At 44.3% G+C, this 72,089-nt stretch overlaps 1 protein-coding gene and 1 long non-coding RNA gene across 2 annotated transcripts; one reads left to right on the top strand and one right to left on the bottom strand.

Annotated features, from left to right (window-relative positions):
• Nucleotides 1-20,780: 20,780 nt before the first annotated feature.
• LOC124689125 lies at nucleotides 20,781-21,188 on the bottom strand. Its single transcript, XR_006998719.1, has 2 exons — nucleotides 21,138-21,188; nucleotides 20,781-21,056 (listed from the first exon to the last, which is right to left on the bottom strand). It is a non-coding gene; the product is annotated as an uncharacterized LOC124689125 (long non-coding RNA).
• A 2,744-nt stretch (nucleotides 21,189-23,932) lies between these two features.
• On the top strand, nucleotides 23,933-28,848 carry LOC124692493. Its single transcript, XM_047225881.1, has 7 exons — nucleotides 23,933-24,695; nucleotides 25,372-25,427; nucleotides 26,311-26,420; nucleotides 26,598-26,757; nucleotides 26,843-26,935; nucleotides 27,544-27,675; nucleotides 28,388-28,848. Exons 1-7 carry the CDS (start codon nucleotides 23,954-23,956, stop codon nucleotides 28,403-28,405), a joined length of 1,311 nt encoding a protein of 436 aa, XP_047081837.1. The 5' UTR covers nucleotides 23,933-23,953; the 3' UTR covers nucleotides 28,406-28,848.
• Nucleotides 28,849-72,089: the final 43,241 nt, after the last annotated feature.

Below are 72,089 nucleotides of genomic sequence, written 5' to 3' on the forward strand. Positions count from 1 at the left end.
AACTCTAGAAACAAGAATATCAATTTTATTGAGCTTTTCCTCAACAGATTTGTTAAAGGCAGTTTGTGTACTAATAAATTCTTTAAGCATGGCTTCAAGTCCAGGGGGTGTATTCCTATTATTGTTGTAAGAATTCCCATAAGAATTAGCATAACCGTTACCATTATTATAAGGATATGGCCTATAGTTATTACTAGAATTGTTCCGATAAGCATTGTTGTTGAAATTATTATTTTTAATGAAGTTTACATCAACATGTTCTTCTTGGGCAACCAATGAAGCTAATGGAACATTATTAGGATCAACATTAGTCCTATCATTCGCAAGCATAGACATAATAGCATCAACTTTATCATTCAAGGAAGAGGATTCTTCAACAGAATTTACCTTCTTACCTTGTGGAGCTCTTTCCGTGTGCCATTCGGAGTAATTAACCATCATATTATCAAGAAGCTTTGTTGCTTCACCAAGAGTGATGGACATAAAGGTACCTCCAGCAGCTGAATCCAATAAATTCCGCGAAGAAAAATTTAGTCCCGCATAGAAGGTTTGGATGATCATCCAAGTAGTCGATCCATGGGTTGGGCAATTTTTAACCGGAGATTTCATTCTTTCCCAAGCTTGAGCAACATGTTCATTATCCAATTGTTTAAAATTCATTATGCTACTCCTCAAAGATATAATTTTAGCAGGGGGATAATATCTACCAATAAAAGCATCCTTGCATTTAGTCCATGAATCAATACTATTCTTAGGCGAGAGATAGCAACCAATCTTTAGCTCTTCCTCTTAATGAGAAAGGAAACAATTTTAATTTTATAATGTCACCATCTACATCTTTATATTTTTGCATTTCACATAGTTCAACAAAATTATTGAGATGGGCAGCAGCATCATCGGAACTAACACCGAGAAAATTGCTCTCTCATGACAAGATTAAGTAAAGCAGGTTTAATTTCAAAGAATTCTGCTGTAGTAGCAGGTGGAGCAATAGGTGTGCATAAGAAATCATTATTATTTGTGCTAGTGAAGTCACACAACTTAGTATTTTCAGGGTTGGCCATTTTAGCAATAGTAAATAAAGCAAACTAGATAAAGTAAATGCAAGTAAACTAATTTTTTTTGTGTTTTTGATATAGCAAACAAGATAGCAAATAAAGTAAAGCTAGCAACTAATTTTTTTGTGTTTTGATATAATGCAGCAAACAAAGTAGTAAATAAAATAAAGCAAGACAAAAACAAAGTAAAGAGATTGAGAAGTGGAGACTCCCCTTGCAGCGTGTCTTGATCTCCCCGGCAACGGCGCCGGAAATTTGCTTGATGCGTGTAGTTGACACGTCCGTTGGGAACCCCAAGAGGAAGGTGTGATGCGCACAGCGGCAAGTTTCCCTCGGTTAGAAACCAAGGTTTAATCGAACCAGTGAGGAGTCAAGAAGCACGTTGAAGGTTGATGGCGGTGGGATGTAGTGCGGCGCAACACCAGAGATTCCGGCGCCAACGTGGAACCTGCACAACACAACCAAAGTACTTTGCCCCAACGAAACAGTGAGGTTGTCAATCTCACCGGCTTGCTGTAACAAAGGATTAACCGTATTGTGTGGAAGATGATTGTTTGCAGAGAAAACAGTAAAAAAAGTATTGCAGCAGATTTGTATTTCAGTATTAAAGAATGGACCGGGGTCCACAGTTCACTAGAGGTGTCTCTCCCATAAGATAAAAGCATGTTGGGTGAACAAATTACAGTCGGGCAATTGACAAATAGAGAGGGCATAACAATGCACATACATGACATGATAAGTATAGTGAGATTTAATTGGGCATTACGACAAAGTACATAGACCGCCATCCAACCGCATCTATGCCTAAAAAGTCCACCTTCAGGTTATCGTCCGAACCCCTCCGGTATTAAGTTGCAAAGCAACAGACAATTGCATTAAGTATGGTGCGTAATGTAATCAACAACTACATCCTCGGACATAGCGCCAATGTTTTATCCCTAGTGGCAACAACACAACACAACCTTAGAACTTTCTCGTCACTCGTCCCGGTGTCAATGCGGGCATGAACCCACTATCGAGCATAAGTACTCCCTCTTGGAGTTAAAAGTAAAAACTTGGCCGAGCCTCTACTAGAAACGGAGAGCATGCAAGATCATAAACAACACATGTATAATAACTTGATAATTAACATGACATGGTATTCTCTATCCATCGGATCCCGACAAACACAACATATAGAATTACAGATAAATGATCTTGATCATGTTAGGCAGCTCACAAGATCCAACAATGAAGCACAATGAGGAGAAGACAACCATCTAGCTACTGCTATGGACCCATAGTCCAGGGGTGAACTACTCACTCATCACTCCGGAGGCGACCATGGCGGTGTAGAGTCCTCCGGGAGATGAATCCCCTCTCCGGCAGGGGGCCGGAGGAGATCTCCCGAATCCCCGAGATGGGATCGGCGGCGGCGTCTCAGTAAGGTTTTCCGTAACGTGGTTTTTCGCATCAGGGGTTTCGCGACGGAGGCTTTAAGTAGGCGGAAGGGCAGAGTCGGGGGCCAGACGAGGGGCCCATACCACAGGGCGGCGCGGGCCCCCCCTTGGCCGTGCCGCCATGTGGTTTGGCCACCTCGTGGCCCCACTTCGTATGTTCTTCGGTCTTCTGGAAGCTCCGTGGAACAATAGGCCCCTGGGTCTTCGTTTCGTCCAATTCCGAGAATATTTCGTTACTAGGATTTCGAAACCAAAAACAGCGAGAAAACGAGAACCGGCACTTCAAGCATCTTGTTAATAGGTTAGTTCCAGAAAATGCACGAATATGACATAAAGTGTGCATAAAACATGTAGGTATCATCAATAATATGGCATAGAACATAAGAAATTATCGATACGTCGGAGACGTATCAGCGGTATGGAAGTATCTCTCTTTTAGTGGTTATCTATGTATCCCTTGGTTTGAGTTATCGTTATGGAATATCAATGAGAAGTTTTATCATTTGCATATTGCACATCTTATTTTAGTTTGCAATCTCTATTATATGATTGATCTTGTTGTTAGTATTGGTATCACTTTGGGAGCATTGAGTAAATCTATTTGGTTTTGGCAAACTTAGCATTGCTCAATAGCAACAACACCTTGAGTTTAAGTAAAAAAAAAAAGAGGAAACACATGTAGATATGTTATTATCTTTCTTGTTAGTTCCTAGCTTAGTATTCTGAAGTTGAAATTGTCTGTGCTTACAAGGAAGATGCATGATTGTTTCTATAACATGTATATTTGTTTGTTTCCCTCAACTCTTATGCTTGCTAATTAACCTTGCTAGCCAAAGACCTGTACCGAGAGGGAATACTTCTCGTGCATCCAAACCCTTAAACCAAACCTATGCCACCAGTGTCCACCATAACTACCTATTATGTGGTATTTCCTCGCCATTCCAAGTAAATACTTCATGTGCTACCTTTAAACAATTCAAAAATTATTACCTCTTATTTGTGTTAATGTTTTATAGCTCATGAGGAAGTATGTGGTGTTTTATCTTTCAGTCTTGTTGGGCAGCTTCCACTAATGGACTAGTGGCTTCATCCACTTATCCTATAATTTTGCAAAAAGAGCTGGTAACGGGGTTCCCAGCCCCAATTAATCAACCTTCATTAATAACTCTCTTCACATGTTTTGCCATGATTCATCAGTAAGCAACTTAATTTTGCAATAGACACTCCTCCATGGTATGAGATTGTTGGAAGGCACCCGAGGATTCGGTTAGCCATGGCTTGTGTAAGCAAAGGTTGGGAGGAGTGTCATCCTTAAATAAACTAAATTACATGTGTAAACAAAAGAGAAGGGATGATCTACCTTGCTGGTAGAGATAACGTCCTTCATGGGAGCCGCTCTTTGGAGGTCTGTTTGGCAAGGGGGTTAGAGTACCCACTACCATTCGCTGACAACAACAAACACCTCTCAAAACTTTACTTTTATGCTCTCTATATGATTTCAAAACTTAAAAAGCTCTAGCACATGATTTAATCCCTGCTTCCCTCTGCGAAGGGCCTGTCTTTTACTTTATGTTGAGTCAGTAAACCTGTTTCCCTCCATCTCAAGCAAGCATTTGAGTTGTTGTGATCAAACCATTTATATTGTGATCTATTTCATCATGCCTTTTACTCTTCCTTGTTTAGTACAAGTTTTATCTGAATGAATATGGCTTTGAAAGTTATCAATGATTATGAGGACATTACTATGATTGAGTATGCAAGTTTATTATAAGCTTTAATATGAGAGCGCTGCTCAATAGATAAGTATAATTTGTTAACTGTTCTCTGACCAAGAACGAAGTTTGCCATCACCAATTATTATTTCTTATGCACCTTTATTTGTGATTTCCTTCTACTTGTTTCAAGTTGAATTATATGAGGAAATTGTTTACTAGAATGTCTTGTGTGAATGAATATGATGCTTCTTGTCCGTATTTTATTTATCGACTCTTCACTCCATAAACATGTGGTCTTGTTTACTGAGTTCAGTTTCGCTTGGGGACAAGCGAAGTCTAAGCTTGGGGGAGTTGATACGTCCATTTTGCATCACTATTTTATATCATAATTTGCTGTTATTCATTGATATATTTCATATTTGGAGATGATACTTATGTTATTTCATATATTTTGCTTGTTTCATGATTATTGGAGGATCGCGCACCGGAGTCAGGATTCTGCTGGAAAAAGTGCCGTCAGAATGCAATATTTCGGAAGATCAACAGTTGACGGAAATTATATGAAAAATCCTATTTTTCCAGAAGACGAAGGGAGCCAAAAGGGGGAGCCGAGGAGGGCCGCCGTGGGCCCACCTCATAGGCCGGCGCGGGCCAAGGCCCGGCCGCGCCGCCTTGTGAGGAGGGGGCCCACAGCCCCCTCCGGCCTCCTCTCCTTCGCGTACATCTTCGTCCCAAAAGCCTAAGCTCCGAGAGGATAGTCGCGAAGAGTCACGGCCGCCTCTCGCGGGGCGGAGAACACCAGAGAGAAAAGAGCTCTCCGGCAGGCTAAAATCCGCCGGGGAAATTCCCTCCCGGAGGGGGAAATCGACGCCATTGTCATCGTCATCGAGCTGGACATCATCTCCATCATCATCACCATCATCTCCATCATTATCACCGCCATCTCCACCGCTGCACCTCGTCACCACTGTAACAATTAGGGTTTGATCTTGATTGTTTGATAGGGGAAACTCTCCCGGTGTTGATTTCTACTTGTTATTGATGCTATTGAGTGAAACTATTGAACCAAGGTTTATGTTCAGATTGTTATTCATCATCATATCACCTCTGATCATGTTCCATATGATGTCTCGTGAGTAGTTCGTTTAGTTCTTGAGGACATGCGTGAAGTCTAAATGTTAGTAGTGAATTATGTTGGTTAGTATTCAATGTTATGATATTTAAGTTGTGGTGTTATTCTTCTAGTGGTGTCATGTGAACGTCGACTACATGATACTTCACCATTTATGGGCCTAGGGGAGTGCATCTTGTATTCGTTTGCTAATTGCGGGGTTGCCGAAGTGACAGAAACCTAAACCCCCGTTGGTATATCGATGCAGGAGGGATAGCAGGATCTCAGAGTTTAAGGCTGTGGTTAGATTTATCTTAATTACTTTCTTGTATTTGCGGATGCTTGCAAGGGATATAATCACAAGTATGTATTAGTCCTAGGAAGGGCGGTGCATTAGCATAGGTTCACCCACACAACACTTATCAAAACAAAGAAGATTAATCAGCTATATGAAGCAAAAGCACTAGACTAAATTCCCGTGTGTCCTCAAGAACGTTTGGTCATTATAAGTAAACAAACCGGCTTGTCCTTTGTGCTAAAAAGGATTGGGCCACTCGCTGCAATTATTTCTCTCGCACTTTACTTACTTGTACTTTATTCAACTCGCTATACTAAAACCCCCCGAATACTTGTCTGTGAGCATTTACAGTGAATCCTTCATCGAAACTGCTTGTCAACACCTTCTGCTCCTCGTTGGGTTCGACACTCTTATTTATCGAAAGTACTATGATACACCCCCTATACTTGTGGGTCATCAGTCGTTCGCGGACGGGAGGAACTCCCGCTTCGGGGCAACAGGGCCGGGCGGGCAGGAGTACCGGCCGCACAGGCCCAATTTTTTAGGGGCCCCCAATTTTCGATTTGGCACTGGTCAGCACTCAGCAGGCATCCTATAGAGCAGCAGCGAACCTGCAGGAGCAAGCAGCGGATGCTGCCCTGTGTCTCCTGCGGTCGAGGAGGGTACTCCGCCCTTACCTAGCCTCCAGCGCGGCTGAGCAGGGAGTAGCGCCATGGAAGTGTGGAGCTTTCTGCTTCAGGTCGAGAAGGGGTATGGCCAAATTGGGGAAGAAGATGGCCTCGCCCTTGGGCTTAATCGTTTAAGTGAAAAGGCCCACAAATAAGGCCTGAACGGGGTGTAGCGTAGGCACTGCTCCACTCCATCTTACTGAAAAAACAATTGGCTCAATCTGCACGTCCGCTTAAAAAGAGATCCATATACACGTTTTGCTTCTCCTAAAAAAATCACGTTTTGCTCATCTAAGGTTTTTCAAGCTAGGGGTCCAACTTAAAAAATATTTTCTGTTTTTTCACCCCTTGGCAGTTTTATTATTTGTATTCTGCAATTTGGATATTTAGTGCACCATCTTTTAAGAGTAAACTTACCCTTGCGCCTTACAAATTTCTGATCTAATTTTTATGCCACCTATAAATCTTTATTCTTAGGTCTACCATTGACCGTCGATGTTTTTAAGAAATCAAGATATACATGTATGCAACGTTTCAAAAATTAAGATCTGGCATGTGAAAAATCAATTATACATTGTATCATTCATTAGTTTAACTTTTTTTGTAGAATCAGGAGGGCCCATTTCAAAGTTTCGCACAGGGCCCCGGATTTTACCGGCCCGGCCCTGACGAGGCGGTTCCTCGGCAATGCCCACCATGAGGGGCTTGGGTTTTAGAGAAAGACGACGATGGAAGTTCCGGGAGCGAGGCGGTACACGACGTACCCAGGTTCACGTCCCCACGGTGGAGGATCGCTACGTCCTGCTAGCAATCCACTATATGAATATATGTGTACAGGGGGCCGCCATAGGCGGAGTTGTTGGATCTAGTCTAGTTCTAGTTCGCGGGTTGCGATGTCTAGGCGAGTCGCCTCTATGATCTATGTTTCTGATTGTGTCCCTAAGGGGTGCCCCTGCCTGGCTTTATATATCAGTCAAGCTAGGTTTACAAGAGTCCTAGTAGGATTCGTGTTGGAGTCTTCTTTCCTTGTAGTCCAAGTTGAGGCGCGTGCAGGTCCAGCTCGTCGAGTCCTTGTGCTGGTCCAGCTTCATAGTTTGCACCGGGTATGGCAATGTCGAGTACCCGAAGGGTTATGCCCACGTCAGTAGCCCCCGAGTGTCTGGCCGAAGTGAAGCTTCGGGCAGGGACTAAAGTTGTCTTCGCCGAATGTCTTGATCATCCGTTGAATCTTGTGCTTGATGTAGAGTCGAAGTTGCTTTCTGTCGGGTGCGCGAAGCGCTCCCGATGGGAGTAGCCCCCGAGTCTATGGGCGGGTGCTTGCAGCCACGCATAGACCCAAGTTGTACTACTCGAAGATCTTGATTGTTGATGCCGACGTCTTCAACTTTATTCTTCTTTGTTGGCGAGGTTGCCATATTTTTTATCGGGTGCGCGACTAGCGCTCCCGATGGGAGTAGCTCCCGAGCCTGTAGATAAATATGAAATAGTTATGTATAGGGTGTAAAAATGCTAAGTCAAACACCGTAGACTTTTTCAAGTCCCGAGAACTTGATGCCGATGACCCTGATGATGCCATAGATAGAGGAGTTGATGATTCAGATGATATCCCATAGGAGCCGATAATTGAGATGATGGTCCTGAGGAGCCGATGATTGAGATGATGGCCCAGAGGAGCCGATGATTGAGATGATGCCCCTGAGGAGCCGATGATTGAGATGATGGCCCAGAGGAGCCGATGATTGAGATGATGGCCCTGAGGAGCCGATGATTGAGATGATGGCCCTGAGGAGCCGATGATTGAGATGATGGCCCAGAGCAGCCGATAATTTTATCGGGTGCGCGTCCAGCGCTCCCGATGGAAGTAGCCCCCGAGTCTGGGCACTGATGCTTGCAACCGTGAATAGACTCAAGTTGAGCAACCCGATGTTTATAGTTTTCTTCAGGTGCCGTTGACACATTTTTGTTTATTTCAAGGGGAAAAACGCACCTTGAGCATCGTTGATGCCATTGTTCGTAAGTTTTTCGGTAGGTACATATATATGCACTTTTACCGTGTCAATGCCGTTGGCAAATTTTGAAGGAGCAAATCTTAATTGCCCGTTTATGTGTATTCGTTGGTCAGCAAATTGTTTGAGTGATCAGCTCGTGTTGCGAGTCTTGCTAAACCCGTTGTATGTGCAACTTTGCTTTCAACCGATGCATGTCTTGACCGTGGGTCGTTTTCGTACGTGTTTCATGATCCTTGCTATCTGCGGCACTCTTTGAGGCATCTATAGCAAAGGAAAAGAGCAAGGTCCCCGTTGCTTCATGATCCTTCCTATTTGCGGCACTCTTTGAGGCATCTATAGCAAAGGAAAAGAGCAAGGTCTTCGTTGTTTCATGATCCTTGCTATCTGCGGCACTCTTTGAGGCATCTATAGCAAAGGAAAAGAGCAAGGTCCCCGTTGCTTCATGATCCTTGCTATTTGTGGCACTCTTTGAGGCATCTATAGCAAAGGAAAAGAACAAGGTCTCCGTTGATTTTGCATCATAGCACTCGTAATTTCAGAGGCTTTTTCATTATCCTTGCTATCTGCGGCACTCTTTGAGGCATCTATAGCAAAGGAAAAGAGCAATGTCCCTGTTGATTATGCATCATAGCACTCGTAGTTTCAGAGGCTTTTTTAGAGTGCAATCTCTGGCGTATTTTCCATCGCACCGACGTTCATTGAAATATACGAACAAGGTTCCTGACGATGTAGTTCGGGTGTCCCGAATTACTGCAATTCTTCAAAACTTGAGTCTTCATATCTTCTTGGGTTCCAGTGAACCGGCGCTCCCGATGGGAGTAATAGTCTTCAAATCTTCTTGAGTTCCAGTGAACCGGCGCTCCCGATGGGAGTAATAGTCTTCAAATCTTCTTGGGTTCCAGCAAACCGGCGCTCCCGATGGGAGTAATAGTCTTCAAATCTTCTTGGGTTCCAGCGAACCGGCGCTCCCGATGGGAGTAATAGTCTTCAAATCTTCTTGGGTTCCAGCGAACCGGCGCTCCCGATGGGAGTAATAGTCTTCAAATCTTCTTGGGTTCCAGCGAACCGGCGCTCCCGATGGGAGTAATAGTCTTCAAATCTTCTTGGGTTCCAGCGAACCAGCGCTCCCGATGGGAGTAATAGTCTTCAAATCTTCTTGAATTTCAACGAACCAGCGCTCCCGATGGGAGTAACCGCAATAGCTCGAAGATATTCCAGGAGCCCCCGAGTAATTCCAACGCTCCCGATGGGATCGCATCGGGTCGATATTAAATAAGATGATATCCATTGAATTATTCCAGATGATGAATCCACCAACCTGAGAGTGCATCGGGAGAAGATATATCCAGAGCCGAAGAAGATAAGTCCATCGAGTAGTCATAGATGATGAAGAAAATAAATCCACCGATTCGGGGAAAATAAATCCACCGAGAGTACCGGAGGTAACGATGTAATGGCGCCTCCCCAATCATCGGGTGTGGCGAAAGGAAGGGGAACATTTAGTTCTGCAGGCGCAGTCGAAATAGTTGCACCATCCAAGATAATCCACGCAGCGCCTAGCTGACGTGGCCGATGAAGAGGACGCGGTTGACATAGCCGATCCGCTGTGGGTGAGCATCCGAATATATCGGGTCCGTAATGTCGGGTCCGCAGCAGGCGAGCCCCCGAGTAAGAAGAGTGCGCGATGGCGGGCGCGGTCAGCCGAGCAGGGCAGTCGACGGGTGATACGTCTCCGACGTATCGATAATTTCTTATGTTCTATGCCATATTATTGATGATACCTACATGTTTTATGCACACTTTATGTCATATTCGTGCATTTTCTGGAACTAACCTATTAACAAGATGCCGGAGTGCCAGTTCCTGTTTTCTGCTGTTTTTGGTTTCAGAAATCCTAGTAACGAAATATTCTCGGAATTGGACGAAACGAAGACCCAGGGGCCCTATTTTTCCACGGAGCTTCCAGAAGACCGAAGAACACACGAAGTGGGGCCACGAGGTGGCGACACCACAAGGCGGCGCGGCCCAGGGGGGGCCCGCGCCGCCCTATGGTGTGGCCCCCTCGTCTGGCCCCCGACTCTGCCCTTCCGCCTACTTAAAACCTCCGTCGCGAAACCCCTTATGCGAAAAAACCACGATACGGAAAACCTTACTGAGACGCCGCCGCCGCCGATTCCATCTCGGGGGATTCTGGAGATCTCCTCCGGCACCCTGCCGGAGAGGGGATTCATCTCCCGGAGGACTCTACACCGCCATGGTCGCTCGCGGAGTGATGAGTGAGTAGTTCACCCCTGGACTATGGGTCCATAGCAGTAGCTAGATGGTTGTCTTCTCCTCATTGTGCTTCATTGTTGGATCTTGTGAGCTGCCTAACATGATCAAGATCATCTATCTGTAATACTATATGTTGTGTTTGTCGGGATCCGATGGATAGAGAATACCATGTCATGTTAATTATCAAGTTATTATACATGTGTTGTTTATGATCTTGCATGCTCTCCGTTTCTAGTAGAGGCTCGGCCAAGTTTTTACTTTTAACTCCAAGAGGGAGTATTTATGCTCGATAGTGGGTTCATGCCCGCATTGACACCTGAGACAAGTGATGAGAAAGTTCTAAGGTTGTGTTGTGCTTGTTGCCACTAGGGATAAAACATTGGCGCTATGTCCGAGGATGTAGTTGTTGATTACATTACGCACCATACTTAATGCAATTGTCTCGTTGCTTTGCAACTTAATACCGGAGGGGGTTCGGACGATAACCCGAAGGTGGACTTTTTAGGCATAGATGCAGTTGGATGGCGGTCTATGTACTTTGTCGTAATGCCCAATTAAATCTCACTATACTTATCATGTCATGTATGTGCATTGTTATGCCCTCTCTATTTGTCAATTGCCCGACCGTAATTTGTTCACCCAACATGCTTTTATTTTATGGGAGAGACACCTCTAGTGAACTCGTGGACCCCGGTCCATTCTTTTAATACTCGAAATACAAATCTGTCTGCAATACTTGTTTTTACTGTTTTCTCTCGCAAACAATCATCTTCCACACAATACGGTTAATCCTTTGTTACAGCAAGCCGGTGAGATTGACAACCTCACTGTTTCGTTGGGGCAAAGTACTTTGGTTGTGTTGTGCAGGTTCCACGTTGGCGCCGGAATCTCCGGTGTTGCGCCGCACTACATCCCGCCGCCATCAACCTTCAACGTGCTTCTTGACTCCTACTCGGTTCGATTAAACCTTGGTTTCTTACGAGGGAAACTTGCCGCTGTGCGCATCACACCTTCCTCTTGGGGTTCCCAACGGACGTGTCAACTACACGCATCAAGCAAATTTCCGGCGCCGTTGTCGGGGACTCGAAGAAAAGTTACACCACGGAGATCTCTAACTCCCACGTCAACTTTGCGCCCAGCAACAAATTTCTGGCGCCGTTGCCGGGGAGATCAAGACACGCTGCAAGGGGAGTCTCCACTTCTCAATCTCTTTACTTTGTTTTTGTCTTGCTTTATTTTATTTACTACTTTGTTTGCTGCATTATATCGAAACACAAAAAAATTAGTTGCTAGCTTTACTTTATTTACTGTCTTGTTTGCTATATCAAAAAAACACAAAAAAATTAGTTACTTGCATTTACTTTACTTAATTCATCATGTTTCCTTTTAATTTTACCACAAAGAACATACCGGTAGGACAAGGGTCTATAATTGGGAGGAACAATATAGAAGAATTTTTCACCCATGTTAGTACCGTTGAAGATTTTGAAGATAGACACTTGGTAGAACTTGCTCCTACTTATGAAATTGCTGCTGCTTCTTTAGTCCGCTTGTTGGAAACTAAATTTGTTAATCTCAATCCTATAATCCAACACATGTTTCTTACACTTGGTGATTTGGAAGAGGGGGAAAAGAAAGATTTTGTTTTAGAAACCCTTCTTAGAGAATTTGGTGGTCTAGCAAGAGAGGCTAGAAAGGTCTTTGCTAAATTTAATATGCTTGGTTCTCATACTAATTTTGTTAGCCTCCTAGAAAAAATGGATATGGATAGGATAAGGTACACTAATAATGCTAATGATGGTGGGGAGATCAAAGCACCAATACCATGTAAACTCCTAGCTATGAATGATGCACTAGAACATAACTATGCATGGCTTGTTCCTGAAAATTTGTTCGATGAGAGTAGCAAGCCCAAGACTAATGAAAAGGGAGACGCTGAAACTTATGTATCCAATATACTATGCATGGTTGAGAAAACTCCAAACCCCGCTGTAGGTGCACCACCTTTTGATGTTACTTGATAAACACTTTCTGCGCCTAGCTGAAAGGCGTTAAAGAAAAGCGCTTATGGGAGACAACCCATGTTTTTACTCCAGTATTTTTGTTTTATATTTGTGTCTTGGAAGTTGTTTACTACTGTAGCAACCTCTCCTTATCTTAGTTTTATGTTTTGTTGTGTCAAGTAAAGTCTTTGATAGAAAAGTAAGTACTAGATTTGGATTACTGTGCAGTTCCAGATTTCTTTGCTGTCACGAATCTGGGTCTATCTCCCTGTAGGTAGCTCAGAAAATTACGCCCATTTACGAGCATGATCCTCCGATATGTACGCAACTTTCATTCAATTTGAGCATTTTCGTTTGAGCAAGTCTGGTGGCCTAATAAAATCCATCTTTACGGACTGTTCTGTTTTGACAGATTCTGTCTTTTATTTCGCATTGCCTCTTTTGCTATGTTGGATGAATTTCTTTGATCCATTAATGTCCAAGTAGCTTTATGCAATGTCCAGAAGTGTTAAAAATGATTGTGTCACCTCTGAACATGTGAATTTTTATTATGCACTAACCCTCTAATGAGTTGTTTCGAGTTTGGTGTGGAGGAAGTTTTCAAGGATCAAGAGAGGAGTATGATGCAATATGATCAAGGAGAGTGAAAGCTCTAAGCTTGGGGATGCCCCGGTGGTTCACCCCTGCATATTCTAAGAAGACTCAAGCGTCTAAGCTTGGGGATGCCCAAGGCATCCCCTTCTTCATCGACAACATTATCAGGTTCCTCCCCTGAAACTATATTTTTATTCCGTCACATCTTATGCACTTTGCTTGGAGCGTCGGTTTGTTTTTGTTTTTGTTTTGTTTGAATAAATTGGATCCTAGCATTCACTTTATGGGAGAGAGACACGCTCCGCTGTAGCATATGGACAATTATGTCCTTAGGCTCTACTCATAGTATTCATGGCGAAGTTTCTTCTTCGTTAAATTGTTATATGGTTGGAATTGGAAAATGCTACATGTAGTAACTCTAAAATGTCTTGGATAATTTGATACTTGGCAATTGTTGTGCTCATGTTTAAGCTCTTGCATCATATACTTTGCACCCATTAATGAAGAAATACTTAGAGCTTGCTAATTTGGTTTGCATATTTGGTTTCTCTAGAGTCTAGATAACATCTAGTATTGAGTTTTGAACAACAAGGAAGACGGTATGAAGTCTTATAATGTTTACCATATGTCTTTTATGTGAGTTTTGTTGTACCGTTCATCCTTGTGTTTGTTTCAAATAACCTTGCTAGCCTAAACCTTGTATCGAGAGGGAATACTTCTCATACATCCCAAATACTTGAGCCAACCACTATGCCATTTGTGTCCACCATACCTACCTACTACATGGTATTTATCCGCCATTCCAAAGTAAATTGCTTGAGTGCTACCTTTAAAATTCCATCATTCACCTTTGCAATATATAGCTCATGGGACAAATAGCTTAAAAACTATTGTAGTATTGAATATGTACTTATGCACTTTATCTCTTATTAAGTTGCTTGTTGAGCGATAACCATGTTTACGGGGACGCCATCAACTATTCTTTGTTGGATATCATGTGAGTTGCTATGCATGTTCGTCTTGTCCGAAGTAAGAGAGATCTACCACCTTCATGGTTGGAGCATGCATATTGTTAGAGAAGAACTTTGGGCCGCTAACTAAAGCCATGATTCATGGTGGAAGTTTCAGTTTGGACATATATCCTCAATCTCATATGAGAATAATAATTGTTGCCACATGCTTATGCATTAAAGAGGAGTCCATTATCTCGTTGTCCATGTTGTCCCGGTATGGATGTCTAAGTTGAGAATAATCAAAAGCGAGAAATCCAAAATGCGAGCTTTCTCCTTAGACCTTTGTACAGGCGGCATGGAGGTACCCCATTGTGACACTTGGTCAAAACATGTGCATTGCAAAGATCCGGTAGTCCAAGTTAATTAGGACAAGGTGCGGGCACTATTAGTATACTATGCATGAGACTTGCAACTTGTAAGATATAATGTACATAACTCATATGCTTTATTACTACCGTTGACAAAATTGTTTCATGTTTTCAAAATAAAAGCTCTAGCACAAATATAGCAATCGATGCTTTCCTCTTTGAAGGACCATTCTTTTTACTTTTATGTTGAGTCAGTTCACCTATCTCTCTCCACCTCAAGAAGCAAACACTTGTGTGAACTGTGCATTGATTCTTACATACTTGCATATTGTACTTGTTATATTACTCTATGTTGACAATTATCCATGAGATATACATGTTACAAGTTGAAAGCAACCGCTGAAACTTAATCTTCCTTTGTGTTGCTTCAATACCTTTACTTTGATTTATTGCTTTATGAGTTAACTCTTATGCAAGACTTATTAATACTTGTCTTGAAGTACTATTCATGAAAAGTCTTTGCTATATGATTCACTTGTTTTCTCATGTCATTACCATTGTTTTGATCGTCGCATCCACTACATATGTTTACAAATAGTATGATCAAGGTTATGATGGCATATCACTTCAGAAATTATCTTTGTTATCGTTTTACCTGCTCGGGACGAGCAGAACTAAGCTTGGGGATGCCTGATACGTCTCCGACGTATCGATAATTTCTTATGTTCTATGCCATATTATTGATGATACCTACATGTTTTATGAACACTTTATGTCATATTCGTGCATTTTCTGGAACTAACCTATTAACAAGATGCCGAAGTGCCAGTTCTCGTTTTCTGCTGTTTTTGGTTTCAGAAATCCTAGTAACGAAATATTCTCGGAATTGGACGAAACGAAGACCCAGGGGCCTATTTTTCCACGGAGCTTCCGGAAGACCGAAGAACACACGAAGTGGGGCCACGAGGTGGCGACACCACAAGGCGGCGCGGCCCGGGGGGCCCGCGCCGCCCTATGGTGTGGCCCCTCGTCCGGCCCCCGACTCTGCCCTTCCGCCTACTTAAAGCCTCCGTCGCGAAACCCCCGATGCGAAAAAACCACGATACGGAAAACCTTACCGAGACGCCGCCGCCGCCGATTCCATCTCGGGGGATTCACGGAGATCTCCTCCGGCACCCTGCCGGAGAGGGGATTCATCTCCCGGAGGACTCTACACCGCCATGGTCGCTCGCGGAGTGATGAGTGAGTAGTTCACCCCTGGACTATGGGTCCATAGCAGTAGCTAGATGGTTGTCTTCTCCTCATTGTGCTTCATTGTTGGATCTTGTGAGCTGCCTAACATGATCAAGATCATCTATCTGTAATACTATATGTTGTGTTTGTCGGGATCCGATGGATAGAGAATACCATGTCATGTTAATTATCAAGTTATTATACATGTGTTGTTTATGATCTTGCATGCTCTCCGTTTCTAGTAGAGGCTCGGCCAAGTTTTTACTTTTAACTCCAAGAGGGAGTATTTATGCTCGATAGTGGGTTCATGCCCGCATTGACACCGGGACGAGTGACAGAAAGTTCTAAGGTTGTGTTGTGCTCGTTGCCACTAGGGATAAAACATTGGCGCTATGTCCGAGGATGTAGTTGTTGATTACATTACGCACCATACTTAATGCAATTGTCTCGTTGCTTTGCAACTTAATACTGGAGGGGTTCGGACGATAACCTCGAAGGTGGACTTTTTAGGCATAGATGCGAGTTGGATGGCGGTCTATGTACTTTGTCGTAATGCCCAATTAAATCTCACTATACTTATCATGTCATGTATGTGCATTGTTATGCCCTCTCTATTTGTCAATTGCCCGACCGTAATTTGTTCACCCAACATGCTTTTATCTTATGGGAGAGACACCTCTAGTGAACTGTGGACCCCGGTCCATTCTTTTAATACTGAAATACAAATCTGCCGCAATACTTGTTTTTACTGTTTTCTCTGCAAACAATCATCTTCCACACAATACGGTTAATCCTTTGTTACAGCAAGCCGGTGAGATTGACAACCTCACTGTTTCGTTGGGGCAAAGTACTTTGGTTGTGTTGTGCAGGTTCCACGTTGGCGCCGGAATCTCTGGTGTTGCGCCGCACTACATCCCGCCGCCATCAACCTTCAACGTGCTTCTTGACTCCTACTGGTTCGATTAAACCTTGGTTTCTTACTGAGGAAACTTGCCGCTGTGCACATCACACCTTCCTCTTGGGGTTCCCAACGGACGTGTCAACTACACGCATCAACGGGCGAGCTCCCGAATATATCAAGTCCGTGATGGACGAGCGAGCCCCGAGCATGACGACAGTGCATGGTGAAACAGTTGAAACTTGTTCCGATCTGCAGTCATATTACGGCGCAAAAACTGGTAATTTTTTGTCGGATGAGGATGGCGTGTTTGTTGAAGTCAAACGTTGTTAGGCCAAAAGCAGTCGATACGAACGGACGTGTCGGACCGAGTCACATGAGACGAATGTAAATACGTATCATCAGCAATGTCCTCCTTTGTAGCCGACGAAGATGACTTCCTTTTATTTTGCGAGGTAGCCCTTAGCTTGTAGCCGACTTGATTTTTTCTTCCGTGTAACTTTGATCCTTCCTTGAAGCTTTCGGATAGTACTACAGCCAGCTGAAAAAGGATTCTGCACGCCTTGTCTTTGGAGATCCTGATGACTTGATCCATGTAGGGGAGTGGTAGTCGATAAGACAAACGTAGCTGATATGGCGGATCCGTGACGGCTGAACACCCGAGTATAGCGATGGCGGATCTTCCAGGAGCTGATTCTAACTAGCAGGTTGATCCTTTTTTTTTCCTTACGGTAAGATGCATCCGACAGTTTGCTCAGATGGTTCCAGTCGATATTGTGGCTGAGTCCGCTCATACCGACGCAGCAGCGAAATCGCTATTATCAATGGAGTTGCATCAACCGACCGGTCAAGCTAATCTGTATTCGCATGTGATACTGATACATCAGCTATGCGTTCCAAACTCAGCATTGAATTCCATAGAAAAAAGAGCCTTCAACCCAAGGAGCATGATCACGTGGTGCCTCTCGCTCGTTGGGTTTTTTTCTTTGACAGCAGCGTACTATTGGTTGCACTTGTTTTTTTTTTCTTCACAGCAGTGTACGATCTGGCCGCCGCCAGAGCTCTTCAATGTCTCCCGTAAACACGAGGGCAGTGTTGATGTCGAGCCCAAAACGATCTGACGAAAGTTGATAACGAAAGAAAATCTCGCCTGGATGACGAAATCCGATCGCCACGATTCCCACAGACGGCGCTAATTGACGAGGCGGTTCCTCGGCAATGCCCACCATGAGGGGCTTGGGTTTTAGAGAAAGACGACGATGGAAGTTCCGGGAGTGAGGCAGTACACGACGTACCCAGGTTCACGTCCCCACAGTGGAGGATCGCTACGTCCTGCTAGCAATCCACTATATGAATATATGTGTACAGGGGGCCGCCATAAGCGGAGTTGTTGGATCTAGTCTAGTTCTAGTTCGCGGGTTGCGATGTCTAGGCGAGTCGCCTCTATGATCTATGTTTCTGATTGTGTCCCTAAGGGGTGCCCCTGCCTGGCTTTATATATCAGCCAAGCTAGGTTTACAAGAGTCCTAGTAGGATTCGTGTTGGAGTCTTCTTTCCTTGTAGTCCAAGTTGAGACGCGTGCAGGTCCAGCTCGTCGAGTCCTTGTGCTGGTCCAGCTTCATAGTTTGCACCGGGTATGGCAATGTCGAGTACCCGAAGGGTTATGCCCACGTCAGGCCCTGCGGGGCAATGGCGGCGCGGAAGCTCTAGGTCGCTCGTGCGTGTGGCCGGAGTGGAGAGTGGGGACTGGATAGGGACAGTCCCCCTCCCCCAGTCCACATTTAATAGGACTGGGGCACCGACAGCTGGGCCAGCCACGCGGACCAGGCGGACACGCGAGGACGCCGCGTGCCATCCACGGCCCAGATTTGGGCCGGGTTTGCATCGTTCCGGACGCCGCGGCCATCCGCATTTGCGGTGCGTCGCTGCGTTGGGCCGCGTTTTTGTCCAGCTGGACCCATCCAGACGTGCGGGCGCGCGATGGGTCGCCGCGTTGGACATGCCCTTAGGTTGCAAATCAACACCCGATCATCCTTCTTGCTTCATAGTCAAAACTTCGTATTAAAAAAAACAAATTAATCTAATTTGCAACTAAATAATGCTTCCCCCGGCTTACGGAGATAACCGCTTGCCACCCTTTGCTAGTGCTTTCGTGTTGTCATCTCTCATCCATCTATAGATTTCTTTTCTCGATAAAGTCCATCTCTATAGATGCATGCAAATGATGTCTCCCTCAAGTTACCATGAACGCAGATGATGGAGCATGTTTAATGCCCGGTCATAATTTTATTGAATCCAAAGATTTATTGTAGTATGTATGTAGTCTTTAGTTACTCTTGTTCAGTTTCTATCCAATGAAATTGTGTGTTGTTGAAATCTTTGTGTGATGTTAGTGTGTGGGGTGCATGCTGAAGCTAATCAGCTTTCATACGACCTACTTTTATAGTATGTCTGTTCTACCAAATGATTTGTTGTCATGATGGAAGTTAAGTTCTGTATAGGTTTGAAATCGTAGTTTCCAAGCATGAACTCTATCAGCTTCTGAAATGGCGTGACACCTATAAAATCTCAGTCCGCTCTTTCATAATTCATATTGTGAACTGTTGTTGGCGCATGGCTAGATCTTGACTTCAGTAAGTTTCATAAATAGGATTTTAGAAATAGTTCAATTTCCTTGGCATTCAGGAAAAATCATGTGTAAAACATGCCTAGAGCTCTTATTCACACCCAAAATGCTACCATATTAATGCATGATACCCACTCACTTATCAATGCTACCATATCAATATAATGTTACTTATTCATGCATGATACCTACATCCTTGCACACTTGCATAAAGGAGAACAATGTTGCATTGCATCGAGTTGCACCATTTGCTGCCACTCTGCCCTTGTGTCTTTTTCTTATGTGTGAAAGCTGGCCTTGAGTATATCTTTATGTGATCTCAGCCTTCATTTCCTAGTTGCCGCCGAGGTACTCTCATATCTTTTTGTACTTTACGCTCCTCATTGACCAGGGCATGATAATGACCATTCCTTCAACACAAACAGAGCTCCTATTTCTCAAAACATGCTTTCTTCCCGCTTTATAAATAAAGCAACAAACATAGTTCTAGTTAACCATGTGAAGAAGTAACTATTCTTGAAATGTGTTATTTCCTCCACCATTTCAACCAGGTGGCTGTTCATAATTTTCAGTTGTACGAAATTTCACCATCTCTGAATCTTCGGTTGTTCGATGATGCATCATCTAGGCATTGCGGATCGCCAACAACCTCCTCATCAGGCAGTTCAACTCCACCTTGGTCGGCCTTGCCAACTTGCCCTTGCCATTCGTTATCGTTTGTATCGCTACATTGATATGGTAGCATTAGGAAGCAAAAGGGAACAATGGTGGTTTTAGATGAGACTTAAGTGTCATCACACAAAGATTACATGAAAATAGCTGGAAGGTCTAAAACAGGTGAGTGGGTATCATGCATGAATAAGTAACCAATCCAACAAGAATGGCACCAAGTGCTGCGTAGTATAGAGTGCATATTATTGGAGGACCGGTGATCAAATACTTTTCATGGTAGGCGAAGACACGGATGGAAATGGTTGATACGACGTATCGATAATTTCTTATGTTCTATGCCATATTATTGATGATACCTACATGTTTTATGCACACTTTATGTCATATTCGTGCATTTTCTGGAACTAACCTATTAACAAGATGCCGAAGTGCCAGTTCCTGTTTTCTGCTGTTTTTGGTTTCAGAAATCCTAGTACCGAAATATTCTCGGAATTGGACGAAACGAAGACCCAGGGGCCTATTTCGCCACGAACCTTCCAGAAGATTGCAAACATAAGTTGTGTAAAAAACTTGTCAAAATCATCAGAGGAGCTGTCGCCTGATTGAGACATAGCCTATGTAGATTGCAAACATAAGTTGTATTTTGGCGTGTAAGATCTATTCAGGGGTGGGTTTCATGTATATATATATATAGCATATCTGACGTGAAAAGCAAGGATACATGCAGTTGAAAAATCGGACTTGAAGTCCTTGACATACACGGCACACTAGTAGCCCAAGTTCTGAGATAAATACAACTCGTGAAACACAGTTCAGATCCAAAACAACTCAAAATAAGACTTTCCATGAGACACGTGCACGTATTGCCAATTTGAAACAATGAAAACTCTATCAATTTCCTTGAGACACACACATACTCCAAGTTTGAAACCAAAACAAGTACAGTATAATATTAAGAAAGGCAACAGAAACCTCATACAGTATAATAATTCATGTGCGTTCAATTTATACTCTAAGACGAACACGAATATAAAAACCATGCGTAAATCATTTGAAACTTGTGGAGACACACGACAGGTAGTCCAGCACCAACAGTTGCGCCGAAGTTTCCAGCGGACATGAAGTCAAGAGCCAGCACTACAAAACACAATATTTATGCAAACTCAGCAGCTAGTACATGACTTTAATCTATATAGCCTTTTTGGTATTAATGCTTACCTTTCAACTTTGATGAGTTTTCCCCCATAATGTTTCCCGCATTAATGAAATTGCCTTCAAATGCTCAGCTTTCATATCATCAGGCATCCCGCTAGTGTCATGTGTCGGGAGTTTAGTGTATTGCTCTAGCATTTTGGCTTTTGTCTTTGCCTCCTTGTTCTCCTTTGCTGCCTCTAGGGCGAGCCGTGATGCCTCAACCTTATCCTGTGAAATACGTTTTTGTACTTCTAGCACCTGCAGTGCGATTTTTGCTAGCTTCTTCCCGAGCTTCAATATACCTATCAAGCTCTTCCATATCCTTTGACACCTGCTTATTCTTTCCTTTGCCATCTCTTTCAGCTTTAGCCTTTTTGACCCCCATAGAAGGACGTGGAATGTCATCGGTTTGTATAGCGGATAACTTAACCCCCACATCTCCCGGATCAGCCACATCACGTTTCTTTGATCCGTGCATTTCGCATTGTAAGCGTGCCACTTCGGAAATTTTTTACATGCCTCCCAAGTATCCTTATGCAGAAACGGCCCATGGTCCTTTTCATACTTCCTTTGGACCTTTGTCATCAAATCAGCTTCACTCTGTCCACTAGAATATACCTGACTTATCTATATATAAACAGCATGGAAATCATTTACAATTTTGTTTACTTTATGCCAACGGCTCATGCATTGCTTCATTTGCCTTTTTCGAGTGGTGTCAGACGTGTTGCTATTGTACTCAGCAGTCACAACATCCCAATACTGATCATTCTTCTTGTAGTTTCCACTGATAGCATCATTTGAGTTACTCAGCCAAGCACTCATCTACATTGGAGAATAAAACCTTTGTTAATCTTTTTTTAGTCAAGGATGCAACGGTACGATCCTATAGAACAGATCCTGTTCAAGTAAGGTCGTAACCTTTGTTAATCTTTGTTCAAGTAAGATTAATACTCCTAGAATGTGCACGCTTATTCGATGCTTTCTTTTGGGTCTTTTTGGTACCAGATGGATGTGCTGCTACTAATGGAGTGTGTTGTGCAGAACTACCAACAAAATTGTAGTTTTGTGGCATATCCGGATGGCTAGGAATTTGATGTGGAAAAGGGAAACTAGCGAGGAGTTTGTAAAAGATTCACATAACCTTCTGGTGGATGAACATCATTTACCCTAGACAAGGACAAACATTGAAATGTTAAAATAATACATGATAACACTATGAGAGAGAAAAAAAACTAGTTCTGCATTGATTAACAATTTATTACCAGCATTATCTTTACTTAAATATAAATAGTTAGGGGAAGATAACTATTTACCCAGAAAAATAACTATATGGTTTGGTTAGAAAGTTAGGATTCTATGCGTAGGTGTGAAAGTACTGTAATTTATAGCTTTCCAATACTTATGAATCTACATATAATTTTGTATTCGCTTCACACTATAATTAGAGGGGAGGAGCTTCAGGGTCAATTGTTGATGAATCCCAGCAAAATGAATGTGCAATTCTCTTTGCAGATCATCTAACTGTACAAAAGGATTTTAAAATTGTACATTAACTAGAGGTCTGAAGCAAAGATAACTATGTGGAAGATACCTGTACATAGACTAAGAAAATTCGATGCTTCCTATCATTTTGCTCTGTAATACGAATCTAGTATTTTCTAATCCTCCGGCCGAGCAACCCATCCCATCTAATAAAGCTTACAAATTCGAGAGTGCAGATTGCAGCATATTGATTCACTTAGCCATAAAATTAGGACCACCGTGCATCATCAGATCAACCAGATAATAAAGATGAAGAGAAGATCCATTCGAGAGAAGTACAAGGAGAAGGGCCCGACTTACCAATCCGTTGGAGAAACAAGATTGGGGTCACTAGCGGCCGCCCCGCCCCACCAAACTTTGGAGGCGGCCGAGTCGGATCCGGCATAGTCCGGCCGTGCGGGGAGGAAACACGGGCACCGGGGGTGGAGAAGTGTATCCACGAATGTGCGGAGACGAAGGTACTTCATTCCGAGCTTGCTGCCTGCGAGACATGGCCGGAGAAGTGGTGGCTCAGATGGATTTCCGTTGCTGATGGTAGTGGCGGCGGTAGGGTTTGGTTTCTCGTTCCTCGATTGGGTGTGGATATATGCCATCGAGAGAGAAGGATTCGGCGCTGGGAGAACAAGAATTTGGCGCGCCAATCAAAAATAATTCACGCCAGATGACGAAATTAGTTTTCGGAGCACGGGATTCGGAAAGCGCGAGGATAGGAGAGGGCAAGACGTACACCGCGAAAGTATGCCTTCTCCTCCTTAGCAAGAGATGATCTCTTACGGAAGGGAAGGCTCGCGCGATTCTACGTTCTCTCTCTGCTCCACGTTACGAAACGTCCTACGTGTCATGGTTAAGAGAAGGCTGATATCAGAGCGTTGTACATGCCCTTAAGACTACTCATAGTGGAAAGTAACTTAGACTAGTAACATAACATATGTTACTAGTCTAAGTTACTACCTTCATAGTGGCAGTAACTTAGATGTGGTGTCATGCAATGTATTATTAATTATGTTGTAGACTCATATTGCTTTGAGATGTGTGATGTTATGGTAACATAGCTAGTTACCACCTCACTCTCTTTCTTCATTTATTAATATGCCATGTCATCAAAATGTTTTGATATGTGTGATGTTACTACCTATGTTACTCCCACTATGAGCAGTCTAAGAAATTCCGTCCACTAATTCCGTACCCTCGAAAAATCACTGTCAGCTAGCCAATCCTTTTCCTCTGCCACGTCAATGAAACACCAACCTCCCCAAACCCCTTCCAAGTTCCCTCCTCCCACACAACCCCATGCCATGGCCTTAGCCACCGCCGCCGCCTCGCCGGCGACCGCCTCTACATCTTTCCCGTCTCTCACGCCGCTCCTGCAGTGCCACTTACCACGCAGCCGCCGGAAAGCCACGACCTTTGCCTTCGCCCGGCGCTTCCGCGGCGCAAACCCTAGCCCCTTCCGCTCCGGCAGCAAGCCCGCCGCCCCCGCCCCCGTCCCCACCCCCGTCCTCGCCCCCGGAGACGACCTGGGAGCCCTAGAGGCAGAGCTCTGGCGTCTCCGCCGCCGCGTAGAGCTGCGTCTCCAGCGCCTCGCCGCGGAGGCCGACGAGGCCTACGGCGACCTCCGCTCCTCCGTCCGCGACGTCGGCGGGGACCGCGTGGTCCTCACCTTCCGCCGCTCGTCGCTACGCTTCGCCGCCTCCGCCCTGCTCTGGTCCCTCGCCCTCTCCGCCGCAGCGTGGGCGCTGCTGGGGCTGGTCTTTCGGGCCTGGCGCCAGCTATGGGGCCGGAGCTGGTGGGATGGGCCGGAGGGCGAACCTGTGGTGACGAAAAGGGACCGGAGCTTGGGAGGGAAGGAGGTGGTGGTTGCTAAGTCGTCGCCCGTGCTACCTCCGGCCAGCCGCGTCCAGGAGCCAGCAAGGAAGGTCAGGAGGAGGGAGCCACAGGCAAGGCTCCCAGAATGGTGGCCGGAGATGGGAACGGAGGTGGTGGACCTGGGGCAGGAAGCGGACAAGTGGACGAGATTGGCCAATAGATTGGTCCGAGGTGAATGCCTGTAAATTTCTGAAACTAATTTTGTTTGGTTTCCTGTTTACATATGTAGTCAATAGGAATATTGAACCTAACCAGATTGCATATAAAATAAGCTTATCAATCAAAAAAGAGGATAGTAATGAACTTTGTAATTCATGTTGAACCTAACCAGCTTGCACATAGTAAAATAAGTGTATCGATCAAAGAATAGGATTATCATGAACATCCTGGTTCATTTATTCTTTTCGTAAATAGTACAAGTGTATATCATTTGGAATGCCTGCTGAGGATGCCAGTAACACTGTTTATTGTTCAACCAAAATGAGGCATGTGTGGCTGGCCCAAAAAACAGCCACCCATGCCAGTAACACTGACTAAGCCACCCATGTCTCATTTTTTCCTTTTTCTTAATGCATACATGGAACTTTTTCGTCTTCATTTTGGTAGTCCAAACTGCAAATATGGATCTTGAGATTGAGACTGTTCATGAGAAGACCACATTACGTCTTATCGTACTTTGGTTACCACTTTCTTTATCATGACAGGACAGGGTGCAAAGTGCTAGATATCTAATAGTCTAATTGTGTTGTCCTCTTTCTTTGGCAGGTAATGTAGGGCATCTAATAATACCCCTGAGAACTTTCACAGTGCTTCATTTCTCATATCTTTAAATTTTTCCATGTTCCAGCAATCATTGACAATAGGATTGCAGGGAGGGATTATAGATATGACGATGCAATTCAAGTTAGTCTTTCTACCTGTTAACATTATGGCATTATTAACTTTCCAGTTTTTATCACCTCCTTTCCTTGAATTTGAGGCTGGCATGTTCTTATTGTTATATAGTTTCTGTAGTAGGCAAGGGTCAGCATTTTTAATGGAAAAGTAGGTCAGCATTCAGAGACATAAGCTAAATTTGCATCCTGATAAGATGGCCTGGTCCTGTAGATTATGTTCTAACTGTTTAATATTGCAACATTATGGATTTCAATCCCTTCCGTTGGATTGTGTTGTTAGCATCTATTTCTTGCTAGATCTTATTCCCAGTTGGTTGACTGGCTTCAAATTTTGAGCTTTAAAAGCCAATCCTGGAAGAATCTAGTCTTACAGTTCTGGTAGAAGTTAGGAGATGGTGAAGCTACCTATACAAATGCACATCCAGCTTGTATGGCTCTGGCTTTAACATTGGTGGAACCTGTAGAGTTTGATATGCCAGCTTCAGCTTGTCTCCAGAAGCTAGAAGCCGGGAACTGCAGCCTGGCATATATGCATGTAATTGCAGGAAAAATAACCCTAGCATAGCTTCTTGGTCTATTCTCTTTGAAAAGATATCTCTTTCTTCTCTCCTTTAGGATGAAAGAGGAGGTTGCAGCTCCTCTCCAAGGCTGGCTGGATCAGCTTCCTTAGTCTCTTTTTTCTGGTTCTTCCTTCTGTTCCCTATGCACTGTACAGGCATTTCTGAAATACCTTATTGCAAATATTATTTTCCAATGATTGAAGGTTTATCTGTGTCAGATAAGCACTCCAGTCTTTTGTGCATCAGAAATATTGTTGGAATAAATAAGGTTACAGTTTCCAACATGCCTTTTTGCGGTTGCTTAACCATGCCTTGTTTTTTTAAATGCAGCTAAGGCAGTTGTGCAAAATATCAGGTGTTAACGTCTCATTTGACACAGAGAATGCACGTGATTCTTTCTATAGGGCAACAACAGGCTTTGTTCTTGATGATTGCAGCAGGTGTGTTTTGTTTCAGCTCAACTTTTTTGGGTTTCACATCACATATTCTTTCAGCTCTTCCTGGCAACTATCTGCTATAGAAGAACTTGTAGTTTTACTTATTTTTTCTTAAATAGTTATTTTAATTTTATTGCCTACATGATCTGCATGGTCCTGATATTTTCCTTTGTACTAAAGAACAGCAGAAGACATGGGAGTGGCACAAATCAATGGAGAGAATCCAAGAAATTTTCTCGCTGGTCTTGCTATTAGTATTGGGCTGGATAAGTTCCGTGCTGCCACACTTATTTGTGCATCAGTTGCTGCTCGCACTCGAGCATGCCTCTTGCAATGCTGGGTATGGATTTACCTAGGGTTTTAGACTTGTCTATGATCTTACATACATATCAGTCATGTTGATTATATCTATACATTGCCCTCAGGCTTTGGAGATTCAGGGAAAAAGAACAGAGGCACTAGATGAGCTTGTGAAGATCTGTAGAATTCATAATGTATTCCCTCCAGAAGAAAATTCGGTATGTATTTTGCTTTTTAGTTTGCCAATTTTTTTTTCCGGTGCTACTATTTTCTTCTTTCAATCCATTTCATTCCTTGGCTTCTTAAGAGTTGTGAACTTGTGATTCATCGGTCCGCATTGTGTTGTGCAAGTGGCCTACATCGTGCTATATGTTTTGGCAACATGTAAATCCAAGGGAAACAAATGTAGTAACTCTGAGACCAAGTTAAACTTTTTTCGTGTGAGCTGAGGAAGAAAGCCCAGTTGAGTTTCCATGTTTTTCCATGGTTTGTCCTGCTGGGTCTATGGTAGGCTGCAGTGTGACCTTGAGGCCTTAAACAGGTTCCCCTTGGTGATTGCATGTCTCTGGCATGAATATTAGGTGTCATGATCACTGGTGGCATGATATTATTTCCACCGGTAATATTTTGTTTGGGCTAACTTGCTTTCACGAAAATAAATGCTATTTGCTGATCACTACTCTCTCGCACTATGCATGTAACCTGAATTTAAAAACCCTAGGACTCAATTCTTGTGGCATTTTGCAATATTGTTACTGCAAATTTATCCTCCTATTGGTGAGAAAAAACATGAGTCATGCAAGCTCCTTTTTCTTGTCTCCTGCAGGCAGAAATGGAAATGGTTGCTGGTGGACTAAAAAAGAACTTGGAAGTTTCAGAGAGGGTTCACCTTCTATCTCTATACAGGAGCGTTTGCACTGCTGGTAATGTCAAAACCGCTGCAGAAGCTCTTGGCCTGGTAAGTAGTACTTGCCATGACCTGGGATATACTTTGCAACAAAAATCATGTATGTTACGTTGTTCGTGAAAATTGCACATCTAAATAGTTGAATACTAAGTCCGTTAGCATAGTCTGTTTTGAGAATATCAGAGTTCAGTGGATGTGCGTGATAGTCCAGTGAAATGCTATCCTAGAAACATTAAGCAGATGAATATGCCAAAGGGGCAGATCCGTAGAGTAATTTCCTTTCACACCACTATAAGACTTATGACTCTAAGAGGCATGTGTCCCAGTTTGAACTCCTAGGGTACCTGTGTATATATGTAAATAAGTTGCCCACATTGACCATTTTTAGTTGAACTGAACCAGAACAAACTAGCGGATTTCAACGGCTCTGTTTGCGCATTGCTGTGGCTTTCTCGAAGCAAATTGCAGAATACTCTTGGAATTAGTAGATTTCTATAAGAGAAAGCAACTGCATACTTGCCCTAGAAGTAAACACTAAAAATGGGTAGGTGCAAATTCCTGTTGGAAGAGAGATGAATGTTGAACCCATGAGGCCAGATCCTCAACATTCTAACCAACCAGAGCCTTCAGTTACAACTCTGATTGTAGTTTATCCTTCAAAATAGTTATGTTCTCCCTAGGGTCCTACTCGCATTTAGCTGGAATGGTATCCCTATAGTACTATGATACGTCGTTTATCTAATGGTATTGTCTTCTTGTGCAGAGCTTGCGGGATCAGTGAGAAGACATATGCAGTAGAAGCATTCATTTTGGCCATGATTTTTTTATAGTTCCAACTACCCGTCGACACAACCCAGTAACATTTTAAGGCTTATTACTGCTGAAATATTCATACCTGAAGCTTCTGGCATCCTCAGTTTTTTCAGAAGTTGCAGAATGCTGCTAGCACAAAAACCAGACAAGACAAACCACCAAGAGCATCTAATTTTGATTCACTGCGGGGGCAATGAAGATAAATAAGGTGAATGTAACGTAGGGCATAACACATAGAAAAGCCCTTTTTACCCACGGGGTTTTTCCCGTTTGCAAAATTGTATGAAATCATGTACTCTAGTTAGTTTCCTTTGTTACAGGGGTATAACCAATTGGCACATTAGATATATTACGTTCTTTCTGGAACCTACATTTTTTGGATGGTTAAAACTTAAAACCGGTTCATGAGGAGCTCAAGGGTTTTTGGCCTCGGTGTGAGTATCATTTATTTCTGTTGGTGGTGACGCTTAAAGTATCATACACTAGTATCATGCACATGATACTAGTTTATGATACTACCCTATAATGCATAGTATCATAAGATTATATCATAGTATCATCATATTTAATGTTTTGTAGAATCTCAATGTAAATTTATTGGTAAAAACCTGATGTGGCACACCAACTAATGATGTGTTTGCCAGTAAGTTTTCTAGTTTTACGTGCTATGATACGGTATCATATTATGATACCACTTCCATCTTTCACCTCATACCAATATGGCATGCATGATACTACTTATGATACTTTTATTGTGGCTAGTCTCATGGTTTTTCATGAACTCCTGGGTATGAGGAACGTTGTCATGGATTGAGAAACGGGAAAAATAATCTTGTATTCCCCACGAGGCCACGATAGCATCACCCGACCACGTTTTGGCAGCCATGGTGTGCCAGGTGTTCAATCTACAGCGATATGCCAGCCAAAGGAAGATCTTGTGCCTGTGAGGAATAACCGATAATCAAATTCAGTCCTTGGCAAGCCACATGGTGCCGAGATCACTGAACAACACCGTCACCGGCCCCTTAACGTGCACTGCGTCGAGCCAGGAAGTGGAGTAGAAGATCAAGCTGCTGTTCCGCCGTGTGAGAGAGTGACAGTAGGTCTACCAAGCACTCATCTCTTTGTTCTTCCAGGCAAAAGGCTATGGGCAGTTTGTCAATCGCTTCCATGCTTGCTGTATCTCGTTGGATGTAGAAAAAGTTTGCAACTCTAGATAGAACTGAGCTTATCATCCCAAGGCGGGCCACCTTGCAGATAGTAATCTCGGTATCCATCCTGGCACTCTGGCAGCCATCGATCTATCCATTGCTTTATAGGTTGTTAAGAGCATCTCTAGCCACTCCCCCAAAGCGGTCTTTAAAAATATTTAAGGCGGGATAAATTTTCATTCCCAGCCGCGTGCTTCAAAGCTTCCTTCCATCCGACATGGCCTAATACGGTGTCCGGCGTTCCGAGTCCGTCTCAGGTCCACAGGGGACGCTCTAGGCATGTCGGACACAACTAAAAGCGACGCGAGGAGTGGCGAGACCGACGAGTCAGCGACACATTGAAGTGTAACCTAATCGTCGCCTACCTCGCGATGAAAGTTACTGACGCGCAGCGACGGTGCAGTTTTCGCAGAGGCGCAGCGATGCGTCTCGTCGTGGCTAGCTCTCCGTGTCGGTGTTAATAAGCGCCATCGCTCCTGATGCGGGGTGGCCTTCGGACACCTCCACACCAAGACCAACAAGTCCCCCAAGTGGACCAATGACTCGGGCTCGAGTTAAAGCGCTACATGATAAGGTGAACTCGCTCCTCACCACCCTTGATCTCGGTACCCATTTGGATGGAATGCTACCTCATGCCGACGTACTTTGTGTCATTAGGTACAAGGTGCATCAAGACCCCGGAGAGAAGGACACACCATGGTCAAGGGAAGGAGAGGAGCGGCGGGACTTGAAGATGAGCACGAAGCTGGACCCGACGTCACTCGAAGCGCTCGAAGGAAGAGAGGAAGCTGGCCGGCCCAGGACCCGGTCGACCGGCCCCACGACCGGACCATCCGGTCCCAGGCCCAGTCAACCGGTCGCCGGACCGGATTCCCCTCGGTCCTGACCGGGCTCGTACCGGGGGCCAACCGGACGGAGATCTGCGACATTTCCGGTTGGCGACCGGTCGACCGGCCCCACGACCGGACCGCCGGTCACGAGCCCGGTCTGACCGGCCCCAGGACCGGATCTGACGGGAATGCCCCACCAAACTGCCTATATCCACTTATGTACCTTTTCGCCTTGCTGGCCATGTAGGCCTATATAAGCAACCTGGACCCCTCCTTTACCCCTTAGACATAATTTTGAGCTTAAACCAACTTTGAGCTTAGTCTCCCTAGGGTTAGCATCCATCTTGGACAAGCATCCCTTTGTAATCAAGGCACTCCTTGTTGTTGATTTGGATATTGTTGAGTGAGATTCTAGTGCAAGTCACTCTCTCTCCCTCACCAATCTCTTTTCTCCAACACCAATCTCTCACCGGGAATTCTGCCGCATGCCTCTTCCGGGTGATTCTATTGGCGTGGTCCATCGAGCCACGGGGGTAAGTATCGGGTGTATCGGGTTGGTGTGCGTGCGTGAGTACCGGTGTTCCTCGTGTTCTTCGTGTTCCTCGCGCTCTCCCACCTCTTCCCCTTGGATCTTGGGGTCAAATCGCGAGATCGGGCCAAACCCTAGATCTCAGATCTCATCATATGGTATCAGCAGCTTTTGGTTACCGCGATTTTGACCCTCCACCCACCCGATTTCGTTTCTAGAAAATTTTCCAAAAAAATCCCCTAAAATAGCCCCAATTTGCCTTTGGACCGATCTGTGATTTGGTTGCGTTTTGAGTGGTTTTGGTCCGTGGATTCGGTGTTGTTGTGCTTGATCTACTATTTCCGCAACTTTTAGCCTCCAATTCCATCGTTTCCCGTCGATTTGATCTTTTGGTTTTGGTTTGGGGAAGAACAACAGAGAGAACCGCGAAATCCGGTTGAGAAAGCCGGTCAACCGGCCCCCAGACCGGACCAGCCGGCGCAGCACCGGCCGACCGGGCGCCAACCGGACCATCCGGTCCAGAGACCGGTCAAACCGGACCCCAGACCGGGCGTCCCTCCGCGCCCTCCTCCGAGCTCGACTTCGGCTACCACCACCACCACCACCACCACCACCATCATCGCAGGTATAACTTGCAGTTTTCCCTTGTAGCCCTCTTCCTTTTGTGATCTATCCTATCGAGCATTGCTTATCTAGTGTTGCGAGACATTGCACGTGACCCCGATTGTGAGGTGTGTGTGTAGTGTGGAGTAAAGCTTCTAAGCAAACACTCGTGTGGTAAGATAGCAAAAGCGAGCTAACGCTAACATAGTGCGAGAAAAAGCCGCAAAAACACAAAAAGAGTGCAAGTCGCACCATACATACAAAAGAGTACAAGTGCCACCATAGATACAAAAGAGTGCAAGTGCCATCGTATACAAAAGAGTTACAAGCTTTTAAGCAAAAGAGAGAAGAGAAGAGAGGTCGCGTGCGAATCTAGTTGTCTCTACGTTTGCAACCAAAGCTTTGCCTCTCCTTGTGTTAGTGTGACACCGAGCACCCTTACATACACTTTTCCGCTCACTTTTGGTTGCACTAACCCCGCTTATCCCGTGTGTGTGTTCCACAACTTTTCCGTGTTTATAGTGATCACCACTTTGACATTTGGATTTTTGGACCTCACCCACTTTTAACAACATACTTGATTTCGGATTTCGTCTTTTGGCTTTCCACCATACTCACCTAACACCATATTTGCTAGCTTTTGCGTGTGGTTTTGCGTGTGTACCCGATACACTTGGTCTTGCTTTTGGCTTGGTTGATTGCCTCAATACTATCTTACCTTGGTAAGAGTGCAAGGTAGTCTCCTTCCACTAACATACACAACATAGTTCTTGTCTTTCCATCATGGATAGGAATGGAGATGAACCAAGAGATGGAGAAGTCCTCCGCAACACAGAGAGGTTGTCTACCCAACACAACCTATGGATGCAACGCCAAGAGTTCAAGGAGCAACTCACCTTATTCGAGACACGCATCGACGAGCAATACGACGAAGTGGCACACAACTTCTCCGTTGTGAACCAAGACTTGGCTCTACTCCGCGAAGCTACGGACAACTTCAAATGGCGGCCAATGATGCGAACATGGAGCAGCGCATGGATAGCCTCGAGCGCGCCATCACCAACTTGGGTCGTCATCACCGACACCGCTCTACTTCATCATCATCAAGCTCGTCACAAGATTACTACTCTCATGGTCGCCGTTCGTCCTCAAGCTCTTCCTCAAGGCTTGAAGACCATCACCGACCTCATCGCCCACATGCTCGGCATGAAGACTCTCGCTCCAACTCTAGGCGAGGAGAAATCCATCGCCATGCTCGTCCACATGAACGTCCTCCACAAGATCGTCCTCAACCGGATCGCCATGCCCACCATGGGCGTGACGACCATCCCCACGACAACGTCTTCCACAACTTGGAGCCACATGGGGATTCTCAAGACCAAGGACATCAAGACCAACCGAGGCGTGATCTCCGAAATCATCCTCGCCATGACCAACGTGGAAGAGGAGACCCGCAACATGATCAAGATGAGAGGGCCATCCTTGGACGTCGTCAACAACCTCAACAACCTCGTCAAGATCTTCAACAACATCATCATCGTGAACCAAGTGAAGCTAGTGTCCAACTTCAACGCCAACCCAATGCTATGGTTGGCCGCGGAAGACCTCCTATACCACCTCAAGCCGCAAGAGATGAAGACATCCGTCCTCGTCGAAGAAATTTGGAGGATGAAGAGAACATGTTTGGAAGGCTCAAGTTCACCATGCCCAAGTTCAAGGGTGAAGAGGATGCCGAGGCCTACCTCTCATGGACACTCAAGGTTGACAAGATTTTCCGCATCCACAACTACTCCGGTGCCAAGAAAGTGGCCATGGCGTCTCTTGAGTTTGAGGATTATGCCAACACTTGGTGGGAGCAAGTTCTCACTCTAAGGAAAGAAAAGGGTGAACCTCCGATTGACACTTGGGAAGAGATGAAGGAAGAGATGCAAGCTCGCTTTGTACCAACCCACTACGAGACCGACCTCTTCAACAAGCTCCAAAAGTTGAAGCAAGGTACCAAGACCGTTGAGGAATTCTTCAAGGAGATGGAGTTGACTATGATGCGAGCCAACATACAAGAATCCGAGCAACAAACCATCGCTCGTTTCTTCAATGGCCTCAACTATCCCATCAAGCGAATTGTGGAGTTCCAACCTTATTCCAACATGGTTGAGTTGGTTCACCAAGCCTCCAAGGCCGAGCGCCAAGTGAGTGAGGACATCAAGTACTCCAAGTCCAAGTCATACTTCGCCTCCAAGCTCGCGACAACAACACCTACAACAAGTGTCAAGCCTACCGTGTCCGCTACACCATCCAAGCAACCGACTATCCAAAGTCGCATGAAGCAAACGGTGTCCTCTACCGCCTCCTCTAAGGCCTCTACGGGACCCTCTAATGTCACTTGCTTCAAGTGTGGCACCCAAGGCCACAAGTCCTTTGAGTGCAAGAATACCAAGGTCATGATCACCATGGAGAATGGTGACATAGAGACGCTCGATGAAGATGAATATGAAGCTATGGTACAAGCCGCCGTCGCAAATGAATAAGCTTATGATGAAGATAGTGGAGAAGACCCTCTCTTATGTGTGCATGACCCAAATCCTTCACTTGTGGTCACAAGGGTGCTAACAACTCAACCTCAAGCTATGGAAGACCAACGGTGCAACATCTTCCAAACCCGTGCCGGTATTGGTGGCAAGTCAATAAAGGTCATCATCGATGGAGGAAGTTGCCATAACCTTGCAAGCACCGAGTTGTGTGAGAAGCTCAATCTTACACTTCGCAAGCACCCTCACCCTTACCATATCCAATGGTTGAGCGACAAGGGCAATGTCAAGATACAACATACCATCACCGTCAACTTCAAGATCGGCCCCTATGAAGATACTATTAAGTGTGATGTGGTGCCCATGATGGTGTGCCACATGTTGCTTGGCCGCCCATGGCAATTTGACAAGAAGGCTATACATGACGGACACACCAATGCATACACCTTCAAGGTCAAGGATAAGAAGTTCGAGCTACGCCCCATGACTCCTAGCCAAATAATCGCGGACAATGCGAAGGTTTTAGCGAGGGCACAACATCACATCCACCATAGTGAGTTGAGAGGTGAGGGAGCGACCCACCAAATGGAGAGTGAGCGCCACAAGACATACATGAGTGAGCGAAAGAGCGTCCTCCTAGACACCAAAAGCGAGTGGAGAGAAGTGCAAGCAAACCCATCCACCACATTGCACTACGTGCTCATTTGCAAGGGACCGTCATCAGAGACTAACGACTTAACCATCATTCCTTCGTCTTTGTTGTCTCTTTTGAAGGAGTTTCAAGATTTCTTCCCCGACGAGCTTCCTCATGGACTTCCACCGCTTCGGGGCATAGAGCACCGCATCGACCTCATACCCGGCGCCCCACTCCCAAACCGTGCCACCTACCGCACCAACCCCGAAGATACAAAGGAGATTCAACGACAAATACAAGATCTCCTCGCTAAAGGGTACGTTCGCGAAAGCCTTAGTCCTTGTGCGGTTCCCGTGATTCTTGTGCCTAAACCGGATGAGACGCAACGAATGTGTATGGATTGCCGCCCCATCAATGCCATTACCGTTCGTTATCGCCATCCCATTCCGCGTTTAGATGATATGCTTGATGAGCTTAGTGGTGCCACGATTTTCTCTAAAGTCGATTTGCGTAGTGGCTACCACCAAATCCGCATGGCAATTGGTGATGAATGGAAAACGGCATTCAAGACCAAACTTGGTCTATATGAATGGCTTGTTATGCCATTTGGTCTTTCCAATGCTCCATCAACTTTTATGCGTCTCATGAATCACATCTTGCGTCCTCTCATTGCAAGAGTGTGGTTGTCTATTTCGATGATATTCTCATTTATAGCAAAAATCTCGAGGACCATGTGCAACATGTGAGAGAAGTCTTATGCATCTTGCGTCATGAGAAGCTTTATGCAAACCTCCCCAAGTGCACCTTTGCTCAAAACAAGTTGGTTTTCCTTGGATTTGTGGTTTCCGCTAATGGGATTGAAATTGATTCTTCCAAGGTAGAGGCCATCCACAATTGGCCTACTCCTACAAATGTTGGTCACGTCCGAAGTTTTCATGGACTTGCCAGTTTCTACCGCCGCTTTGTGAAAGATTTTAGCTCTATTGCTTGCCCTTTGAATGAGCTCACCAAGAAGAATGTTCCGTTTGTGTGGGGCAAGGCCCAACAAAATGCTTTTGATGAGTTGAAGAAACGTCTTACCGAAGCTCCCCTTCTCGTCCTTCCAAACTTTGCAAAAACTTTTGAGATTGAGTGTGATGCTAGTGGAATTGGCATCGGTGGCGTTCTTATGCAAGATGGAAAACCCGTGGCATATTATAGTGAGAAGTTGGATGGCGCACGCCTCAACTATCCTATTTATGACAAGGAGCTCTATGCTTTGGTTTGTGTTCTTGAAATTTGGCAACACTATCTTTGGCCAAAAGAGTTTTTCATTCATTCCGACCATGAGTCTTTGAAGTACTTGAAAAGCCAACACAATATGAACAAACGGCATGCAAAATGGGTTGAGTTCATTGAGTCCTTCCCGTATGTAATCAAATACAAGAAGGGCAAGGACAATGTAGTGGCGGATGCTCTTTCCCGCAAAAACACCCTTTTGCTTACTCGCTTGGATTTTCATGTCTTGGGACTTGAAGAGATCAAAGAACTCTATCCCTCCGATTTTTTCTTTGCACCAATATTTGCGAAGTGCTCCGTTGAACGAGGAGTTGATGATTTCTACTTACATGATGGCTACTTGTTTAAAGCCAACAAAATTTGCATTCCCGAATCTTCTCTTCGAAAGTTACTTTTGCAAGAGTCACATGGAGGTGGCCTCATGGGACAATTGGACGAGAGAAGACATATGCAATGCTTTCCACCCACTACTATTGGCCAAGAATGTACCGCGACGTGGAACGCCTTTGCCGCCGGTGCACCACATGCCTTCAAGCTAAGTCTACCGCCAACCCTTATGGTCTTTACACTCCATTACCTATTCCTCATGCACCTTGGTCGGATATTAGCATGGATTTCATCCTAGGATTACCACGAACAAAACATGGGCATGATTCGATCTTTGTGGTAGTGGATAGGTTCTCTAAAATGGCTCATTTCATACCATGCCATAAGGCCGATGATGCTTCACACATTGCTTCGTTGTTTTTCAGGGAAATTATCCGTCTACATGGGATTCCGGCAAGCATTGTGTCGGATCGAGACGTCAAGTTTATGAGCTATCTATGGAAGTTGCTCATGGCAAAGTTTGGAGTGAAGCTCTTGTTCTCATCCTCCTCCCACCCCAAACGGACGGACAAACGGACGTGGTCAATAGAAGCCTCTCAACTCTTCTACGCATACTCGTGAAGAAAAACTTGAAGTCATGGGAAGAGTGTATCCCACACGCGGAGTTCGCCTACAATCGAGCCAAGCACTCTACAACATCAAGGAGTCCCTTCATGATCGTCAACGGCTTCGAACCTCCCACGGCACTCGACATACTACCACTCCCCCTTCATGAGAGGACAAACATGGACTTCGACAAGCGCACCGCCGCCATGAAGAAACTACATGAAGAAACAAGAGAAACCATTCACGACCATGTGCTTCGTCAAGCTACACGCCTCAACGCCAAGAAGAAGGAACACATCTTTGAGGAAGGCGACCTCGTTTGGATCCACCTCCGGAAGGAAAGATTCCCTCATGAACGCAACTCAAAGCTCAAGCCAAGAGGAGATGGCCCCTTGAAGGTCCTCAAACGCATCAACAACAACGCCTACGTCATCGACATCCCGACCTCCAAGTACTTGGTGAGCAATGATACGTCCATTTTGCATCACTATTTTATATCATAATTTACTGTTATTCATTGATATATTTCATATTTAGGGATGATACTTATGTTATTTCATCTATTTTGCATGTTTCATAATTATTGGAGAATCGCACACCGGAGTCAGGATTCTGCTGGAAAAATCACCGTCAGAATGCAATATTTCGAAAGATCAGCAATTGACGGGAATTATACTGAAAATCCTATTTTTCCAGAAGACGGAGGTAGCCAAAAGGAGGAGCCGAGGAGGGCCGCCATGGGCCCCCTCATAGGCCGGCGCGGGCCCTGCCCTGGCCGCGCCGCCATGTGGGGAGGGGGCCCACAGCCCCCCTCTGGCCTCCTCTCCTTCGCATACTTCTTCATCCCGAAAACCTAAGCTCCAGAGGATAGTCGCGAGGAGTCACAGCCGCCTCTGCGGGGCGGAAAACACCAGAGAGAAAAGAGCTCTCCGGCAGGCTGAAATCCGCCGGGGAAATTCCCTCCCGGAGGGGGAAATCGACGCCATCGTCACCGTCATCGAGCTGGACATCATCTCCATCATCATCACCATCATCTCTATCATCATCACCGCCATCTCCACCGCTGCACCTCGTCACCGCTGTAACAATTAGGGTTGGATCTTGATTGTTTGATAGGGGAAACTCTCCCGGTATTGATTTCTACTTGTTATTGATGCTATTGAGTGAAACCATTGAACCAAGGTTTATGTTCAGATTGTTATTCATCATCATATCACCTCTGATCATGTTCCATATGATGTCTCGTGAGTAGTTCGTTTAGTTCTTGAGGACATGGGTGAAGTCTAAATGTTAGTAGTGAAGTATGTTGGTTAGTATTCAATGTTATGATATTTAAGTTGTGGTGTTATTCTTCTAGTGGTGTCATGTGAACGTCGACTACATGATACTTCACCATTTATGGGCCTAGGGGAATACATCTTGTATTCGTTTGCTAATTGTGGGGTTGCCGGAGTGACGAAACCTAAACCCCCGTTGGTATATTGATGCGGGAGGGATAGCAGGATCTCGCAGTTTAAGGCTGTGGTTAGATTTATCTTAATTACTTTCTTGTAGTTGCGGATGCTTGCAAGGGGTATAATCACAAGTATGTATTAGTCCTAGGAAGGGCGGTGCATTAGCATAGGTTCACCCACACAACACTTATCAAAACAATGAAGATTAATCAGCTATATGAAGCGAAAGCACTAGACTAAATTCCCGTGTGTCCTCAAGAACGTTTGGTCATTATAAGTAAACAAACCGGCTTGTCCTTTGTGCTAAAAAGGATTGGGCCACTCGCTGCAATTATTTCTCTCGCACTTTACTTACTTGTACTTTATTCATCTGCTATATCAAAACCCCCCGAATACTTGTCTGTGAGCATTTACCGTGAATCCTTCATCGAAACTGCTTGTCAACACCTTCTGCTCCTCGTTGGGTTCGACACTCTTATTTATCGAAAATACTACGATACACCCCCTATACTTGTGGGTCATCAAGACTATTTTCTGGCGCCGTTGCCGGGGAGTGAAGCGCTATTGGTAAGTGGAATTGATAAGGGAAACTTTTACTGTACGTGTTATTTTTATTTCTGCCTGTTGCTATAATTCATTATGGAGAGGTCTTCTCTTGAATTCCTCTTTGGAAAATCTACTACTACTGCAAAGGTAGTGGATGAGGCGCCAGGTGAGAAAGAGGTTCCATACAAAATACCTATGAAAATTATTGAACGTGTTGTGGATAACCGCTATGAAGGGGATGGAACTGTCCATCCCGGTGATCATTTACTCGTTTCTACATGAATTATGCGGGTTATTCAAATGTGCACGTATTGCTATGGATGAAGTTAGGAAGAAACTATTCTCTATATCGATGTCTGGTAAAGCAGCGCATTGGTATAAATTGCTGAAGAATAGGGATTCTCTTGATTGGGAGGACATTGTTCCTTTATTTTATTCTAAATTCTATCCTCCAAGTGAAATTCACAAAGATCGGAACCGCATATATAAATTCTGGCCTCATGATGGAGAAAGTATTGCCCAAGCATGGGGGAGATTGAAGTCTGTAATGCTGAAATGCCCCATTCATGAGCTTCCTGGTAATATTATTATTGATAATTTCTATGCAAGACTATCTTTTCAAGATAAGACTTTGCTGGATACTTTTTGTTGTGGATCATTTACACGCAACAAAGAAGAGTTTAAAAGGGACCTTCTTGATCGGATCCAGGAGAATACTGAAGGATGGGAGAACGACAAAGATAGAGAGTCAGGTATAAAGTATGATTATAAATGCATTGAAGTTTTTATGGATACTGATAAATTTCGTAATATGAGTGCTACTTATGGTCTTGATTCTCAAGTAGTTGCAAATTTTTATAAAGCTTTTGCCTCTCACATTGAATTGCCTAGGAATAATTTTGATAAGTATCATGAACCTTATAAAGATAAAACTGATTCATCTATAAATAAATGTGCTATAATTGAAACTGTTGATCATATTCTTCCTGAAGCTTATATTGAAAAAACTCCTTTCCCTGCTAAAATGAAGGAGTACTCTGTTATAACTAGTGCGGTTAATAAAAGTGCAAAGAAACCTATACAACCTGAAGAACAAATAAAGGTTGAACCTGCTATTGCAATAGTTAAAGATCTTGTGACTGAAAATGTGGAAGATGGTCATATTATTTTATGTGAAGATGCTTCTAATATTGTTTCGCATCCTAATAAGTCTAGGGAAGCCAGTGTTCCTATGCTCTCTGTTAGAATTGGTGATCATTGTTATTATGGTTTATGCGACATTGGTGCAAGTATAAGCGCCATTCCTTATGAGCTTTATACGGAGATCATGCATGAAATTGGTTCTTGTGAACTTGAAGATATTGATGTGGTTATTCGGCTAGCTAATAGAGAAACTATCTCTCCTATTGTTATTGTTCGAGATGTGGAAGTTCTATGTGGTAAGATTAAATATCCTGCTGACTTTTTGGTACTTGGTTCTGCTGCAAGTAAGTCTTGTCCTATTATTTTTGGTAGACCTTTTCTAAATACTTGTGGAGCTGTTATAGATTGCAAGAAGGAAAAAATTGTGACTAAATTTGCTGGTGAATCTTATGAGTTTAATTTCTCTAAATTTGCCAAAACACCTTATAAAGCTGATTTGCCTAATAATGATTTTAGAGTTGAACACTGTGCGTCTATTGCTCTTGCTCCTAATAATCCTTTGCAACAACATTTGGAGGATAGTGAGAGTGAAGTATTTAGGGAATAAAGGAATGAGCTTGATGAAATTTTCCTTTGTCAACCTATTCTTAAACATGACTTGCCGGTTGAAGATTTAGGTACAACACCACCACCAAAGGAAGATCTTGTTTTTGATTTAAAATCGTTGCCTGATAATCTTAAGTATGCTCATATTGATGATAAGAAAATATATCATGTTATTATTAGTTCTAAGCTTTCAGATTTTGAGGAAGAAAGGTTATTGGAAATATTGAAGAAACACCGAGGAGCTATTGGCTACACTCTTGATGACTTGAAGGGGATTTCTCCCTCTATTTGCCAACATGCTATCAATATGGAGGATGATGCAAAGCCTGTTGTTGAACATCAGCGTCGTCTAATTCCTAAGATGAAGGATGTGGTAAGGAATGAGGTATTAAAACTTCTTGAAGCTGATATTATATATCCTATTGCCGATAGTAGATGGGTTAGTCCTGTGCATTGTGTCCCTAAGAAAGGAGGAATGACTCGTTGTGCCTAACGATAATGATGAGCTCATCCCTCAAAGAGTAGTTGTAGGGTATAGAATGTGCATTGATTATCGAAAAGTTAATAAGGTTACTAAGAAAGATCATTACCCTTTACCCTTTATTGATCAAATGTTAGAAAGGTTGTCTAGAAATACTCATTTTTGCTTTCTTGATGGTTATTCTGGGTTTTCACAAATGGCTGTTAAAACTAAAGATCAAGAGAAAACCACTTTCACTTGTCCCTATGGAACTTATGCTTATAGGCGTATGCCTTTTGGTTTATGTAATGCTCCTGCTACTTTTCAAAGATGCATGTCTGCTATTTTTCATGGCTTTTGTGAGAATATTGTGGAGGTATTCATGGATGATTTTTCTGTCTATGGGAATTCTTTTGATAATTGTTTGCGAAACCTTGATAAAGTTTTGCAGAGATGTGAAGAAACTAACCTTGTTCTTTATTGGGAGAAATGCCACTTTATGGTTAATGAAGGAATTGTATTGGGACATAAAATTTCCGAGAGAGGTATTGAAGTTGATAGAGCTAAAGTTGAAGCAATTGAGAAGATGCCCTATCCTAGGGATGTTAAAGGTATTCGTAGTGTTCTTGGTCATGCTGGGTTTTATAGGAGATTTATTAAAGATTTCTCCAAGATTTCAAAGCCTCTTACTAATCTTCTTCAAAAAGATGTACCTTTTGTTTTTGATGATGATTGTAAGGAAGCTTTTGAAACTCTAAAGAAAGCCTTAACAACTGCTCCCGTAGTTGAACCTCCTGATTGGAATTTGCCTTTTGAAATTATGTGTGATGCTAGTGATTTTGCTGTAGGCGCTGTTCTTGGACAGCGAATAGATAAGAAATTGAATGTTATTCATTATGCTAGCAAAACTCTCGATGCTGCTCAAAGAAATTATGCTACAACTGAAAAAGAATTATTAGCTGTAGTCTTTGCTTGTGACAAGTTTAGATCCTATATTGTTGATTCAAAAGTTACAATTCATACCGATCATGATGCAATTAGATACCTTATGGCAAAGAAAGATGCTAAGCCAAGGCTTATTAGATGGGTGCTTCTTCTTCAAGAATTTGATTTACATATTATAGATAGGAAAGGTGCTGATAATCATGTTGCTGATAATTTGTCTAGATTGGAAAATATTACTTATGATCCTGTTCCTGTTAATGATAGTTTTCCAAATGAACAATTGGCTGTAATAAAGGTGAGCTCGCGAGATAGTCCTTGGTACGCTGATTATGCTAACTTTATTGTATCCAAGTACTTGCCTCCAACCTTTTCAGCTCAAGCAAAGGAGGAAATTCTTTTATGACTTGAGGCATTATTTTTGGGATGACCCACACTTATATAAAGAAGGAGTGGATGGTATTCTGCGAAGATGTGTTCCCGAATATGAACAACAAGAGATATTGAGTAAGTGTCATGGTAGTGTTTATGGAGGACATCACGCCGGAGATAGGACCGTGCAAAATGTTCTACAATCAGGTTTCTATTGGCCAACTCTCTTCAAAGATGCAAGAAAGTTTATTTTATCTTGTGATGAATGTCAAAGGGTTGGTAATATCTCCAGACGCAATGAAATGCCTATGAATTATACTCTTGTTATTGAACCATTCGATTGTTGGGGATTTGACTTCATGGGTCCTTTCCCTTCTTCAGAAGGTAACACTCATATACTTGTCGCTGTTGATTATGTCACTAAATGGGTGGAAGCCATACCCACAAAAAGCGATGATGGTGAGACCTCTTTAAGAATGCTTTTAGATATTATTTTTCCTAGATTTGGAGTTCCTAGATACCTTATGACCGATGGAGGTTCTCATTTTATTCATGGTGGTTTTAGAAAAACTCTTGCTAAATATGGTATTAATCATATGATTGCTTCCGCTTATCATCCTCAAACTAGTGGGCAAGTAGAATTATCAAATAGAGAGATTAAATCTATCTTGCAAAAGACTGTTAATAAATCTAGAAAGAACTGGGCTATTAAATTGAAGGAAGCACTATGGACTTATAGAACTACTTATAAAAATCCCATGGGTATGTCACCGTATAAAATGGTTTATGGGAAAGCTTGTCATTTACCTTTAGAACTAGAGCACAAAGCTTATTGGGCTGTAAGGGAACTAAATAAAGATCCTAAACTTGTCGGTAAGAAGAGATTGCTACAATTGAGTTCTCTAGATGAATGGAGAAGTGAAGCATATGAAAATGCAAAACTCTTTAAAGAGAAAGTTAAGAAATGGCATGATAGAAGAATTATCAAAAGAGAATTTAATGTTGGGGATAAAGTCCTATTGTATCGGTCTCGTCTCAGATTTTTTGCAGGGAAATTACTCTCAAAATGGGAAGGACCATATGTCATTGATGAGGTGTATCGTTCAGGAGCAATTAAAATTAGCTCTCTGCAAGGTAATTCCACACAAGTGGTAAATGGACAAAGACTCAAGCATTATATCTCCGGTGATTCTTATAATGAAGATGTTGATGTTATTCGAGTGGTAACTCCGGAAGCCTTCATCAAAGGCCAAATTGACAGTCCTGCAGAGTTCGACTTTGAATAGGTAACATTACTGGTAAGAAATAGTCTGCGTTTAACTTTCCGAACAATGTTTTTGCTACTTTTGGAAAATATGAAAAATTACGAGATCGAAACGGAGTGGAGGAGACGCACGAGGGCGTGCCCTCATAGGCCGGCGCGGGCCCCAGCCTGGCCGCGCCGCCCTATGAGGAGAGCCCCTCGTTGTCCCTCTCCGACTCTTGTTCGACCTGGTACTTTCCTTCTGATGTGAAAATTTCTGCTATATAATCCCCCGGACCCCTGGAAGTCCATATATCGTTTTCTCGTCGCGTTTTGTTTCGAGCTGTTTCTGCCAGGATCTGTTTTTGATCTAGAAGCATCATGGCCTCCAACAACAAGGACAAGGAGCCTTTGGAGGAAGATATTCAGAATCCCGAGTTGAAAAGAGAATTCAAGGAGGAAGTGAAGGGGATGTCATCAACAAAAAGGAAGCGGCAAACTGTGGGGAGTAAGCCAATCTTGGTGGGATCGGTTAACACTGGACGTTCTTTTTCTCATAACTTGCAGGGACCTCTACCGCCTGCTCTTAGCCTCGGCTCTTTCCCTGCTGTGGAGGAAGCACTACGGGTTACCGATGAGTTTTGTGATCAATACCGTGCTCTGAGAAGGGAAGTGGAGATACTTCAGGAGGAGAACAACCGGCTTCGCAGAATGCTGGAGTATCACTCAATTTCCATCACAAGGCCACCACCGCCATCTTTGGATAACAATGAATCTCTTCGAGTCTTAGTGCAGAATTGCCAAACTGAGAAGCTGAAGCTGAAGGAGATCTTTAAGAATCGCAGGAACGGGCTACCACTATCACCGCCGAAGGAGTAATTCATCATCGGTATTGGCACCCCCTTGGTTTGTTCCCAGCTTGGGGGAGTGCCGCGGTATCACATCATCACTATCTTTTACTTTTTACTATCAAGTAGTGTCATATCATGAGTAGGGAAGTTATCATATGAGATGTGTTGCGTTATGGAAGTATCTCTCTTTAGTTGGTTATCTATGTATCCCTTGGTGTGAGTTATCGTTATGGAATATTAATGAGAAGTCTTATCATTTACATATTGCACATCTTATTTTAGTTTGCAATTTCTATTATATGATTGATCTTGTTGTTAGTATTGGTATCACTTTGGGAGCATTGAGTAAATCTATTTGGTTTTGGCAAACTTAGCATTGGTCAATAGCAAAAACACTTTGAGTTTAAGTAGAAAAGAGGAAGTACATGTAGATATGTTATTATCTTTCTTGTTAGTTCCTAGCTTATTATTCTGAAGTTAAAATTGTTTGTGCTTACAAGTAAGATGCATGATTGTTCCTATCACATGTATATTTGTTTGTCTCCCTCAACTCTTATGCTTGCTAATCAACCTTGCTAGCCAAAGACCTGTACTGAGAGGGATTGCTTCTCGTGCATCCAAACCCTTAAACCAAACCTATGCCATGAGTGTCCACCATAACTACCTACTATGTGGTATTTCCCTGCCATTCCAAGTAAATACTTCATGTGCTACCTTTAAACAAATCAAAAGTCATTACCTTCTATTTGTGTCAATGTTTTATAGCTCATGAGGAAGTATGTGTGGTGTTTTATCTTTCGATCTTGTTGGGCAGCTTCCACTAATGGACTAGTGGCTTCATCCACTTATCCTATAATTTTGCAAAAAGAGCTGGCAACGGGGTTCCCAGCCCCAATTAATCAACCTTCATTAATAACTCTCTTCACATGTTTTGCCCTGATTCATCAGTAAGCAACTTAATCTTGCAATAGGCACTCCTCCATGGTATGTGATTGATGGAAGGCACCCGAGGATTCGGTTAGCCATGGCTTGTGTAAGCAAAGGTTGGGGGGAGTGTCATCCTTAAATAAACTAAAATGCATGTGTAAATAAAAGAGAAGAGGGATGATCTACCTTGCTGGTAGAGATAACGTCCTTCATGGGAGCCGCTCTTTGGAAGTCTGTTTGGCAAGGGGGTTAGAGTACCCACTACCATTCGTTGACAACAACAAACACCTCTCAAAACCTTACTTTTATGCTCTCTATATGATTTCAAAACTTAAAAAGCTCTAGCACATGATTTAATCCCTGCTTCCCTCTGCGAAGGGCCTGTCTTTTACTTTATGTTGAGTCAGTAAACCTATTTCCCTCCATCTTAAGCAAGCATTTGAGTTGTTGTGATCCAACCATCTATATTGTGATCTGCTTAATCATGCCTTTTATTCTTCCTTGTTTAGTACAAGTTTTAGCTGAATGAATATAGCTTTGAAAGTTATCAATGATTATGAGGAGATTACTATGATTGAGTATGCAAGTTTATTATAAGCTTTAATATGAGAGCGCTGCTCAATAGATAAGTATAATCTGTTAACTGTTCTCTGACCAAGAACGAAGTTTGCCATCACCAATTATGATTTCCTATGCACCTTTATTTGTGATTACCTTCTACTTGTTTCAAGTTGAATTATATGAGGAAGTTGTCTACTAGAATGTCTTGTGTGAATTAATATGATGCTTCTTGTCCGTATTTTATTTATCGACTCTTCACTCCAGTAAACATGTGGTCTTGTTTATCGAGTTCGGTTTCGCTTGGGGACAAGCGAAGTCTAAGCTTGGGGGAGTTGATACGTCCATTTTGCATCACTATTTTATATCATAATTTACTCGTTATTCATTGATATATTTCATATTTAGGGATGATACTTATGTTATTTCATCTATTTTGCATGTTTCATGATTATTGGAGAATCGCACACCGGAGTCGGGATTCTGCTGGAAAAAGCACCGTCAGAATGCAATATTTCGGAAGATCAGCAATTGACGGGAATTATACTGAAAATCCTATTTTTCCAGAAGACGGAGGTAGCCAAAAGGAGGAGCCGAGGAGGGCCACCATGGGCCCCCCTTATAGGCCGGCATGGGCCCTGCCCTGGCCGCGCCGCCATGTGGGGAGGGGGCCCATATCCCCCTCTGGCCTCCTCTCCTTCGCGTACTTCTTCGTCCCGAAAACCTAAGCTCCAGAGGATAGTCGCGAAGAGTCACAGCCGCCTCTGCGGGGCGGAAAACACCAGAGAGAAAAGAGCTCTCCGGCAGGCTGAAATCCGCCGGGGAAATTCCCTCCCGGAGGGGGAAATCGACGCCATCGTCACCGTCATCGAGCTGGACATCATCTCCATCATCATCACCATCATCTCCATCATCATCACCGCCATCTCCACCGCTGCACCTCTTCACCGCTGTAACAATTAGGGTTGGATCTTGATTGTTTGATAGGGGAAACTCTCCCGGTATTGATTTCTACTTGTTATTGATGCTATTGAGTGAAACCATTGAACCAAGGTTTATGTTCAGATTGTTATTCATCATCATATCACCCCTGATCATGTTCCTTATGATATCTCGTGAGTAGTTCATTTAGTTCTTGAGAACATGGGTGAAGTCTAAATGTTAGTAGTGAAGTATGTTGGTTAGTATTCAATGTTATGATATTTAAGTTGTGGTGTTATTCTTCTAGTGGTGTCATGTGAACGTCGACTACATGATACTTCACCATTTATGGGCCTAGGGGAATACATCTTGTATTCGTTTGCTAATTGTGGGGTTGCCGGAGTGACGAAACCTAAACCCCCGTTGGTATATCGATGCAGGAGGGATAGCAGGATCTCGTAGTTTAAGGTTGTGGTTAGATTTATCTTAATTACTTTCTTGTAGTTGCGGATGCTTGCAAGGGGTATAATCACAAGTATGTATTAGTCCTAGGAATGGCGGTGCATTAGCATAGGTTCACCCACACAACACTTATCAAAACAATGAAGATTAATCAGCTATATGAAGCGAAAGCACTAGACTAAATTCCCGTGTGTCCTCAAGAACGTTTGGTCATTATAAGTAAACAAACCGGCTTGTCCTTTGTGCTAAAAAGGATTGGGCCACTCGCTGCAATTATTTCTCTCGCACTTTACTTACTTGTACTTTATTCATCTGCTATATCAAAACCCCCTGAATACTTGTCTGTGAGCATTTACCGTGAATCCTTCATCGAAACTGCTTGTCAACACCTTCTGCTCCTCGTGGGGTTCGACACTCTTATTTATCGAAAATACTACGATACACCCCCTATACTTGTGGGTCATCAAGCAACACGTTCAACGTTTCAGACTTATCGCCATATCATGAAGATGAAGAGGAACACGAGTCGAGGACGACTCTTTCCCAAGGGGGGGAGATGATGCGGGGTGGCCGTCGGACACCTCCACACCAAGACCAATAAGGCCCCCAAGTGGACCAATGACTCGGGCTCGAGTTAAAGCGCTACATGATAAGGTGAACTCGCTCCTCACCACCCTTGATCTCGGTACCCCTTTGGATGGAATGCTACCTCATGCCGACGTACTTTGTGTCATTAGGTACAAGGTGCATCAAGACCCCGGAGAGAAGGACACACCATGGTCAAGGGAAGGAGAGGAGCGGCGGGACTTGAAGATGAGCACGAAGCTGGACCCGACGTCACTCGAAGCGCTCGAAGGAAGAGAGGAAGCTGGCCGGCCCAGGACCCGGTCGACCGGCCCCACGACCGGACCATCCGGTCCCAGGCCCGGTCAACCGGTCGCCAGACCGGATTCCCCTCGGTCCTGACCGGGCTCGTACCGGGGGCCAACCGGACGGAGATCTGCGACATTTCCGGTTGGCGACCGGTCGACCGGCCCCACGACCGGACCGCCCGGTCACAGGCCCGGTCTGACCAGCCCCAGGACCGGATCTGACGGGAATACCCCACCAAACTGCCTATATCCACTTATGTACCTTTTCGCCTTGCTGGCCATGTAGGCCTATATAAGCAACTTGGACCCCTCCTTTACCCCTTAGACATAATTTTAAGCTTAAACCAACTTTGAGCTTAGTCTCCCTAGGGTTAGCATCCATCTTGGACAAGCATCCCTTTGTAATCAAGGCACTCCTTGTTGTTGATTTGGATATTGTTGAGTGAGATTCTAGTGCAAGTCACTCTCTCTCCCTCACCAATCTCTTTTCTCCAACACCAATCTCTCACCGGGAATTCTGCCGCGTGCCTCTTCCGGGTGATTCTATTGGTGTGGTCCATCGAGCCACGGGGGTAAGTATCGGGTGTATCGGGTTGGTGTGCGTGCGTGAGTACCGGTGTTCCTCGTGTTCTTCGTGTTCCTCGCGCTCTCCCACCTCTTCCCCTTGAATCTTGGGGTCAAATCGCGAGATCGGGCCAAACCCTAGATCTCAGATCTCATCAGCTCCCCCGCCTCCCTCCGGCCTAAAAAGGGGCGCTCTCGCGTCGTCCCCCACACACAAACCCTAGAGCCTCTCTTCCCAACCCTAGCCGCCACCATCTCAAGAGTAATGTTCCTCCTCTCTATTGAAATGAAAATGCAAAAAAAAATTAATGTAAAAAAAGTTTGGGGGCCGCGTTTGGGGGACGCGGCTGGGAGTGGCGTTCCCCAAATACGGCACAAAGAAAACACGTCCCCGGCGCCGTTTGGGGGCCACTTTGGGGGACGCAGCTGAAGATGCTCAGCGTCGTGGTAGGAGAAACCAAAGCCACTTCATTTGGTCACATGCAAGTTGAGAGGTGTTGTGTTTAACTAAACTAGTTTATTCTTAATCCCCTCTAATCTGTCCAACCATGCTTTGATCCGAGATAAGGTCTAAATAAAAATGATGTGTATCGACGTTATGATATCATTCCCGTGACCGGTTCCTAGTTTCGGCTAGGGTTTGAAGGTCTATTTCATGTTTCTTTTGGAGCTTTTTTGGACAAATTTTATCAAATTCGTCACACAAGGTCGACCATTTGAAATTTCCTTGGATGGGTAGCTTCATCTCATCATCACACAACTTTCGTGTTCAAAGTTTTCGTTTTTGATATTCATAGACGAGTAGATCATGCAGGGGAGCCGACGACTTGTGCCAACGCCTAGGACGGGCGTTGCGGTATCTTGGGAGGGGGGCATCCGTAATCATGCCCCGTCAGAGTAGTCGAGTTCCTTGAACTACGTTATCAAATATCGTGCCTCGGTATCGTTTATGATCTTGCATGGCGATAATTACATAATATTCGACACAAACACAGCATGCTATGGAATAGTTTAATAGAATAAAACCTGTTTAATTTTTTTTTTGCTTAGCTTCTTCGTCTTTGAGTTCCCTTGTATAATAACACGAATCTGATCTTCTACCATCTTAAGCTGAGGTGATTTCCTTCGATGCATGTATTAGAATTCGTGCTTGTGGTTGTGCAAGGCGTGAGCGAGTGAGCGACGATCTCATTGCCGCTCCTCCTCATCGCCCGCGGCTCTGGTGTCGTGTGACTCCTGTCCGCGGTGGCTTGTGGGGCCTGGATGGCTTTGTGGCGCACCGACTCTCCGCCGGAGTTCCAATGTTGCTGCGGGCATGGTTCCCAGAAACATATAGGGCGCCTTGGCCATTAATTTTCGGTCGGTTTGGTTGTCTGGATCAAGCCGTGTTGTTGCATCGCACGATTTTCAAAGTAGCATTTTGCCTGCATATAGAGGAACGCCCGAATCGATCGTTTCTCACTTTGGCTCCAGCGATGCAACGGCTGCACGGCCTCTTACACTACTCCACACACACTCTCTCAAATCAACACAAACATAGTCCGAATCGAAATAAGATGTACACGAAAAAGATGCGTGTTGATGATACGAACCAATTCTCACAATTGGTTTCGAGTTTCGTCAATCGTCAATTTCGTGTATGAAGTTTTAAACGAATTTTGTCAAATTCGTCGCACACGCTCAACCGTTTGAGATTTCCTTTCAGGAGTAGGTTCACCTAACCATTCCGCATGACTTTCATGTTGACAGGTTTTTGTTGCGGTGTACATACGTTGATACATAATTGACTCACAAGTATACTGCAATCTGTACGTATGTGTGACTAAGGTTTGGAGTACTTTTGCTTAACTTCTCGCTCCCCATTTTCATGGACGACAACGTGGTGATGATAGGTGAGAAGTGAGAGGTGATAATCCATGGTGGTGTTCGTCTTTGTTGTCGGCGACGTGTTGTGATCGACGTGACCAACGGTGTCATGGTGATGTTCGTTTTCGTGGTCGGCAATGTGCCCATGCTTGTGACCGGCGTGACCAGCGATGTCCTGGTGGTGTTCGTCTTCGTGGTAGGAGACATGGTGATGCTTGTGACCGGCGTCACCGACGGTGTCATGGTGGTGTTCGTCTTCGTGGTCGGTGACGTGCTCATGCTTGTGACCGGCGGTGTCCTAGTGGTGTTCGTCTTCTTGGTCGGCGACATGGTGGTGCTTGTGACCGGCATCATCAACGGTGTCATGGTGGTGTTCGTCTTCGTGGTCGGTGACGTGCACATGCTTGTGACCGGTGTGACCGGCGGTGTTCTGGTGGTGTTCGTCTTCGTGGTCGGCGACATGCTCATGCGTGTGACCGGCGTCACCGATGGTGTCATGGTGGTCTTCATCTTCGTGGTCGGCGACGTGCCCATGCGTGTGACCGGCGTCACCGATGGTATCATGGTGGTCTTCATCTTCGTGGTCGGCGATGTGTACATGCTTGTGACCGGCGTGACCGACAATTGCATGGTGGTCTTCATCTTCGTGGTCGGCGACGTGCTCATGCTTGTGACCGGCGTGACCGACGGTGTCATGGTGCTCTTCGTCTTCGTGGTCGGTGAAATGGTGATGGCTTTGACTGGCGTGACGGTGGTGTCATGGTGGTGTCTGCCTTCGTGATTGTCGACGTGCCAAAGAGGTGAGAGGTAAGGTCACCATGTGGATAAATGGTAAGGCTAGAACTGGACTCGTATGTAACCAAACGATGGGGCCTGACTTTCTTCTCCGGCACGCAAAAGGCCGCAGAGCCTACCAAACGACCCGACTTTCATGGCCCATGGCCCGTCCGCGACGCGCAGGTGAGCCCATCTCGCTGGCGCAGTAAGCCATGATTTTGATGTGAGCAACCATACGCGCTCATAAAGAAATCTGTCCTACCAAATGTGAGGTGTGTGGCGCTTGTCAGGTCAATTCTCAAGCTCGAGTCAAAACACAAATATACTTAGAAGGCAAAGTCCAAAGAAAATCAAAATTAAGACTAACCAACCACCAGCCCCTCCACACACAGAGTTCAGATTCACGAGAATTTTAGTATGAACTGAGCTCGCCCTAATCTAACTTGAGCTCGACCTATTTATGACCCTAGACATGGCTACCTCAATTGTACATTAATTAGTCTCGTTCCGAAAAAAAGGGCACACAGGCGCACAATTTGATCTTCCAATAATAGTCCGAAAAAGCTAATTGTCGCCAGTTGCCTTCCCCGTGCCGACGTGGCACACCACACACCACTTTTCTTCTCTCCCCATGTTTTGTTTCCTACTAGCCGCTCGTTGGCTGCCTCTCGTTGATGCTCCTCCGCATGCTGCAATTTTCGCAATGCAGTGACCATCGTTGCTACTCACTTGCCACATGTACTGCAGATCTCCCCACACGCTCGTAGTCGATGTTGCTCTCCGTCCACTCTGCTACTACTTGCCACGATGTGGCACAACTCTCGACAACAAGCTCGCTACATCTTCCAGGGTGCACATGGTGATGGCTAGCTAGAGAGCTCGCCACAGATGCCATGGTAGAGCTCGCCATGGACACCATCGACGACACCCTCCCCCATACGTTGTCGAACCTGGAGAAGACGATGAGTCATAGCTTCAACTCAGTTGTCTCCCACGGACCTCGGCATGGCGGCAACAACTCGATGCATCCATGGTCGATACTCAATAACACGGGTAGTGTTTCCTAGGAATACCGGAGGTTGCAAAGCTTGTTTCAAAATGCTACAAGTATCTATCTTTTTTGTTATGTAAGTATGAGTAAAATGCTGCAATGATTTTTGGCCATATGTTAGAAGAGAATTCTCAAATGTTGCATTTGTGTTTCCGTGATGTGTTGATGTTTTTGTTGCAAATGGCATCATACCTTCCCACATATGCTGCAATCCAATAGGAATTTGTTGCATACGTTAATTTTTGGCGCAACCTTTCACAAGTTACAGACGATAGGGTGAAAATGTTGCAAGCAATGTTACATATGCATGTAAAACATGTGCTCAGGGGTTTTAAGTAAATCGGACGGCTGGCCAGCTGGATTTTCCCCACCAGGTGGCCATAATAGTGTGTCATTTATTTCTCGCCTGATTTCTCTGGGGCGTAATTAATTCATTCCCTCAATACATTGCCCAAAACTGGAAAGGGCACGATCACGCCCATCCTCATCATCCCCTGTTCTGGGATTGACCACCGGGTACAGGTAGCACTATTTGCTGATCTGATACAAGATGGGACGGGCTTGAGTAGGACTTGCTAATTTCGATTCTTGCCACATATCACCACAAACCTCCCTATAAACGGCCAAGCTGCACTGATCGATCCAAACCAATGGCGTGCGGATACGCTGCGGCTCGCGACGTGATCATGCGCCTGATACCTCTCCTTCTCCTCATCGTGGCCTCTCTATCTACGGTTACGAGTAAGCAAGCATCAAAAGCTGCCACCAGCCATGGATCTTCCTCTATTTCTTTTTTGACTGTAGATCTTCCTCTATTTCTCTTGCATGGAGTTGTGAATTGCTGACGCGTGGTATATGGTTTTGCGGTTCTACGCAGGGTCGGCATGGGTGGGCGACTACGCGTCCAACCACGGGTGCGGGGAGACGTTTGTGGAGGAGCTGTGTGACCCGGTGGAGACGGCGGCGAACCGCGCCTGCAGCGACGCGTGCCACTACAACGGATGCCGCGGCGGCCGGTGCGTCTACCTCGGCTCCGGCGGCATCGGCACCGCCCGGGGATGCCACTGCGGGCGCTAGCTACCTGCTAGGCTAGGTGGGACATCGATCGATATGATGTGTTGTTTGAATTTCAGATGTGTCTAGAACTTACAGAGGATGCTTTGGCAAAATTCATGCATGTTTGTTAATTTACACCATTTTCCTAGCTATACAAGTGTGATCGATCATGGATACCTTCAGCATGCATAATAACCTTGATGGGAATGGGCGGATGCATGAGATCTTTTTCATTAACTGCAGATATTCGATGCTTAACATATATGGAAAACATTGATCCTTGTATGCGCTGTCTTACATGCACATAGAAGGATGGTAGGAAGTATGGCCATTTATTTTGGCACAGGAAAGATATCTATTTTTGTTGCTCGCACACGTTCGATAAAAGAAAGGAAATCTCTACTTGCTTAAAAAGAAGGAACTGGTTCTGTCGTCGTCCAACCTCCCAATAAGTCAAAACTTTCGTCAAGCTTGCCTCGCACGCGTACATTGGCCATGCCCACTCTAATAACCCAGAACATAGAAACATCGAAGGGTAGATTTAGAAATGGAATGTGCATTTCATCGCAAAACGAGGGAAATTTTCGCGCCTTATTGCAACTAAACCTAAGAGGGATCGAGGTTCTCTCTCAATTGCATTAGGGTTAGGCAATGTGAGTTATGAAATTTCGACATGATCTCTTTTATATCTTGTTGAATTTGGGAGTTGATTTCATTTGACAAGTTATATTGAGTTTATAACTCAAAGAAGAAAGGATAAAAATATAGATTTGAATTATGAATTTATAATTCAAATACATTTCATAATTTAAAACACCTTTCGTAAATTCAAGTCACTTTGAATTTCAAATTGAAATATGGATACACAAATATTTATAAGTACATACACAAAAATGAGCTCATAAGGAAATTTGAGCTTTATTGATTTAGATACACACATACAAAGTCTTTACAATATTCTTGATACAAGAATTGAAGGAAATATAAACAGAAATAAAAAGAAGATTACAGTCCTAAACTAAAATCCTAAATTAATGACTTGGAAGAATTGCTTCCTAGATCATATTCACCTTCAAAACCTGCAAAAAAAATAGAGAGAAATGCTATACAAGGGATTAAATGGTAAGTCAGTAACCAGCCAGGGGTGAACCAAGTGTCACTGACACTTGTGTTTGTCCAAAACCATGGACAGCACAATGATAGGATCAGCAGCAGACCAAACCTGAGCCTGCCCAAGGCTCAAGTTTCACCAAAGCGCTTCACAGCGCATGAAGGAGCTGTGCACCAACAACACATCACACACGGCTGAGTCACCGGCCAAACAGGATTGTGTGTCACTGCCAGAGAAGAAGTACAGCAGGAATAAATAGGGAAGAAACCCTAGAAACCAAGTATCAGTCGACCAAATAACCATTTCAGCAAGCAACATCCATCGAACAGCAAGAGTTCATCCAGTTCTTTCTCAAGAACAACACAAGCACCAACATGAACTATTTATCCATCCAAATCGAACCAACCAAAATCCAACAGAAGCCATGGGAACATGAACAAGACCATCAGGAGCTAGCAGGAGAAGGACAAGTCACAAAACCATCAAGCAACTGCTCGACAGCAGTTAAGCTTAACTATTTAGGAGTTGGAACCAGGTATACAAGTTTCTGGAGAGGATCCAATGGATCCAATCCATCATTCATGCATGACACAGGTCATGATTTGAGCAGATGCTCAAGGGGATGATCATCACTTGGTATAACCAAGGATCACTGGCAGAAAAAGGGAGCCAATAGAACCTAAACCATCCAGATACTATTTTTTGTGCATATGAACAAGAAAAGATGCACAGAAGTGCACACATGCACAGAAAGCACCAGTAGAAGATTTAGAGGTTATAAAAGCTAGCAAAGACCACCTAGTGAAACCCTAGCTACTAAACCATGATAATGGTATTCATAACATGTATGATGTCCTATTATGCAAGCAGAGATGAGTAGCCAACAAGGATTAGTCAATTATATGAGCAACCAATCTATAGACAAGCTACAGAGGTCACATCAAACATAAATCCATCCATTCAACCAAGTATATAAGCCATCACTATACAGAAATGGATTCAGACTTGTATCATTTCCAAATTAATTCATGGAAATGCTAAATCATGCACAACAAGAAATTTAATCAACACTGCATAAGCAGTTCATCCATAATTAATTCATTCAAGCATAAATATATACAGTAAACCATGCTTGAACAAGATAATAGCATCACTGAGAGGCAACAGTTACATTAATTATTGCTTACTAGCAATAGGATCTTGTCCAATGAGCTTTGGACAGCAACAACAACACATACACACACTTGTGTATTTGCCAGCACAAGAATAAGCCACATTAGTTGTAGATAATTCATACAAATAGCCAAGAAGTAAGCCAGTAACTATCCACTAGCATTTAATTGATCAAATGGATCAATTAGATCAAGCCAAGTCATAGCAAAGCACCATAAGCATGCAGTGATCCAAGGATTGGATCTACTGAAGCCTACACAAGCCATGGGTGAGCATCACTGACATCACAAGTGTCAGTAATGCAAACCTAGGACAATCACAAGTCCAATAAGCCTATGAATTAACAAGTAAGCATATGAGCAAGTCAATGAGCATAGGAACAAGCCAGTAGGCATATGAACATGAAGACAGTAAGCAATTGCACAGCATAGAGTCAAGCACAGCACAATGAGCTAGTAGACACAGGTAAAGCATCCAGAGGCTTAGGAGTAGAGCATGGCATGCACAACATCATAGCAAAGGAAGTAACACAGCAACATCGCATGAACAGCAAGAACATCAGCACAAGCAGTAGCATAGCAAGCATGACCACATGTCAAGCACAGCAGCAACAGCATACACTGGAGGCAGTAGGCACAGATCGAGAAGGAATAGATGGAGAAGAGGATGTAGAAGAAGAAGAAGGGGTTACCTGGTGAAGGAGAAGTGGTAGCAATGGCGGCATGGTGGCACAGGCCAGCCACGGCGGCTCCAAACCGCGGCCAGGCTTGTTCTAGGCCACACACCTCACTAGGGAAGGCGACGAACTACCAAGAACGACGAGGAAGCGAAGATCGGAGGAGATCGCCACGGATCCGTCGGCGTCTGCAAGCACCGCACACGCGCGCACACAAACGAGGACGAGATCGACGAAACCACTCGGACGAGCAGATGCGCCATCGCGAGCTGTGTCGATGATCACCACGGCGTGCCTTGGTTCGGCCGGAGATGGCCGGAGCACGGCGGCGACCATGGCGGCGGCTCAGTCGCCACGCGAATCGCCTCGGGTGATTAGGGTTTCGTGAGAGAGACGAGCAAGTGAGAGTGAGAGTGGGCCGACACGATCCGGTGCGACCGCCCCGTTTTGGACTAGCCCTGGTGGGCTGTCCAAATGGGCCAGACAAGTGGGCCGGCCCAATTGGGCCAAGGGGTATTTTAGTCTTTTCAGTTTTTTTAAATTAACTCCTGAATTCTACCAAATAAAAATAAATGGAAAATACCTCTAAAAATCCAAGAAAAATAAGTTTAAGGAATAAAAATATATTCTTAACAAAAATAAAATAAGAAATGAGAATTGTTATACAATTAAAAAATTTGAAATCTTTGAATTCAAATTTAAACTCTAAATTTTAAATTACAATTTTCCTTGGATTTAAAAATCAAGGAAAATTCAAAATAAATTCAAATAATTATTATTCAAATAATTTCAAAGGGAATTCTATTATTCCAAGTCATTTCTTTTAAAAGTTAAGATTTTCCAAAAAGGAAAAAATCTTAATGATTTAAAATTCAGTAATAATTCTAAAATAAGGAAAACCCTAGTTTTTCAAATTCCTTATTTGAAATAAATATTTTCCAAAGGAAAATATCAACTATATTTCATTCTTTCCTTATTAAGAAATAAAACTAGGTTGAAGTACTTAAAGAATTATAAAGCACCGCCAAAGGCATCAATCCTTAACTCAACCCTAAATTTGTAATAACAATGTCGGGGTAAGGGATTCAACATAAAATAATACATCCATTCATGCATCATTTGGATCTTATAACATTGTCTTTACCGGAAAATGATGCTTCTTTACAGAACCCGAGGTTCAGGTTCAATCCAACACTTTGAACTGCATTATCTCGCAGTCAGCAGGCAAGTTCACTCTTGCTCATGTCACCTTGACTATTTTCTATCAATTTACCGCAAAAGTACTATACTTATCATTCCTGCATTGAAAAGCAAATGTTACTTTTCCAATTATGAATATGACTATGTGGTGGGCAATGGAACCATGGTATGTGTTGATATGGTGGAGGTTCCATTGCAAGGGTTCTATAAATCTAGGACTAATCACCAATGTGTCTAGTGATTCTAGCGCCATACAATTCGCGTTAACCATAAGATCGATAATGGCTCTGGGGAAGTCAGTTGTATCTTTTCCCTCTTGCATATCAATGAAACTGGTAGAGCCTGGTGATGACCCACAAGTATAGGGGGTGTATCGTAGTACTTTCGATAAATAAGAGTGTCGAACCCAACGAGGAACAGAAGGTGTTGACAAGCAGTTTCGATGAAGGATTCACTGTAAATGCTCACAGACAAGTTTTCAGGAGGTTTTGATATAGCAGATAAATAAAATACAAGTAAGTAAAATGCGAGAATAATAATTGCAGCAAGTGGCCTAATCCTTTTAGCACAAAGGACAAGCCGGTTTGTTTACTTATGATGACCAAACGTTCTTGAGGACACACGGGAATTTAGTCTAGTGCTTTCGCTTCATATAGTTGATTAATCTTCGTTGTTTTGATAAGTGTTGTGTGGGTGAACCTATGCTAATGCACCGCCCTTCCTAGGACTAATACATACTTGTGATTAAACCCCTTGCAAGCATCCGCAAATACAAGAAATTAATTAAGTTAAATCTAACCACAGCCTTAAACTTTGAGATCCTGCTATCCCTCATGCATCGATATACCAACGGGGGTTCAGGTTGCTGTCACTCCGGCAACCCCACAATTAGCAAACGAATACAAGATGCATTCCCCTAGGCCCATAAAGGTGAAGTATCATGTAGTCGACGTTCACATGACACCACTAGAAGAATAACACCACAACTTAAATATCAAACCATTAAATATTACTCAACATAGTTCACTACTAACATTTAGACTTCACCCATGTCCTCAAGAACTAAACGAACTACTCACAAGACATCATATGGAACATGATCAGAGGTGATATGATGATGGATAACAATCTGAACAACCTTTCGGCTGGCCTGATAAGCCCGTCGAGTCCGTCCGCGCCTTCGACTCCCCGTTCGGCGTCCTCTATGTCGGTCGGATCTGATGATCCTGCGTCCTCGGTGCTAACCTCGTACTACTACATGAACTACGACACCAGGCACGGACTGGGGTCAAGCGACACGCCGTTCATCTGCAATGCCTACTATTCATCGGGAGAGGAAAGCATCGGCAGCATCACCCAAGGAGACACCCGAAGAGTGGCGCCCCTCCAAGTTTATGTCGCTAACAGGGGAGACGAAGATCGCACCCCCCGTTCCAGCAGGCGAGCTAGTTTTGAAAACAGCGCCAGCAACAACAACAACGACCACACCATCGCAGAGGAGGAGTGGGCAGCAGCCAAGGCAGCCGTGCTTAACAATACACCGCTTCCGGCAGGAACCACGGTTGGCACTCTGAACGCTTACCGCTCCATATTGGAGAAAAATCGGGAGCGCCTATCTAAGGAGCAAGCCACCCTCGAGAAACGCCTATCTGCGGCAGACCGATCCAGCGAGCGACGCAGAGGCTCGCAGGGAAGTGCCTCCCGGAGTACCCACGGAGGAGGCAAACATCGATCAAGAATGTCCAGGCTTTCGGAAGATGATGCAAGGGAGATACCGTCAAACCTGACCAAGTCCTTTATGACTACGGACACCGCGGGCATGCCACGGCCAAAAACCGTTGCGGGAGCAACAGCCAACCTTGCAGCATACCTCATTAATCAGCGACCCGAAGGATCCATGGCTCAGGCTCACCGTGGCGCCTTAGAAAGTCTCGCGATATTAGGAGACAATCTAGTTCCATGGAAGGAGAAGACCACGTTGCAGGCCAGCGGCTCAAAGCATCGCGCAAGAGACGCTCGGGATGAAATTACTCAGAGTAGGATCGACAAAGCAAGGCGACGACGCGCCCTCAGAGAGGAATTCGACAGCGATTCTTCGGACGAGACCCAGGAGAACGACGGCGAGCTTAGGGGAGCCGATTGTTTAAGCTACAAAATTCGGGAGGCGATGCCACCCAAGAAGTTCAAACCCACCCCTACCGACGCCGCCAAGTACGATGGGCAGCAGGAGCCGAGATCCTGGATAGAGGACTATCTACAGACAGTAATTCTGCAAAAAGGGAACCAGATAGCAGCAATGCAGTGCCTACAGCTTTACCTAAAGGACTCAGCGCGAGCCTGGCTCAGCGGTCTGCCAAAGGGTTCCATTAAGTCATGGGACGACCTAGTAGAAGCCTTCTTCGCCAACTTCCAAGCAACCTACAAAAGGCCCGTCGGGATCGAGGAATTACGGCATTGTCAACAAAAGCAGAAGGAGTCGATGCGTGCATACATCGGGAGATTCACCAAGCTCCTGAACGCTGCGGAAGACGTATCTGTCGACAGAGCGATCGACGCCTTCAGTGATGGCATCCGACGTGAAAGCTATATAGAAGAACTTGGGCGCAAGAAGCCGAAAACCATAACCAAGTTAATGGAAATCGCCAACAGCTGGGCCGATGGCGAAGACAACGTTCGAAAGCCACGACAGCGCAGTGACGACGAAGAGGACGACCAGCCGAAGCACGATTCGGGTGGTCGAAGGGATCGCAACAAGAGAAGGAAGAACCGCAGCTACGATGACAATAACTTGGTGGCCGCAGGTTATTCTGATCGGCAGGATGATCGGTACGATGACAGGCGAGATGATCGGCAGGACGGTAATCGGAACAACTCTAGGAACCGTGGCAACTATAAACAACGACAACAGAGAACTCCCGAACTACCCTACGCTGAGCAGATCAACGCCCCCTGCTACCTGCATTCATATACCGATTCCAAGGATGGTAAAATAAAGTATAGCCACCTGCTCAGGGACTGTCGGCAGTTCATCGATATGCATAAACTCATCCAGCAGGCAGGCCAGCAACAGCTACCACCGCCACCACCACCACCTCCACCGCAACATCAGGTCCATCAAGCTCAACCTCATCAACCCAACGAGGCATTTCCACCACCACGTGGGAAGATGAGTATGATTCATAGGACAGGCGTCTCAAGGAGAGAAATGAAGAAGCTCACCCGAGAAATCAACCTGGCAGAAAGCATTATGGCGAACATCCCTGAGTATGTCGAGTGGTCGTCTCAGAATATCACGTTCAGCCGAGCGGATCACCCGATGACTATACCAAAACCAGGACACGCCGCCCTAGTGGTCGAAGCACAGATAGGAGGGTTCAAGATGAGCAAAGTCTTCATGGACGGAGGAAGTGGACTCAACCTGATATTCCTTGACACAATTCAAAGTATGGGGATCACCATGAGAATGTTAGAAGAATCAGACACCCGCTTCCATGGGATTCTCCCTACTTCACCAGCGTACTCTCTTGGCAAAGCATACCTGAACGTCGTCTTCGGCAAACCCGACAATTTCAGGAAGGAGAAGATCGAGTTCGAAGTCGTGAACCGGGAATCACAGTATCACGCCATACTCGGGAGACCAGCTTATGCCAAGTTCATGGCTGTGCCGCACTATGCATACCTCAAGCTGAAAATGCCTGGGAACAATGGAACGAACATCACAGTCCATGGAAGTTTCTCACACTCGGACAATTGTGATCGTGATTTTCAAAGGATTGCTGCAAAGTTTGGGCCACAGCGAGAAACTGTCGACCCTCCGCCCAAGCTGACGATACGAGAAATCAAGGAGGAAAAACATGACATAGAAACCAAGAAGAAGCCAGCCAACCTTGCTCTTGAAGCCTCGGCAGCAAAAGCTTCGGCAGCACAAGCTTCGGCAGTTGCCGATGCAGAAGATATAGGAGGCAGCGAGGCACTGACAATCGCTGCCCAAGCCCCTGGCGAAATTAACAACGCTGCAGCAACCACTAGCATGACGAAGAAATCAGAAGATGCTGTCGAAGATGAGAAGAACCCCTTCCTTGATAAAGCACTGCCCAAGCCTCCCTTTTTCGCCCTCTAGTTTCGTATTTATCCTATCAATGAGTACTTAAGTTTCAATTCTTGTTAAGCATTGCAGTAATTTAAAGCATCTATGACCGCGCCACCGTGAACCTTGCTTACAAGTAACGGTACAACGTAACGCGCGGCAGAAGATTGCGCCCAAGGGAAAAACTTCTACGAGTGCTGCAAAGAAAAACAAGGACATTAATCCTTCCCTCTCGCTTCGGATACCTCTACGAGTGCCGCAAAAAGCAAGAGTTTGGAAAACATAAAACAACCCACGTTCGATATTTCACTTATGGAAATATCAAAGAACAACGGGCTCATTAGCGAGAACCATTGCACCCGAAATATTCGGGAGTGACTGTCGAAACTTACAATCGGTTGAAAGCAAAGTTGCGCATACAACGGGTTTAGCAAAACCTGCAACACGAGCTGATCACTCATAATGATTTGCTGACCAACCGAGTATACATGCATATAACGGGCAACTAAGATTTGCTCCTTCAGAAATTTGCCAACGGCACGGTAAAAGTACATATTCATGTATTTACCAACTAACAAGTTTCGGCTTAACAATCCTAACACTTGGATGGATTAGCCAATGCAATTCATTTTACAAAAATAACTTTACACCCTAACGTCACCCTTGCGGAGTTTCCCTTTCTTCGGGTACATTTGACTCCTCCTCAAGCCTCGTCGACAATTATGTTGGCGGGCACTAAAACCTTCGGGTACAATTCTTCAAAATCACCGATTGCGTTGGCGATAGATAGCAAACATGCTGAGGATAACGAGCAAGCACAAGGGCAAGCGTACACTTGGCCCCTGCGAAAACTTGAGCTCGCACCAAATCCCGAACCTTCTTGGCGTTTCCAAACTCGGACATCAAAGTCAAAAGCGTGGGGGGAACTGCATTCAAAGGAAACATTGTCTTCCAAACCACCCTCATAGCTTTATAGCACTTATCAAAGAATTGGTGGACTTGTTGGACCCAATCCTGAAATTTTGCAACAGCCGAAGCCTTCGAGTGATCCCGCCAGAAAATCTCTTCGGATGAGGAAAGCTGGGTTAAAGCATGCACTCGCTCGTGTATCCGCTTGTTCTCTTCCGCATGGTTCAACGCTATGACTGGCAAAAGAATCAGTAAAGAGTCAGACAAGGTGTTGTTAACAAAAGGTCAAAGGAATCAGGAAACTTACAGTTCAAACTCTCAGTAGCTTTATGCAGCTCAGTAAGAGTGTACCGTTCCACGTCGGCTGCAATCTCGCTCTTCTTATTGACAATAGCAGCTAAGGCATAAGTGCTGCGCAGGTCCTTTTCCATCTGCGTAATCCGATCCTTCATACGCTGGATCTGATCACTTTCAGGAAGGGCACCCGAAGAGTCGTCAACAAATGAGGGTACTAGGAAGACCTGCAGGAAACACCGTTACAAAAGGATGATGGATATGGTACAGTGAGCATCCGAAATAACTCCCATCGGGAGAAGTACAAGAAGAAATATCATAACAAAAGTGTGCTAACAACATTGCTAGCACGGAGTTTATTACAAGCATAAGTTTTGCGGCGGAATAATGTTTCACATCGGTTCAAGCATAAAGTTTGCTACAAGAATCAAGGGGCTTGGGTCCGAGTCGATAAAGCTGGGTCCAGTACGACGATTTCCTTGATGAAACCAGTTCAAGGAGCTGGCGGGCACAAGTAAGGGCGGACGCTTTAAAGGCGCTTAAATCAACAAGCTGCCCGTCTTGCTCTTTCGGCAGATCCTTGGTCATTTCTTCGATGTCACCCTTAAAGCCGTAACCCATCATAAGCTGGAAGGCAAGGACGTCACCATAAGTGCGTGATGTACGCTTGAATACCTCGATAACCTCCTTGGTGTCAACCGCGAAGGCATCGACCAGCTGCCCCAGGGTCTTCTCCTGCTTGATCTTGGGGAAAATCATCGAGTGCATCCGCGCCAGGGCACCCTTCCCCTTTACAAGAAGCTCCCGCGTAAGCTGGTGAGAGGCAAGAATCATCGACATAGCATTTGTTCGGAGAGTTGTTTGGAACTTCGTCCGGGGCATCGGCGAGGATATTCGCCGCTCGCGAGGAAAAAGAAAGAAAAAAGTACATTGGCAAAAGGATCGAATCCATAAGTACATCAATCGACGGAGGTGTATAAAAATTACCAAGCAAGGCCAAAGAAGACCGACGAAGGACTTCATCCTTTTCGGCTGCCCGAGCTTCGACCACCGGCCGGATGCTTCCTCCTCCTTCAACTTCTCTTTCAGCTTGCCCAGTTCCACCTTCAGAGAGTCAACCTCTTGGCGAGCCTCAGCAGCTATCTTGACTGCGCCATACAATTTCAAGGAGGAAGATTTGACTTCCTCTTGTAGCCGAGCCTTGTCAGCTTCCAGAGAAGTGAATTGGGAGGCGAAGGCCTCCAAAGAGGAAATAACGCCTCGCAAGTCCTTAAGAAAGAAGGATATTTTGCCAGAAATTGTCAAGCAAAGCACGCTCCAAGAGATTGGCATCACAGTTAGAAAAAGACTTACAGAAGGAGGAGTCGCGGTGGCGGCGAGTTGGAGAGACGTCTTTCCCTTTGGAAAGGGAAGAAGCAGTCGATGCTTGAGCCATAGGGGCAGCCTTAGGAGCCGAAGCTTCGGAAGCCACTATGACCGGCGAAGCAGCATCAGATTTGGCTTTTTTAGACGGAGGCTCGATAAAGCCTTCGTCGCTACAAAGGTGAAAGGTCGACAATGAAGAGTAAGAAAAATAAAAGGGCAAAGTATAACTTCAGAAAAGAAACTACTTACATGTCGAAGAGATCATCTTCATCGGCAAAGCCGCCGGTTGATCTCTTCACAGGTGAAGCCCTGGCCTCCTCAGCAGCTGCATCAACAAAGGTATCATGATCAGCGTCGTCATTATGCATTGACCCATCTGCGACACCAGCGTCATCGGCTGAGGAAGGAAGGTCGGTGTGGGCAACTTCAAAATCTATCAGACCATTATATTCGTCCTCTAGGCCTGTATGCTCGACAGAGTGAAAGTCTACGGGGATTGAGGAGCCTCTCCCTTCGAAGTATCATCCGGTGAATCATGCATATTTCCAGAAACTATGGGGATCTGTCGAAGAAAATAGCAAGTAAGAACAGTGGTAATTATGTCAGCTAAGTAAAAGCAGCATAGTAGGAACGTGAAGAAAAGAAAAATACCTCTGATGATGGATGGCCAGTGTCTAGGGGAGCATAAGAAGAAATCAGCGGAATCGGATCTTCCTGGCTAAAAGAAGTAAGGCGACGGACTTCGTCAAACAACTCCTTTTCCGATAGATCGGCAGCATTGATCCTGGTTTCATCCTTTGGACCTGAGTACAACCACATCGGGTGAACTCTGGCCATGACTGGTTGGACTCGGCGTTTCAAGAATAAAGCTGCCACCTACGTGCCGATCTTAGTTTGGCCGTCGGCCTCTTTGATTCGAAGGAATTTGGCAAATAGTTCTTCGAGCTGTTGCTCTTTCATCGGATGAAAGAATATTCTTCCGGGAATTCTTGGGCTTGGCTTCGGAGACATCGGCAAAGCAAGGAAGCTGAGATTCGGGTGACAAGGAGTCCTTGATGTAAAACCATTTCGAGTCTCCACCCTTGCACGGACTCCCTCATTGGGAAATTGAAATAATTGACCTCCGAACGAGCTACAAACCCCACTCCTCCGATGACAAAGTAACCATTACTGCTGTTGTATCTCTTTACGTAGAAGATCTTTTTCCACAGCCCGAAATGAGGTTCTATACCCAGAAACGCCTCGCAAAGGGTGATGAACACAGCAACATGGAGGATTGAGTTGGGGGTAAGTTGCCATAGTTGGATTTCGTACGTTTGCAAGAGATGAAGGAGGAATCCATGAGTGGGAAGCGAAAGGCCTCGGTATAGGAAAGATAAGAACATCACGGTAAAGCCAGCAGGAGGATCAGGCCGAGAAATCGCACTGGAAGGATTACGTTTCCCGCGTCAGAAGATATCAATCCCAGGCTTCGGGATCTCTTTTCGTCAAGCTTGGTGACGGTTGACGCTACCCGGTCTCCGGGCTTGACCATTGAACTCGACGAGCGCGGCGGCGCCGGAGGCTGGGGAGGAGCGCTAGGAGCGCTCCCCTTCGGAAGGGAAGAGGAGGACTTGGCGGCGGCACCTCCGGCCGGTGGAACTGGCGGCGGCGACAGGATTCTTCTTCTTCACCATTGTGAGATCTGATGAAGATTGGGAAAGCAGCGGTGGCGGCGCAGCAACGGCAAAGAAAGGAAGAAGGGGAAGAATGAGGAGATGCTACTGGAACCGTGGAGGAGATTAGGGATTTTTTCGCCCTTTGGAGATTTTAAGAGTTGTGTAAGCACGTGGCGCTTGAAGAAGGGGAGGAACCGGCGGCCCACTATTCCCACGTTGTGCGAAAATCGAGGAGGCACCTCGGTCACCACGCGTGCACTGATCAAGCCCTAAAAACTGCCCGCGCAGAGCTAGGGTGGGCCCGTCAGGCCAAGCCTTGTCCATCAGTCCACAACAGTTACACGTCAAGAGTGATGTCATAAAAAAGGCTAGAAGCATTCGAAGGAAAAAATGAAAAGTTATCGGATGAAGGACTTGAGTCTACGCACGAATTGCAAGCATCCGTACCTAGACTCGGGGGCTACTCCCATCGGGAGCGCTGACGCGCACCCGATAAAATGAAGATTCGACAGAATGAGCAGTCGAAGGAAAAAGGAATTGAAGAGATACTGTTTGAATAGCTCGACTCTGCACTCGATTACAAGCACTCGCACCCAGACTCGAGGGCTACTCCCATCGGGAGAGCGCGACGCGCACCCGATAGAAGTTTTTTGGACCCCACGATCATGCCCGGGGACTTGATTCTGTGTAGGGTAACGTTGTTTTGCCATCGGCAGTTAACCAACAAAAGTTGGGCACGTTACTCATTATCCTTTGCATAAACAAAGTATATCGGATGACCTATGAAGACATGCGGAAAACTTCGGCAGAGGAGAATTTTCGAGTGGTACAACTTGAGTCTACGCACGGATTGCAAGCATCCGTACCTAGACTCGGGGGCTACTCCCATCGGGAGCGCTGACGCGCACCCGATAAAATGAAGACAGAGCAGATTCAAGATGAACAAGGACAATGAAGGAGAAGAACATCAGGAGAAGACATGTTTTAGTCTCTACCCGAACTATCTTCGGCTAGACACTCGGGGGCTACTGACGTGGGCACTACCCTTCGGGTAACCGACATTACCCTATCCTGTACTGACTAATTGGAGGCCCATGAAGACACCTGAAGGCAAGATGGGCCACTAGGTCGGTGCACCAGAAGGTTCCTTGATGGGCAAGACAAGGAAGCGATCGAACAAGGAAAGATCGGATCTAAAACTACTGTAAACCTAGTCGTGCTCGGTGAGACCTCTTGAGACCTGGCCTCCTATATAAAGGCCAGGAGAGGGGCTGCCGAGGGACATAATCAATCTTAGCGATCTTAGCCAGCAAAAGCTTAGAGCTAGGACACCCTAGCAATTAGCCAACTCGACGAGATCTCAGCCGAACTATTCGGTACCCCATTGTAACCCATTATCATCATAATCAAGAACAGACAGGCAGGACGTAAGGGTTTTACCTCATCGAGGGCCCCGAACCTAGGTAAATCGCTCTCCCCGCTTGTCTGTGAACCGATGTCTCGTGTCAGCTTGCAGGATTCCGTCAACCCTAAGCCCCTATCGGAGGGCATTGGCGAGGAGTACCCTCGACAAAAGTACCAGATCAAACCCGAGTGGGAGAGGGACTCCGAGGAGCCGTCCCCATATGGTGGCGCAGCCAGGGTGGGGCCTGCGCCACCACGTGGGGACACGCCCTCGTGCGCCTCCTCCACTCCGATTCGATCTCGTAATTTTTCATATTTTCTAAAAATAGCAAAAATATTGTTCGGAAAGTTAAACACGGACTTTTTACTACCAAAACTGTTACCTATTCGAAGTCGAACTCTGCAGAACTATCAATTTGATCTTTGATGAAAGTTTCCGGAGTCACCACTCGAATAACATCAACATCTTCATTATAAGAATCTCCAGAAATATAAGGTTTGAGTCTTTGTCCATTCACCACTTGTGTGGCATCATCTTTCAGCGAAGCAATTTTTATTGCCCCTGAACGATACACCTCCACAATAACATATGGTCCTTCCCATTTTGAGAGTAATTTCCCTGCAAAAAATCTGAGACGAGATCGATACAATAGGACTTTTTCTCCAATATTAAATTCTCTTTTAATAATTCTTCTATCATGCCATTTCTTAAATTTCTCCTTAAAAAGTTTAGCATTTTCATAAGCTTCACTTCTCCACTCATCTAAAGAACTCAATTGTAGCAACCTTTTCTTACCGGCAAGTTTAAAATCTTTATTAAGTTCTCTCACAGCCCAATAAGCTTTGTGCTCTAGCTCTAAAGGTAAATGACAAGCTTTTCCATAAACCATTTTATAAGGAGACATACCCATAAGATTTTTATAAGCAGTTCTATAAGCCCACAACGCTTCATTCAACTTACTAGCCCAATTTTTTCTAGATTTATTAACAGTCTTTTGCAAGATAGATTTAATTTCTCTATTTGATAATTCTACTTGCCCACTAGTTTGAGGATGATAAGCTGAAGCGATTCTATGATTAATACTATATTTAGCAAGAGTTTTTCTAAAACCATCATGAATAAAATGAGAACCTCCATCAGTCATAAGATATCTAGGTACTCCAAACCTAGGAAAAATAACATCTAAAAGCATTTTTAAAGAGGTCTCACCATCAGCACTTTTTGTGGGTATGGCTTCCACCCATTTAGTAACATAATCAACAGCAACAAGTATATGAGTGTTACCTTCGAAGAAGGGAAAGGACCCATGAAGTCAAATCCCCAACAATCAAATGGTTCAATAACAAGAGTATAATTCATAGGCATTTCATTGCGTCTAGAGATGTTACCAACTCTTTGACATTCATCACAAGATAAAATAAACTTTCTTGCATCTTTAAAGAGAGTTGGCCAATAAAAACCTGACTGTAGAACCTTTTGTGCGGTTCTATCTCCGGCGTGATGTCCTCCATAAACACTACCATGACACTTACTCAATATCTCTTGTTGTTCATATTCGGGGACACATCTTCGCATAACACCATCCACTCCTTCTTTATATAAGTGTGGGTCATCCCAAAAATAATGCCTCAAGTCATAAAAGAATTTCCTCCTTTGCTGAGCTGAAAAGGTTGGAGGCAAGTACTTGGAAACAATAAAGTTAGCATAATCAGCATACCAAGGACTATCCCGTGAGCTCACCTTTATTGCAGCCAATTGTTCATTTGGAAAACTATCATTAACTGGAACAGGATCATAAGCAATATTTTCCAATCTAGACAAATTATCAGCAACAGGATTATCAGCACCTTTCCCATCTACAATATGTAAATCAAACTCTTGCAAAAGAAGCACCCATCTAATAAGCCTTAGCTTAGCATATTTCTTTTCCATAAGGTACCTAATTGCAGCATGATCAGTATGAATTGTGACTTTTGAATCAACAATATAAGGTCTAAACTTGTCACAAGAAAAAACTACAGCTAATAACTCGTTTTCAGTTGTAGCATAATTTCTTTGAGCAGCATCAAGAGTTTTACTAGCATAATGAATAACATTCAACTTCTTATCTACTCGCTATCCAAGAACAGCACCTACAACAAAATCACTAGCATCACACATAATTTCAAAAGGTAAATTCCAATCAGGAGGTTCAACTACGGGAGCAGTTGTTAAGGCTTTCTTTATGGTTTCAAAAGCTTCCTTACAATCATCATCAAAAACAAAAGGTACGTCTTTTTGAAGAAGATTAGTAAGAGGCTTTGAAATCTTAGAGAAATCTTTAATAAATCTCCTATAAAAACCAGCATGACCAAGAATACTACGAATACCTTTAACATCCCTAGGATAGGGCATCTTCTCAATTGCTTCAACTTTAGCTCTATCAACTTCAATACCTCTCTCAGAAATTTTATGTCCCAATACAATTCCTTCATTAACCATAAAGTGGCATTTCTCCCAATTAAGAACAAAGTTAGTTTCTTCACATCTCTGCAAAACTTTATCAAGGTTTCGCAAACAATTATCAAAAGAATTCCCATAGACAGAAAAATCATCCATGAATACCTCTACAATCTTTTCACAAAAGCCATGAAAAATAGCAGACATGCATCTTTGAAAAGTAGCAGGAGCATTACATAAACCAAAAGGCATACGCCTATAAGCATAAGTTCCATAAGGACAAGTGAAAGTAGTTTTCTCTTGATCTTTAGCTCTAACAGCAATTTGTGAAAACCCAGAATAACCATCAAGAAAGCATACATGAGTATTTTTAGATAACCTTTCTAACATTTGATCAATAAAAGGTAAAGGGTAATGATCTTTCTTAGTAACTTTATTAACCTTTCGAAAATCAATGCACATTCTATACCCTACAACTACTCTTTGAGGGATGAGCTCATCATTATCATTAGGTACAACAGTTTATTCCTCCTTTCTTAGGAACACAATGCACAGGACTAACCCATCTACTATCAGCAATAGGATATATAATACCAGACTTCAAGAAGTTTCAATACCTCATTCCTTACCACATCCTTCATCTTAGGAATTAGACGACGCCGATGTTCAACAACGAGGCTTTGCATCATCTTCCATGTTGATGGCATGTTGGCAAATAGAGGGAGAAATCCCCTTCAAGTCATCAAGAGTGTAGCCAATAGCTCCTCGGTGTTTCTTCAATATTTCCAATAATCTTTCTTCCTCAAAATCTGAAAGCTTAGCACTAATAATAATAGGATATGTTTTCTTATCATCAATATAAGCATACTTAAGATTATCAAGTAACGGTTTCAAATCAAAAACAGGATCTTCCTTTGGTGGTGGTGTTGTACCTAGATCTTCAACAGGTAAGTCATGTTTAAGAATGGTTTGACGAAGGAAAATTTCATCAAGCTCATTCCTTTCTTCCCTAAAGACTTCACTCTCATGATCCTCCAAATGTTGCTGCAAAGGATTATTAGGAGAAAGAGCGATAGATGCAAGCTGTTCAACTCTAAAATCATCATTAGGCAATTCAGCTTCGTAAGGAACTTTGGCAAATTTAGAGAAATTAAACTCATATGATTCACCAGCAAATTTAGTCACAATTTTCTCTTTCTTGCAATCTATAATAGCTCCACAAGTATTTAGAAAAGGTCTACCAAAAATGATAGGACAAGTCTTACTAGCAAGCAGAACCAAGTACCGAAAAGTCAGCAGGATATTTAATCTTACCACATAGAACTTCCACATCTCGAACAATACCAATAGGAGAGATAGTTTCTCTATTAGCTAGCCGAATAACCACATCAATATCTTCAAGTTCACAAGAACCAATTTCATGCATGATTTCCCTGTAAAGCTCATAAGGAATGGCACTAGTACTTGCACCAATATCGCATAAACCATAATAACAATGATCACCAATTCTAACAGAGAGCATAGGAACACTGGCTTTCCTAGACTTACTAGGATGTGAAACAATATTAGAAGCATCTTCACAGAAAATGATGTGACCATCTTCTACATTTTCGAGTCACAAGGTCTTTAACTATTGCAACAAGCAGGTTCAACATTTATTTGTTCCTCAGGTTCTGTAGGTTTCTTTGCACTTTTGTTAACCACACTAGTTATAACAGAATACTCCTTCATTTTAGCAGGAAAAGGAATTTTTTCAATATAAGCTTCAGGAAGAATGTGATCAACAGTTTTAACTTATGAGCTCATTATATTATCACTATAACTTTATCACATCACTATGATACTATCACTACTCATATTCTACTCTTGTATACATCCAAAATGGCATATACTTTCCCGAAGAGGACTCTAAGGAAGGCTGAAGGATGGATTGGTGATTACGATGGAAGTTTGACAGATCTCCTGCGTGGGATGCTGAAGGAACTCCATTGTGAGACTAGGATTCCGGTTCTCAAATATATCTACTACGATGGAGAGATCGTTGCCAAGTGCAGAGTATCCATACAACTTCCTGACACACTGCTGATGAGTCGAATCATGTCATATGGAGAAGCTAAA

This window comes from Lolium rigidum, chromosome 2, assembly GCF_022539505.1.
Source record: "Lolium rigidum isolate FL_2022 chromosome 2, APGP_CSIRO_Lrig_0.1, whole genome shotgun sequence".
Taxonomy (NCBI): domain Eukaryota; kingdom Viridiplantae; phylum Streptophyta; class Magnoliopsida; order Poales; family Poaceae; genus Lolium; species Lolium rigidum.

Coding starts and splice junctions, on each gene's coding strand:
- LOC124692493 (XM_047225881.1), top strand. CDS start 23,954: ATGGCCTTAGCCACCGCCGCCGCCTCGCCGGCGACCGCCTCTACATCT. Junction 25,428..26,310: donor GATATGACGATGCAATTCAA/GTTAGTCTTTCT, acceptor TTTTAAATGCAG/CTAAGGCAGTTGTGCAAAAT. Junction 26,421..26,597: donor GTTCTTGATGATTGCAGCAG/GTGTGTTTTGTT, acceptor TTTGTACTAAAG/AACAGCAGAAGACATGGGAG.